The sequence below is a fragment of the Lolium perenne genome, chromosome 3, assembly GCF_019359855.2.
Source record: "Lolium perenne isolate Kyuss_39 chromosome 3, Kyuss_2.0, whole genome shotgun sequence".
Taxonomy (NCBI): Eukaryota; Viridiplantae; Streptophyta; class Magnoliopsida; order Poales; family Poaceae; genus Lolium; species Lolium perenne.
In genome coordinates, this window is record NC_067246.2 from 46,843,364 (window position 1) to 46,915,452 (window position 72,089).

At 44.0% G+C, this 72,089-nt stretch overlaps 3 protein-coding genes across 4 annotated transcripts; 2 read left to right on the plus strand and 1 right to left on the minus strand.

Moving 5' to 3' along the window:
* Window positions 1–14,790: 14,790 nt before the first annotated feature.
* LOC127339286 (uncharacterized) lies at window positions 14,791–16,150 on the minus strand. The gene is made up of 2 exons (XM_051365154.1): window positions 15,538–16,150; window positions 14,791–15,302 (listed from the first exon to the last, which is right to left on the minus strand). Exons 1-2 carry the CDS (start codon window positions 16,148–16,150, stop codon window positions 14,791–14,793), a joined length of 1,125 nt encoding a protein of 374 aa, XP_051221114.1.
* Window positions 16,151–17,768: 1,618 nt separating this feature from the next.
* On the plus strand, window positions 17,769–22,135 carry LOC127341369 (uncharacterized). 2 transcript variants are annotated; one of them, XM_051367179.2, is made up of 4 exons: window positions 17,769–20,705; window positions 21,242–21,471; window positions 21,577–21,732; window positions 21,857–22,135. In XM_051367179.2, exon 1 carries the CDS (start codon window positions 17,856–17,858, stop codon window positions 20,574–20,576), a length of 2,721 nt encoding a protein of 906 aa, XP_051223139.1. In that variant the 5' UTR covers window positions 17,769–17,855; the 3' UTR covers window positions 20,577–20,705; window positions 21,242–21,471; window positions 21,577–21,732; window positions 21,857–22,135. The 2 variants fall into 2 exon arrangements, with proteins under 2 accessions (XP_051223139.1, XP_051223140.1); XM_051367180.2 differs by having other exon boundaries at window positions 21,366–21,471.
* Window positions 22,136–42,635: 20,500 nt separating this feature from the next.
* LOC127341368 (histone H2B.1-like) lies at window positions 42,636–43,338 on the plus strand. The gene has a single exon (XM_051367178.2). It carries the CDS (start codon window positions 42,707–42,709, stop codon window positions 43,163–43,165), a length of 459 nt encoding a protein of 152 aa, XP_051223138.1. The 5' UTR covers window positions 42,636–42,706; the 3' UTR covers window positions 43,166–43,338.
* Window positions 43,339–72,089: the final 28,751 nt, after the last annotated feature.

A 72,089-nucleotide genomic window follows, 5' to 3' on the forward strand; every position in this document is an offset into this window, starting at 1 on the left:
ATCATCTTTGCCATGTCATGCATGCATACCATATCATGAGCATGCCGATTCTTCTGCCGTAGTAGTAAGATCTGCATCCGTTGCTTGTTCCAGCATTTGCTTCTTCCCGGATAGGATCGCGAAGTGGTGTGGTGAGATACGACAAGTCTCCGGATGTTCCTCGATGAGCTTTAATAGGCAAGCATTTCCCTTATACTCCTGTCCCTGCAGGAGTCGCTCACCTATTTTATTTTGCCTTCTCCCTCATGCTATCCTTAAGTTGCGTTCTTGTCACGTGTCCCTTCCACTTGTTACCTCAAGCAGCCTATATTGACTCCACCAACCACCTACAGCTATTGTTTGGTTATCGGGTCTGCCTTGCGAGTCGTAGTGCATGCTAGTGCTGTTTTATCTCGTTACCGTTACTGTTATCTTATCGAGATATGTTGGGTTGTTGGGAGGTTGTCACATGTTATATCAGTTGTTGGAGATACTCATGCTTTACTTTAATGTTAACAACTAAAATTGTAAGCAGAGGCATCTGTGAGCCCCTTTGCGAAAGCATCGGAACTTTGACTTGCTAATGTCCCCTAGGACCCGAGTTCTTGTTATCTGTTCCGAGATTGAGCGCTCTACCCATGCGTGGGGACGATTATTGGGACCCCCCTCACCCATTACCTTTTCTCAAGTCAGTTGAAAAGGGGGCCACAACCTTGGTTTTATTTGCCTATGCCATGTATGCCATGCTTTACTTACTGTTGCCTTCGGGTGTTTACTTCCTGTTGCCTTCGGGTGTTTATATTCTGTACTGTACCCCGCGGGACATTTAGCGAAGCGTGTGGTTTGCACGCCTAGCCGCCGACGCAAACCCTGAGTCCGTCTCGGAGTACGGCCGGACTTCGTCACGGGTAGCTTAGTCGGGTGGCCCCTGATGTCTACTGGAGCTTCTATTCTTGTAGACAGTGTTGGGCCTCCAAGAGCAGAGGTTTGTAGAACAGCAGCAAGTTTCCCTTAAGTGGATCACCCAAGGTTTATCGAACTCAGGGAGGAAGAGGTCAAAGATATCCCTCTCATGCAACCCTGCAACCACAAAGTAAGAAGTCTCTTGTGTCCCCAACACACCTAATAGGTGCACTAGTTCGGCGAAGAGATAGTGAAATACAGGTGGTATGAATAAGTATGAGCAGTAGTAACGGCGCCAGAAAAGTGCTTGCTGGCGTGTGGTTGATGGTGGTAATATTGCGGGCAGTAGAGATGCAGTAAAACAGTAAACAAGCAGCGATAGCAGTATTTAGGAACAAGGCCTAGGGATCATACTTTCACTAGTGGACATTCTCAACATTGATCACATAACAAAATAAATAAATGCTATACTCTACACCCTCTTGTTGGATGATGAACACCACTAACTGTGTAGGATTACACGAACCCTCAATGCCGGAGTTAACAAGCTCCACAATATTCGATGTTCATATTTAAATAACCTTAGAGTGCATGACAGATCAACATAACCAAACCAAGTACTAACATAGCATGCACACTGTCACCTTCACGCTACGAAAGGAGGCATAGATCACATCAATACTATCATAGCAATAGTTAACTTCATAATCTACAAGAGATCACAATCATAGCCTACGCCAAGTACTAACACGATGCACACACTGTCACCATTACACCGTGCAGGAGGAATAAACTACTTTAATAACATCACTAGAGTAGCATACAGATAAATTGTGATACAAAACACATTGCAATCATAAAGAGATATAAATAAGCACTTCACTATGCTCTTCATAACAGTGAATAAGTATTCTGTGAAATATAGCCTAAGAGACCCACACGGTGCACACACTGTCACCTTTACACACGTGGGACAAGGAGTCTCCGGAGATCACATAAGTAAAATCCACTTGACTAGCATAACGACATCTAGATTACAAGCATCATCATATGAATCTCAATCATGTAAGGCAGCTCATGAGATTATTGTATTGAAGTACATAGGAGAGAGATGAACCACATAGCTACCGGTACAGCCCCGAGCCTCGATGGAGAACTACTCCCTCCTCATGGGAGACAGCATCGTTGATGGAGATGGCGGTGGTGTCGATGGAGAAGCCTTCCGGGGGCACTTCCCCGTCCCGGCGGCGTGCCGGAACAGAGACTCCTGTCCCCCAGATCTTGGCTTCGCGATGGCGGCGGCTCTGGATGGTTTCTCGTACCGTGGCTTTTTTCGTCTCGAGGTTTTAGGTCGAGGGGGCTTAAATAGGCGAAGAGGCGGCGTCAGAGGGTCGAAGAGGCGGTGACATGATAGGGCGGCGCGGCCAGGGCCTGGGCCGCGCCGGCCTACCTCCTGGGCCCACAAGGGCTCCCCTCTGGCGACTCTCGGGTGTTCTGGAAGCTTCGTGGAAAAATAGGATGCTGGGCGTTGATTTCGTCCGATTCCGAGAATATTTCCTTACTAGGATTTCTGAAACCAAAAACAGCAGACTGACAAGCTGGCCCTTCGGCATCTCGTCAATAGGTTAGTTCCAGAAAATGCATAAATATGACATAAAGTATGCATAAAACATGTAGATATCATCAATAATGTGGCATGGAACATAAGAAATTATCGATACGTCGGAGACGTATCAGCATCCCCAAGCTTAGTTTCTGCTCGTCCCGAGCAGGTAAACGATAACAAAGATAATTTCTGGAGTGACATGCCATCATAACCTTGATCATACTATTGTAAGCACATGTAATGAATGCAGCGATCAAAACAATGGTAAATGACATGAGTAAACAAATGAATCATATAGCAAAGACTTTTCATGAATAGTACTTCAAGACAAGCATCAATAAGTGTTGCATAAGAGTTAACTCATAAAGCAATAAATTCATAGTAAAGGTATTGAAGCAACACAAAGGAAGATGAAGTTTCAGCGGTTGCTTTCAACTTGTAACATGTATGTCTCATGGATATTGTCAATGTAAAGTAATATAACAAGTGCAATATGCAAGTATGTAGGAATCAATGCACAGTTCACACAAGTGTTTGCTTCTTGAGGTGGAGAGAAATAGGTGAACTGACTCAACAATAAAAGTAAAAGAATGGTCCTTCAAAGAGGAAAGCATCGATTGCTATATTTGTGCTAGAGCTTTGATTTTGAAAACAAGAAACAATTTTGTCAACGGTAGTAATAAAGCATATGTGTTATGTAAATTATATCTTACAAGTTGCAAGCCTCATGCATAGTATACTAATAGTGCCCGCACCTTGTCCTAATTAGCTTGGATTACCGGGATTATCGCAATACACATGTTTTAACCAAGTGTCACAAAGGGGTACCTCTATGCCGCCTGTACAAAGGTCTAAGGAGAAAGCTCGCATCGGATTTCTCGCTATTGATTATTCTCAACTTAGACATCCATACCGGGACAACATAGACAACAGATAATGGACTCCTCTTTTATGCATAAGCATGTAGCAAAAATTAATTTTCTCATATGAGATTGAGGATATTTGTCCAAAACTGAAACTTCCACCATGGATCATGGCTTTAGTTAGCGGCCCAATGTTCTTCTCTAACAATATGCATGCTCTAACCATTAGGTGGTAAATCTCCCTTACTTCAGACAAGACGAACATGCATATCAACTCACATGATATTCAACAAAGAGTAGTTGATGGCGTCCCCAGAAACATGGTTATCGCACAACAAGCAACTTAATAAGAGATAAAGTGCATAAGTACATATTCAATACCACAATTGTTTTTAAGCTATTTGTCCCATGAGATATATATTGCAAAGGTAGATGATAGAAATTTAAAGGTAGCACTCAAGCAATTTACTTTGGAATGGCGGAGAAATACCATGTAGTAGGTAGGTATGGTGGACACAAATGGCATAATGGTTGGCTCAAGGATTTTGGATGTATGAGAAGTATTCCCTCTCGATACAAGGTTTAGGCTAGCAAGGTTGTTTAGAGCAAACACAAGTATGAACCGGTACAGCAAAACTCACATAAAATATATATTGCAAGCATTATAAGACTCTACACCGTCTTCCTTGTTGTTCAAACCCTTACTAGAAAATATCTAGACCTTAGAGAGACCAATCATGCAAACCAAATTTTAGCAAGCTCTATGTATTTCTTCATTAATAGGTGCAAAGTATATGATGCAAGAGCTTAAACATGAGCACAACAATTGCCAAGTATCAAATTATTCAAGACATTCCACCAATTACTACATGTAGCATTTCCCGTTTCCAACCATATAACAATTTAACGAAGAAGATTCAACATTCGCCATGAAAATTAAAAGCTAAGAACACATGTGTTCATATGAACCAGCGGAGCGTGTCTCTCTCCCACACAAGCATTTATTCAAACAAAAACAAAAACAAAAACAAACAGACGCTCCAAGTAAAGTACATAAGATGTGACCGAATAAAAATATAGTTTCAAGAGAAGGAACCTGATAATTTGTCGATGAAGAAGGGGATGCCTTGGGCATCCCCAAGCTTAGACGCTTGAGTCTTCTTGAAATATGCAGGGATGAACCACCGGGGCATCCCCAAGCTTAGAGCTTTCACTCTTCTTGATCATATTGTATCATCCTCCTCTCTTGACCCTTGAAAACTTCCTCCACACCAAACTCGAAACAAACTCATTAGAGGGTTAGTGCATAATCAAAAATTCACATGTTCAGAGGTGACACAATCATTCTTAACACTTCTGGACATTGCTCAAAGCAACTGGAAGTTAATGGAACAAAGAAATCCATCCAACATAGCAAAAGAAGCAATGCGAAATAAAAGGCAGAATCTGTCAAAACAGAACAGTCCGTAAAGACAAATTTTATTGAGGCACCAGACTTGCTCAAATGAAAATGCTCAAACTGAATGAAAGTTGCGTACATATCTGAGGATCACTCACGTAAATTGGCATAATTTTATGAGTTACCTACAGAGAATTTTGCCCAGATTCGTGACAGCAAAGAAATCTGTTTCTGCGCAGTAATCCAAATCTAGTATCAACCTTGATATCAAAGACTTTACTTGACACAACAAAACACAAAACTAAGATAAGGAGAGGTTTCTACAGTAGTAAACAACTTCCAAGACTCAAATATAAAACAAAGTACTGTAGCAAAATAACACATGGGTTATCTCCCAAGAAGTGCTTTCTTTATAGCCATTAAGATGGGCTCAGCAGTTTTAATGATGCACTCGCAAGAAATAGTAGTTGAAGCAAAAAGAGAGCATGAAGAGGCAAATTCAAAACAGATTTAAGCCTAACATGCTTCCTATGAAAAGGAATCTTGTAAATAAACAAATTCATGAAGCATAATGCAACAAGCATAGAAAGATAAAACAAGTGCAGCTTCAAGATTTTTAGCAAAAAGAGAGGTGTTTTGGTAACATGAAAATTTCTACAACCATATTTTCCTCTCTCATAATAATATTCAGTAGCATCATGAGCAAACTCAACAATATAACTATCACATAAAGCATTCTTATCATGAGTCTCATGCATAAAATTATTACTCTCCACATAAGCATAATTAATTTTATTAGTTGTAGTGGGAGCAAATTCAACAAAGTAGCTATCATTATTATTCTCATTATAAAATAGAGGAGGCATATTGTAATCATAATCAAATTTATCCTCCATAACAGGTGGCACCAAAAGGCTACTATCATTATAATCATCATAAATAGGAGGCAAAGTATCATCAAAGTAAATTTTCTCCTCAATGCTTGGGGGACTAAAAAGATCATGCTCATCAAAACCAGCTTCCCCAAGCTTAGAATTTTCCATAGCATTAGCAACAATAGTGTTCAAAGCATTCATATTAATAACATTCCCATTAGCATGCATATAAAGTTCCATGGGTTTTTTAATTCTCTCTTCAAACACATCATGTCCTAATTCAAGATAAAGTTCATAAAGATCTCTCATATTTTTGTTGTTTTCCATTATGCCTAACTAGTGTAAACAAGAAACAAAAAGATGCAATTGCAGGATCTAAAGGAAATAGCTTCGAGCACAAACACAATGGCGCCAGAAAAGTACTGTTACCTGGAACCGAAGTATGAGTGCCTTTTACCTTTCCTCCCCGGCAACGGCGCCAGAAAAGTGCTTGGCGCGTAGTTGACGAGGGAGGAAAGCTTGTTCCTTCAGGTCCCCGGCAACGGCGCCAGAAAAGTGCTTGATGTCTACTGGAGCTTCTATTCTTGTAGACAGTGTTGGGCCTCCAAGAGCAGAGGTTTGTAGAACAGCAGCAAGTTTCCCTTAAGTGGATCACCCAAGGTTTATCGAACTCAGGGAGGAAGAGGTCAAAGATATCCCTCTCATGCAACCCTGCAACCACAAAGTAAGAAGTCTCTTGTGTCCCCAACACACCTAATAGGTGCACTAGTTTGGCGAAGAGATAGTGAAATACAGGTGGGATGAATAAGTATGAGCAGTAGTAACGGCGCCAGAAAAGTGCTTGCTGGCGTGTGGTTGATGGTGGTAATATTGCGGGCAGTAGAGATGCAGTAAAACAGTAAACAAGCAGCGATAGCAGTATTTAGGAACAAGGCCTAGGGATCATACTTTCACTAGTGGACATTCTCAACATTGATCACATAATAAAATAAATAAATGCTATACTCTACACCCTCTTGTTGGATGATGAACACCACTAACTGTGTAGGATTACACGAACCCTCAATGCCGGAGTTAACAAGCTCCACAATATTCGATGTTCATATTTAAATAACCTTAGAGTGCATGACAAATCAACATAACCAAACCAAGTACTAACATAGCATGCACACTGTCACCTTCACGCTACGAAAGGAGGCATAGATCACATCAATACTATCATAGCAATAGTTAACTTCATAATCTACAAGAGATCACAATCATAGCCTACGCCAAGTACTAACACGATGCACACACTGTCACCATTACACCGTGCAGGAGGAATAAACTACTTTAATAACATCACTAGAGTAGCACACAGATAAATTGTGATACAAAACACATTGCAATCATAAAGAGATATAAATAAGCACTTCACTATGCTCTTCATAACAGTGAATAAGTATTCTGTGAAATATAGCCTAAGAGACCCACACGGTGCACACACTGTCACCTTTACACACGTGGGACAAGGAGTCTCCGGAGATCACATAAGTAAAATCCACTTGACTAGCATAATGACATCTAGATTACAAGCATCATCATATGAATCTCAATCATGTAAGGCAGCTCATGAGATTATTGTATTGAAGTACATAGGAGAGAGATGAACCACATAGCTACCGGTACAGCCCCGAGCCTCGATGGAGAACTACTCCCTCCTCATGGGAGACAGCATCGTTGATGGAGATGGCGGTGGTGTCGATGGAGAAGCCTTCCGGGGGCACTTCCCCGTCCCGGCGGCGTGCCGGAACAGAGACTCCTGTCCCCCAGATCTTGGCTTCGCGATGGCGGCGGCTCTGGATGGTTTCTCGTACCGTGGCTTTTTTCGTCTCGAGGTTTTAGGTCGAGGGGGCTTAAATAGGCGAAGAGGCGGCGTCAGAGGGTCGAAGAGGCGGTGACATGATAGGGCGGCACGGCCAGGGCCTGGGCCGCGCCGGCCTACCTCCTGGGCCCACCAGGGCTCCCCTCTGGCGACTCTCGGGTGTTCTGGAAGCTTCGTGGAAAGATAGGATGCTGGGCGTTGATTTCGTCCGATTCCGAGAATATTTCCTTACTAGGATTTCTGAAACCAAAAACAACAGAAAACAGCAACTGGCCCTTCGGCATCTCGTCAATAGGTTAGTTCCAGAAAATGCATAAATATGACATAAAGTATGCATAAAACATGTAGATATCGTCAATAATGTGGCATGGAACATAAGAAATTATCGATACGTCGGAGACGTATAACCCCCTAGACTTTCTTGTTGAACTGGGAATGGTCTTGTTGTGAGACATCCACCTGTTGTAAGTGGGTCGAGCATGCTTATGGTTACATTTGGGCAACCCATGCAGGGTGTACATCTTATCGATAAGCCGTGTCCGCGGTTATGGACGACTTGGAGCTGTTTAACTCGATCATAGAACAACTTACACCTTATACTTGTTGTTAATAATCTGATAATAACTTGCATAGTAATATAGCCTTACTACAACCGTTACCCAATAAAACTTGTCCACCGTTGAGTGCCTTTTACATTGCCTCTTCGCAATTGTTGGAGGGGATATGTGTAATCGGCTGGGTTATGTTTGTGTAGTATTTTATCTGTTATCTTATGCGCTCTCTCACCTTCTCTGATTAGACGAATGTTGTAGAGTGTCTCTATAGGTTTTAGTGCTTGCGCTGCCGCTTAACTCCACCATATTGCCTATGACGTTCCTCTTGCGTCCTCTAAGTCCCCTGCGTGCCTCAAGTACAAAGGACGACTGGTTGACGAATGCTTATACGTCTTGAAGTCTTGTTAAGTACGAACCCGTACTTATTGCTGCTTCTACGGGATATAACCGGGCATGTATGAAGATATGTTCGATGAAGACGACGTTAGCAAGGTTACCCTTCCGGCTTGGCCTGGGCAGGGTTATGGACGCCGCTGGTTATCTTCAGGACTCTTAGTCCAATTTGTATCTTGTCCGTACTCGGACGTATTCGATCTTCTGTATGATTTGGATCTTTGTATTGTATATTTGTATCTTGACTCATTGGAGTCGTTGTTGTAATATATGTATCTTGTGGGCTCTATTGTAATCCTGTTGTAATGTTACCGCTCGTGTTAATTCCTCTGGCATCACGTGTGTGATTCGTCGCGCACGTCGTGTCGGAGGGCGTCTCTGAATCGATATCGTGCGGATTTCGGCGGGTTCGCTGGAATCCTCAGGATACCGGTTCTGGGGCGTCACAAGTTGGTATCAGAGCTCAAGTTGACGGTACCCCACTAGTCCAGCCTTTAGGATAACCTTGCCAATGGTCGTTGAGTTTAGAGTGTCAAAACTATTTTCTAAAAATCGTTGGATAGATCTGATTAGCTCTGATTTTCTCCTTACCCCTATTCTTTCTCATCTTACCTATGCGAGTTTTGAGTCTTCTCTCTTATCCGAGTTTTTCCGAGTCTTAGGTTCCGACGTGGGTTGGACGATCTTTGCCTTATCCTATTAGGTACGATCTTTGGAGGATCCGACAGAAGCGCATCATCGACAGCAGAACAACGACTTCTTGTTGGTGGTGTCGACCGTTCTACATGGAGCAAGAACTCTTGTTAGTGGTGTCGAGGAGATCAACACGTCGCCTGAAGACCCGATAGTTCACCTCTCTCCCCCGTACCTTGAGGTGGGATCTCGGGGCGCGATCCCTTGTTAGTGGTGTCGATTGTAACGCCCCCGGGTAAAACCCCTATTAGATTTGTTTGTTCCTTTTCTTTTTGCATCATCATGGCATCATACATATTTTGAACCCCAAATTTATTTTATTAAACCTTATTTTGGTTGCTAAATTATTCTTCATATCTTTGTCTCAAATTAAAACATATTTTTCTCTAGTTATTTTCGTGTATAAAACTGTTTAAAAATGGTTTCAAAACAAAACAGAAAAATAATAAAAGCAAACAGTTTTTAAACAAAAAAAAAGGGAGAGGAGGCCTCCCCAACCGGCCAGGCCAGCAGAGGCCCAGCCGGGAGCCTCCCAGTGGCCCAAGCCCACCTAACCCCAAAACCCTAGCCGGCCAAAACCGCCTCCCTGGCGTTTTTGCATTCCGGCCCCCTCCTTTTGCAAAAACCACCTCATCCTCTTCTTTTTCCTACTCCGGTCCTCCAACCTCTCCTCTCTCTGCGCTCTCTCTCCCGCACGTGACCAGGAGCCGCGCGAACCCGACGCCCGCCTCCTGTTCTCAGCACCCGAGCCCGAGCTCGTCGCCACCCTCCGCGCCCTTCCCCGCTCCCCTCGCCCTCCTCAGGCTCCGGCCACTGCTGCGCAGCGTCGCCTCCCTCTCCTTGCTGCCGCGCTGCCTGCGCGCGAGCCCTGCTGTTCGCCGCGCCTCTCCTCGCTCGCCTGGTCCTCCTTCGCCCTTGCCGAGCCGCCCCGCGCGCAGCTCTTTGGCTGGCAGACGCCGCCTCGTTTTCCTACCAGCAGGAGCTCCATCGCGCGGCCAATCCCGCCTCTTCTCATGCTCATCCCCAACACCTGCGTCGCCCTCGTCGCTGCGTCCCGCCTGTGCTCGGTCGCTGCCACTTCATCCAGGACGTATCTGGCCAGTGCCTCGCCGTCCGCCGGTCCTCCAGGTCGCCCTACATGTTCGAATCAGCGCCACGGCTCCGCGTCCTCTATGTGCACGCCCACGAGCGTAGCCCCTCGGCTCACTGCCATGTTCCATTTTGACTCCGTGCCGGTGCAGGTTTGCTGATGCTCGCGTGGCTACCCGATGTTGTCCGTTGGTGTGGATGTTGTGGTGTGCTGGTGTGATGCCACACGAAGATCACCGGCGCCTATCCAAGTTCATCGCCAACAATCGAAGACGGAACGTCAAGGTCTCCTTCACGGCTTCGAAGATAAAGCCATCGGCTTCATCTTCTTCCTCTTCGAACCCAAATCCAGCGATCCTTTGTTCTGATACCGTGAGATCCCAACCCTAACCCTAAACAACGATATTTTATAAATGTGCTATCTAACTTGTTGCATTTGCCATATCATCATGTGCCGCATCGCATCACATATCTTGTGTTGTTCGGGTAATAGGGAATCACCTAATTAAAATATGGAATTGTGCGGGATTAATATCTTATCCCGGTTCCATTTTATTTTGCGTAGCTCACCCATGCCATGTCTTTGCCATGCTAATCAACATTTAATATGCGAGGTAGAAAAATAACTTGAATCTAATAATTGTTTGTCCGGATTCCGATTCCGCTTAAATTGGATAAGTTGCATCGCCGCATCATCTTTGCCATGTCATGCATGCATACCATATCATGAGCATGCCGATTCTTCTGCCGTAGTAGTAAGATCTGCATCTGTTGCTTGTTCCAGCATTTGCTTCTTCCCGGATAGGATCGCGAAGTGGTGTGGTGAGATACGACAAGTCTCCGGATGTTCCTCGACGAGCTTTAACAGGCAAGCATTTCCCTTATACTCCTGTCCCTGCAGGAGTCGCTCACCTATTTTATTTTGCCTTCTCCCTCATGCTATCCTTAAGTTGCGTTCTTGTCACGTGTCCCTTCCACTTGTTACCTCAAGTAGCCTATATTGACTCCACCAACCACCTACAGTTATTGTTTGGTTATCGGGTCTGCCTTGCGAGTCGTAGTGCATGCTAGTGCTGTTTTATCTCGTTACCGTTACTGTTATCTTATCGGGATATGTTGGGTTGTTGGGAGGTTGTCACATGTTATATCAGTTGTTGGAGATACTCATGCTTTACTTTAATGTTAACAACTAAAATTGTAAGCAGAGGCATCTGTGAGCCCCTTTGCGAAAGCATCGGAACTTTGACTTGCTAATGTCCCCTATGACCCGAGTTCTTGTTATCTGTTCCGAGATTGAGCGCTCTACCCATGCGTGGGGATGATTATTGGGACCCCCCTCACCCATTACCTTTTCTCAAGTCAGTTGAAAAGGGGGCCACAACCTTGGTTTTATTTGCCTATGCCATGTATGCCATGCTTTACTTACTGTTGCCTTCGGGTGTTTACTTCATGTTGCCTTCGGGTGTTTATATTCTGTACTGTACCCCGCGGGACGTTTAGCGAAGCGTGTGGTTTGCACGCCTAGCCGCCGACGCAAACCCTGAGTCCGTCTCGGAGTACGGCCGGACTTCGTCACGGGTAGCTTAGTCGGGTGGCCCCCTAGACTTTCTTGTTGAACTGGGAACGGTCTTGTTGTGAGACATCCACCTGTCGTAAGTGGGTCGAGCATGCTTATGGTTACATTTGGGCAACCCATGCAGGGTGTACATCTTATCGATAAGCCGTGTCCGCGGTTATGGACGACTTGGAGCTGTTTAACTCGATCATAGAACAACTTACACCTTATACTTGTTGTTAATAATCTGATAATAACTTGCATAGTAATATAGCCTTACTACAACCGTTACCCAATAAAACTTGTCCACCGTTGAGTGCCTTTTACATTGCCTCTTCGCAATTGTTGGAGGGGATATGTGTAATCGGCTGGGTTATGTTTGTGTAGTATTTTATCTGTTATCTTATGCGCTCTCTCACCTTCTCTGATTAGACGAATGTTGTAGAGTGTCTCTATAGGTTTTAGTGCTTGCGCTGCCGCTTAACTCCACCATATTGCCTATGACGTTCCTCTTGCGTCCTCTAAGTCCCCTGCGTGCCTCAAGTACAAAGGACGACTGGTTGACAGATGCTTATACGTCTTGAAGTCTTGTTAAGTACGAACCCGTACTTATTGCTGCTTCTACGGGATATAACCGGGCAGGTATGAAGATATGTTCGATGAAGACGACGTTAGCAAGGTTACCCTTCCGGCTTGGCCTGGGCAGGGTTATGGACGCCGCTGGTTATCTTCAGGACTCTTAGTCCAATTTGTATCTTGTCCGTACTCGGACGTATTCGATCTTCTATATGATTTGGATCTTTGTATTGTATATTTGTATCTTGACTCATTGGAGTCGTTGTTGTAATATATGTATCTTGTGGGCTCTATTGTAATCCTGTTGTAATGTTACCGCTCGTGTTAATTCCTCTGGCATCACGTGTGTGATTCGTCGCGCACGTCGTGTCGGAGGGCGTCTCTGAATCGATATCGTGTGGATTTCGGCGGGTTCGCTGGAATCCTCAGGATACCGGTTCCGGGGCGTCACATATACCAAACATCAACCGCAATGAGATCATTCCGATCCACTTCAGGGAGCTTCGGAGGCACTACCAAATTTGTCCTGGAGCAAGGATTCCAAGACCCTCGGGCAGCGGAAGAAAGCATGCTGAATGCTTTCACAGTCAGTTTGATAGAGCGAAGATTGAGAGCTCGGGATCATATGCCTATTAACTAGCACTCCGTTACATGGAATAGCTCCCAGAATCGATCTCCATAAATGTATTTTCACCTTCGCAGGAACGTTCAAAGACCATATTGTTTTCCAAACAGGCAAATTCGATGATGTACCATAACCTGTGGTTCTCCTTAATTTGGTGCCGTGTTGATGATCCCACTCCACATGGTAGCATGAGCGCACCAAGAAGATCCCCGTCTTGGTGAAGTGCCAAGAAACGAAGTCCTGCATTAGCCCACTTGCTAGAGTTATATTCAGAATACGCTGCACATCAACATGCCAAAAAATATCAGATAATATCTCTTCATTCCACTTCTCAGTGTCGGGGTCTATAAGATCAGAGACTCTAGACAACACATCGTTGACTCTCCTAGTAGTGATCATGCGATTTGGACTTCCAGGCACCCACGGATCCGTCCAGATATTTATTTTGGATCCATCACCAACTCGCCACATGTGACCTCTTTTGATGGTTTTGATACTTGCCCAGATGCTTTGCCATGTATAGGAACTCTCTTTTTTCAGCTGACAATTCAGAATGTCCCCGGATGGATAATATTTTGCTCTCAGTATTGTAGCACAAAGAGATTCTGGTACAGAGATCAATCTCCAAACCTGCTTTGCCAACATAGAGAGGTTAAAACAATGTAGATCACGGAAGCCCATACCTCCCTATTTTTCCGGCACACACATTTTCACCATGCGAACCAGTGCATATGTTTCTGTTGATCATCATCTCCCCACCAGAATTTGGATATTGTAGTGATTATCCCTTTAATTATCTACCTGTGTAGCTTAAACACAAACATATCGTATGCAGGGATGGCCTGGATGACGGCTTTTATGAGCGCCTCTTTACCACCAAAAGACATATTGTTCTCTTTCCATCCACTAAGGATTTTGCAGATCCTATCAATGAAATGCTAAAAACAGTCCGACCTATCCACCCCCACCAGCGGAGGAAGGCCTAAATACTTATCAGTTATTGCTTCAGTTAAAATATTTAGAATAATGCATATTTCCACCTTCATATCTACCTCAGTACATGGGCTAAAAAAGATGCTTGATTTTACCTCACTCACAAGTTGACCCGAGGCAGCACAATACTCATTCAAAGCATTACGAAGACATATAGCATTATCAGGACCAGCCCTCTTGAGAATAAGTGAATCATCCGCAAAGAGGAGGTGTGAAACTGCAGGTGCATCTCTACAAACCTTGACGCCAATTAAATTCCTCGCATTCTCCTCAAACTTGAGCAGGCTAGAGAGTCCTTCCGCGCAAAGAAGAAACATATAAGGTGATAGAGGATCCCCTTGACGGAGTCCCCTAGACAGATAAATATAATCAGACAAGCCATTATTCAGACGAACCTGGTACCTTACCGAGGAGACACAAGCCATAGTAAGGTCAACCCAAGTAGGATCAAAACCCAAACGCACCAAGATCCTCCTCAGAAAAGCCCACTCCACTCTATCATATGCCTTATGCATATCCAGTTTCACAGCACAAAATCCAAAATTTCCAAACTTTTTATTTTTGATAGTGTGATAACTCTCATACGCCACCAGTACATTGTCAGTAATAAGTCTGCCCGGAACAAATGCACTTTGCATGGTAGAAATAATCTCTGGAAGGATATATTTGACTCTCTGAGCAAGCAGTTTTGCAATCACCTTATATACCACATTACATAAGTTAATAGGCCTGAATTGTGTGATCAATTCCGGTTTCTCCACCTTTGGAATTAGCACAATTGTAGTGTTATTCCAGCCTTCTGGTATTACTCTTGAATTAACTGCTAGGAGAACCTCATCAGTAAGATCCTCTCGAATAATATGCCAGAATCGTTTATAGAAGATAGCATGAAACCCATCACCCCAATATTAAAAAGAGCCTTTTTAACTTCCTCTCTCGAATATGGAGCTAGCAATTTCCCATTCATCTCAGTAGTAACAGAAGGAAGTACTTTATTTATAACAGTAGGATCTGGGTCCTGGACCTCCGCAGTAAACAACGTCTGGAAATAGTTGCTGGCTAGGTCCATTATTTGATCCTGGTCTTCTGTAACCTCTCCAGAATCATTCTTCAAATATTTAATAAAATTCCGTTTCCGACGTCCTGAAGCAAAACGGTGAAAGAACGCCGTATTCTGGTCACCGTGTTGGAGCCAGTTGACCCTACCACGCTGAACCCAATAAAGCTCCTCTTGTTCTGATAGATTTTCCATTTTGAGCTGAATATCTCTCTGTTTAGAAATAGCCTCATCCGACAGTGGACCAGACATGACCCGGTTCAGTTCAGCTTGAAGCCCTTAAGCACATGTTTATCCCAACTATTAAGTGCCTCATGTACCTCTGCCGTGTGAGCACTGAGAGAAGCCTCCGCATGGATCAACTTGGCTCTGTCCCATGCCGTCTGAATAATAGATTCTACCGAACTCTCACACAGCCAGCGAGCCTCGAACTGAAGAGGTGATATCACATGCTGCAATTAAATCCATCTAGCCGTGCAGTATCAACAAGAATAGGGCGATGATCTGACTTACCAAAGTCCTCGTTTACCACACCTGCAATAGGGAACATATCTGCCCATCTAGGATTACAAACCGCACGGTCTAGCCTCTCCCGGATTTTCCCTCTTCTCCAGGTGAAAATATCCCCCTCATAACCCATGTCTTCCAAATCACGGTCATTAAGAACATCTCTAAAAGCTTGCATACAGCGAAGGGATCTGGAAGCACCTCCTTCTTTCTCATTTGAATAACGAATTTCATTAAAATCACCCACCATAATCCATGGGAGGTCAATTGCTGCATGAAGAGATCGAATATAATCCCATGACAGATGCTTTGTATCACTACTAGGCTCACCATAGAAACCAATAAAGCGCCATCCCGCCTCACTATTTTCATTAATACGGATGCCAATGAAATTCTGCTCCACCTCCTTAGAAGAAACTGTTATATCATTATTCCAGAAAAAGACCAAACCACCACTTCTGCCATCACTCCCGGCAACCAACATCTCATCAAACAACAATCTCCGTTTCAAAGATTCCTCCTTAACTTTACACAAATGTGCCTCAGACAGAAAAAGCACATCCGGTTTTAGCCACGCCTGGAGTTCCAGGAGCGCACAAACTGCCAAGGACTTGCGCATTCCCCGATAGTTCCAACATACGAGTTTCATTGCGACCGGACAGACCCCTTGCTAGAGTCCACCGATCCTACATAATTGTTTGAATTGGTCCCATCCCTTTTCGATCTCTTTTTCATGCCCTTGTCTGCTATCACACCTACTGCCGGAGGAGCTACTGGGGCAATATCCAGCGCCATTGCACGCGGATCACCTACCAGACCAACGAGCGGGAGCTACGCGTGATCATCTTTCTCCTGGTTAAACTCAAGTCCCCTTTTTGCCCCGGTGAAGTTATTATCGCTAGCAAGCAAATCAACATCTTTGTCTTTCACAAGACTTGTAGCAGTATCTTGCATATCAGAAGCACTGCCACCATCAATATTATTCATCGCATTAAACCTCCAGCTTATATTATCACCACGACCATACATACCCCTCCCCCTACCAGATGGATCACGTCCACGACCACCACCAAAACCTCCTCTGCCACCAGCCGTAAATCTTACTTTCCACGTATCATAATCCGCCTTGATAGAATCCCCCTACTTGAGCGTGTTCTCATCATGTTCCCCAGTACCACATTCGGTATGGATATGACCAAGAAGACCACAAAAACCACAAAATTTGGGTGTCTTCTCATATTTACTGCATAGAATTCCCGCTGCTTCTCCCGAGAAATTGTTACCATCCGAGCCAAAGGTAGAGGAACATCCAGACGAACCCTAACTCGGACAAAATTTCCAATCCCTTACACATTAAGCTCGACAGGAACACACTTGCCAACCTTCTTCTCCACCAAGTTCTTGATAAGCGATTCCCTCCTGTAACCTATTGGCAATTTGTGAATCTGAATCCACACATTAATAAAATTTAGATCGACTGATTCAGTTGGAGCCAGACCATCATACGCCCCAATTGATACAACATTTTGACGAAATAACCATGGGCCCCCTTGTTCTACCTTTATCCAATCTCCTAGACAATAGCATTGCACAGAGAATAGCTTGTCTTCTAACGGAGTGAATATGGTCTCCTGAGCAGGACTCCAAGCGACACACGCATGTGCTGTTCAAAGGTTTGGGGACTAAAACTATTTGCTGTATGAACCCTAGCCAAAGCCATCCACTTCATACCTTGTTTCAGAACGTCTTCCTCATCCTCGAACACGAGATCATCAATCTCATCCTCATCTATCCCGAGCCGCATCAGCATATCATCCAGATTACCTTGCTTCTTCGACCTAGAACCGCTGGTCGAGTCCATAGCGCTCGCCTGAGGGGACGCCATGCTCCTACATCAAGTTCTGAGGAAGCCCCGAGGAAGCGCGCCCAGATCGATGTAGGAAGGAGAGACTTCTCGCCGATAGAAGACCGACGTGGAAGGCAGAAACCCTAGTCGCCAGCAATCGCCTGTTTTCTAGGTCAAAAACCCGAACCGGTATATGTGTACGGCCGTCAATACTAGTCCACTAAATGAAAAGATTGTGCACGAAAGGAAGAAAAAAGTGACCATGGAGGTCAAAGATGGGGCCATGACGCAGCCGGCCTCCAGGCGCCATGGGGGCCCACTGGACGGTACTCACCTAGTCATAGCTGCTTGTCAACACTCTACAGCCCCTGTTAAAAAAAACACTCTACAGCCCCGTCTATCGTCATTCCCCCAGCTGATAGGTTGCCACCAGCCGACCCGTCACGGACTCCGGCGGCCCTCACCGCCGGCTCGCCTGATGCCTCCTCCACCACGCCGGAACATCGCCGGCGATGCCAACCCCACGCCCACCACCTCCCATTCCGGCATGGTCAAGCTCCTCGCCGACATCCTGCACCACACCCCGCCCTCCACCTGGCCGCCCGCGCTCGCGTCGCCGGCGCTCCGCAGCCGCCTCGCCCCCGCCCACGTCTCCTCGCTCCTCCTCCTCCCGGCGTCGCTCTCCCGCCCGGACCTCTCCCGCCGCTTCCTCCTCCTCCTGCCTCCCCACCTCGTCTCCCCGCTCTGCCTCTCCCTCCTCGCGCTCACATTCGTCTCCGCCTCGCCGTCCTCCCCGCCGCCCTCCCCACACGCCGCCTCCCTCCTGCTCTCCCTCGCGTCCTCCTCCCCTTCCGCCTCCTCCTCCTTCTCTTCCCTCTCCCACGCCTCCTCGCTCTCCCCCTTCCCACCTGCCGCCACCGCCGCCGCCGCCACGCTTCTCGCCTCCTCGTACCTCCGCCTCCGCCGCGCCCGCGACGCAGCCGCCGTCCTTCACCTCTCCCTATCCGCCGGTATCACCCCGAACCAATACACGGTTTCCCAGATTTTGTTCTCTCTTGTCAAGATTCGTCAGTTCACCCTTGCCCGTGCTGTGTTCGATGAAATGCTTCAGTCCGGCGTTCGTCTGGACGAGTATCTTTACACGGCTGGGATTCGGGCTTACTGCGAGGCCCGTAACATCGATGGCGCGAAGGGGCTTGTGGCTAGGATGCAGGATGAGGGGGTCAAGGTCAGCGTGGTGCCGTACAATGTGTTGATGTATGGTTTGTGCAAGAATCAGCGTGTTCAGGAGGCGGTGGAGGTGAAGAATAGCATGGTGGCGAGAGGAGTTGCAGCTGATGAAGTGACTTACCGGACGCTGGTGTATGGGTTTTGTCGGACGGAGGAGCTGGAAATGGCATTGAGAACGACATATGACATGGCCAGGCTAGGCTTTGTGCCATCAGAGGCCAATTGCTCATTTATGCTTGATGGGCTACGGAAGAGGGGCAAGGTTGAAGAGGCTTTCAGGTTAGCTTGTCGGTTGGGCGAGTTGGGCATGGTGCCGAACATATTTGCTTATAATGCATTGCTTGATAGTCTGTGCAAGAATGGTATGTTTGGTGAGGCAGATAAGCTTTTCAATCAGATGTTAGACAGGGGTCTTAAGCCAAATGAGGTGACCTATTCAATATTGATACATTCATTTTGCAAAAGGGGGATGATGGAGGATGCACTTGATATGTTTGATAGGATGAGGGAGAAGGGTGTCAGAGTGACGGTTTATCCTTACAATTCCTTAATTAACGGTTGCTGCAAACAGGATGATTTGGACAGGGCACTGAGCTTTCTGAGCGAGATGGCTGATATGGGAGTGACACCCAATGCAGCTTCATATTCTCCACTTATAGCTGGTTTCTGTAGAAAAGGGGATCTGTCCAGTGCTGCGGAACTCCACAGGGAGATGGCTGAGAAGGGTGTTGCATGGAATACTTATACGTTCACAGCACTTATCAATGGCTTCTGCAAGGATAAAAAGATGGATGAAGCTTCTCGGTTGTTTAATAAGATGATTGACAGAAACCTATTACCAAATGAAGCAACTTTTAATGTCATGATAGAAGGGTATTGCCTGGTAGGTAATATACGAAAGGCATTCCAGTTATATGATGAGATGGTGGATAGGGGCCTTAAACCTGACAATTACACCTATAGGTCATTGATAAGTGGAATATGCCTGACCAGTGGAGTGTCGAAAGCGAACGAGTTTGCTGCTGATATAGAAAAGAACTGTTCTTTGCTAAACAAATTTAGCCTAGCCGCACTTATGCATGGATTCTGTAGAGAAGGAAGATGGACTGAAGCATATGGTGTTTGGAATGAGATGGCAATGCGGGGAGTCAAACTTGATCTTGTCAGCTTTACCATTATTGTATATGCAGCTTTGGAACAGCATGATGCGGAAAAATCCTGTATGTTACTGAGGGAAATGAAACAAAATAGTGTCAGGCCAGACAATGTGTTCCATACATGCATGATTAACATGCACTCAAAAGCTGGGAACATGATTGAAGCATTAAATTGTTGGGATAAGATGATTGCTGATGGCTGCTTTCCAAATACCGTCACGTATACAGTTTTAGTAAATAATCTCTGCAAGTCAGGGCATTTGAGCAGCGCAGAGCTCCTTTGTAAAGAAATGTTAGCCAGCCACTTCCTTCCTAACAATTACACTTATAATTGTTTTCTTGATTATTTTACAACTCAAGGGGACCTGGAGACAGCTAAAGATCTCTATTTTGCCATGCTTCGTGGCTCTCTTGCTAACATAGTGACAGTTAACACATTGATCAAGGGGTTCTGTAAGGTTGGGCAGATTCAAGAAGCAATTGACCTTATTCGTAAGAGTACTGAATATGGCTTTTCTCCTGATTGCATCAGCTATTCTACAGTAATACATGAACTCTGCAAGAAGGGTGATACAAATAAAGCGTTTGAGCTTTGGAATGAAATGTTGTACAAAGGATTAAAGCCTGATATTGTAGCATACAATATTTTGATACGGTGGTGCAATATCCATGGTGAAATTGATATGGGTTTAGGAATATACAATGATATGATTAAGCAAGGGGTGCAACCGAACTGGCGCACATATAGAGCTCTTCTTTTAGGAACTTCTGTGATGACCAGCAAGCAAGATACTATACTGCTGCTAACCTGATGTTGATGGTCACCCTTTTAATGGTATCCTTTACTCAAGTAGTCTGACTCACATCACACCGAGGAGCTCCCTGAGCAGTTGCTGCATGAAAAATCTGGGGCTGCCACAATATACAACTGCTTGTTTCAGGTGCACTATCTCACTCTAGGTCTTGTACTTGATGCCATATTTTAATAGTTACTAGATTTTAGTTTGACAATACTGTGTCAATTGCTAGAACTCTCAGTGTCATTTTTTTTTGTCGTTTCTTGGTGGTGTTTCTTTTATGACAGTTTCCCTTTTTCATAGTAAAGATTGTCTGGCTACTCCAAAATAGTCCGATTGCATGCTTCATCTCAATGATTAATATGCTGCTTTAATTGTAACCGCAAGGAATGAAATAACAAAGATGAACACTTAAACTCTGAAAGCTTAACATTAACTATTTGCTGTTTCAGATCTAAAATTGAACAGAAAACTATCTACTTCCTCCGGTTCAAAATAATTGCCCAAAAATAGCTGTATCTACACACTAAAACATGTCTAGGTACATCCATTTTTGGGCAATTATTTTAAACCGGAGGGAGTACGATTTTTCATAGTCAAATTATAAAAATAAGATTAAATAATATTTGGACACTGTGTTATTCCGATCGAGTAACATGGACATTTAATTTTTGTAACAGTGATATGGCGATGCCTGAGGTTTTGAGCATGTAAAGCAAAATGGACGAAATCTTGATGGTTGGAGTGGCTGATAAATCTGAATCATGCCGGATGCATGCCTTATTCCACATTTTCATGCTTCAGGACATTATCCATGTGCGGTTGATGAATCTGGACATGACATTGTTATATGTAGCTCCTCAAAATATAAGCTCGGCGACTATAAAAGGGTCTTGGAGTTATCTGCATGGTACACCTTATCCGCCATATTATATGCTTTAGTTTGAGTTTATATCTGCACTAAGCTAGCATGTTAACTGCTACGGTGAGAAAACTGAAGGTGTGCTATATACAGGAACATGGTGTCTGTAAATCATGGTCTGTACAGCACAATCGCCACTTCTGATGGTGTGTCCATCTGTACAGATGCCAGTTTTGCTGGTTTCCACTGTACTGTTTATCTGCTGCGGACCATCTGGGCAAGGTCTCATGTTTCTTCCAAACTGTACAGGTGATACTCGCAGTGCCATTTCATAATTCATTTTCGTTTGTCTATTACGGTTGTAGCCTAGTAGACACTTCAGATACATAGTGTGATCTGATTGAATGTTTTTTGGTTGTTGCATTGTTACCAGGAACTCTGCTTTTATTTTCGTGGCAAAACCAGGAACTCTGCTGGAAGCCTGGATAATACAATCCATTGGGATACTTTGGTGCTCATCCACCCAAAGGGGAAAAAGTTCCAGCAGATATCTAGCGTCTGTTGTGGAAGTTTTTCCCTTGTTTGCTTAGACCGCACAGTTGGTTTGTTGTACAATAGATCCATTACATGTACAAACTGTTGCTGTACCTCGGCGTATAGAAGCAAAGCAAGAAACGATTATTCATACGCTTCAACAGCTTAACTCTGACAAGCATGGATGGTTCCATTTGTTTTTTCTCGGTGTCAGGCTAGCAACAGCATCGAGCAATCATTTTTCTTCTCTTGTTTAGGAAGCAGACAATGTCTCCATTAATATGTTGTAAAAAAAACTACGTGCGCTCTTGATGGTTCATAACCATGCAGGCTCCCAGCCGTTTGGGATCTGTGGCCGTGTTGATGATAATTGGCTGAATGTGCAGCAACAGCAGTGCTAGTAATATTGGCGGAACACACCAAACTGATCGTTGGCTGCTACTTGTGTCGTTATCTCTGATGTATATTTGCTTCCTGCAGATCACCATGTGTGATGTACCTGTGTGGCTGTGTGCATGGGCTGATGAAGCGATGATGCTTTTCCGAGTGCAGGATGCATTGGTGCATTCGAGTATGTGGATGATCACTGATCCCGTGATCCGGTAACGTAATTATGAAGCTGAATGGAAGACTGAACAGGCTGCTCCCCTCACGTCAGGTTAGTTCGTTATATGAAACCAATGATCAACTCTGGAATTGATCTTTTAAGGAGTTGATCTGGTAAGATAGTTATGCGGCGACATCGTCCTCAGCACCTCTGCTGGCATCATGGACCATGATGAAGATGCCATGAGAAAGAACACGGGGCGCAGGGTTCTGGGTTTCTTTTACTAGCAAAAATATTTGCTAATACGGTACACGGCTTCACCCGAAATATATTTGTACATGGTTATGGTATTCTGAACTTTTGATCTACATTGATGAGCTATTTGATCACTGTTTCTCTGTGTATCATGGCCGGCCGCAGAGATGATTTGTAGTACAGTATCTTTCAGTGTCTTGCTGCCGTTTGCCCGGTTTACTTGCTATCGTTGGCATGAAACTGTAGCGCACTATTGCAAGACATGTCGAACGAATTGAGCATATATAGCGTTCAGGCGGCGGACGCTACCATTCATCGAGATGTGTGATCAACTGATCATGCATGTTGACAACTTGATGAGCAACCTGCCAACATTGCCTAAAATAATGGCCGGAAGGGAGGCGCTGGCCGGCCAACATGGCCATGTTCGCCCAGGCGCAACTTGTCAACTTGATAAGGTACTCGTCGCCGGCGCCCCGCTCCCGGATGCAATCTCTTTCGCGTATAAAATCCTCTCATCTCCACATCGAACCGCAGGTCCGAAAGGCAATTGGTGCTGGCCCAGTTCATCCACCAGCCAAACCCCACCACACCACGCCTCTCTCCTCGATCGGGGAAGTATCCATGGCGCCCAAGCCGGAGAAGAAGCATCCCGCGGCGGAGGAAGCCGTGGTGAAGGATCCCGCCGGGGAGAAGGCCCCGGCTGGGGAGACGTCCACGTCCAACACCGACACCACGTCGCCGTCGGCGCTGCCGGCGGAGAAGCCGCGGCCAGCGCTGAGGAATGCCTTCATCAACGACGTATTCGAGAAGATCGCGCACTAGCTAGGCGTACTAGCTTCGATCGAGCGCTACGACAGTAAACTAAAGGCCAGCACCAATTTGACTTTCGGACAAGGATATCGAGTAATGGCATTTGTGATTTGTGATTTGCTTCGATTCACCCCTATACTATACTTCTTGGGCTCAACAGTTCTATTTTTCTTTCCGCTTGAGGATTTTTTTCGACAAAGAGTATATATTAATATCGTAAAGATACCAATTACATCTAGCATCTGCCAACAACGTATTACCTATTGGCAATACGGATGCATATAACTAAAGAAAAAATTACAATAAAATAAAAGTCCCGCTACATATCGCACTAACACCACCAAAACAACATCATAAGTCCAACTTCACCAAAAACGACGTCTTTAAGAAGAAAACAATGCATAAACACCGTCATCGTCAGATCAAAGATTTTAAGTTTTCACCCTAGAGAAAGTCCTTGCTCACAAAATAGTGCCTCACACACAACCAATTAAAACCAGATCTTGAATTTTCAGAAATCAACAAGACAATTATTCCTCATCGCCATAAAGACCGGGACCACCATTGCTAGTCCTCAGATCATGACTTCAATGGCATTCTCTGCCGGCTGACTTCACCATGGATCAAGAAAGCGAGCTCCCTGATGGTAACAACCAACAGAGCTTCGCAGCGCTCCATTCGAAACCAAATGGCCAGCGAAAAACACGGGTGCACATAACCAAATCTCACCCGATTCAGCAATCTCCGGGCAATGATCGCCCAATGGAACTCACCGTCGGAGCCTTCCGGAACACGACACTCTAACCAGATCGATGGGGGCTCATATTCGGCAGATCATCATTTTAGCGTGAGTTGAAACCCTAGGACAACCACCTTTATTCAAAGCCGCACCATTAACCCCCACGCCACCAGCGGACAACAGAGGAGGCGACGAACTGCCTGGATGCCAATGAGGAGACTGGCGAGAACGCGGCCGCCAGACAAGCCAGCGCTGCACACGGGGTCACCAACGAGCGAGATCGCTCTAGGGACGACCGCAGCTACCAGCAGGGCAGCTAGGCCCGTTGGGCCTAGATTGACCCGCTCCATCGCCGGCCATGGCGCGCAACACTGGCCTCCCCTTCAAGTGTGCGGTGACCCATCATACCACTTCATTTTGTAGTATACAAGTCGTTGATATGATACTCATGAAGAGGCTTCTTCACAAATATCACATCCCTTAGAGTGGTACAAAAGAAACATTGTAGGTCATAAGCACTTCACATTATTATTACAAACCATATGTTCTCAACAACTCGGTATTCTCACAGGTCCGATGAGAACACCATAAGGACTTAAACTTGTTCTAGGTACTATTACAACTCATACTACTAAGGTAGACATGCTGAGTTCTCAACAACTTATTTAGGTAAGCCACTACGCTACTCGGCTCTACTATGCCTACAACATAACTCTACTCCTCTGCCTCCACTTCTTCGGTGCCGTAGACTATCCCATAGTCTACTCCTTAGACACCTCCGGACAAGTCTGGCTCCTCGTAGACCAAGTCATATTCGCCTTCAGGTGCTCCGATGCATGCCTCCTCTTCAGTCTCACAGTCTAGCAAGGGTTTAGAAAGAAAGTAAGTACAGGGGTACTCAACAAGCTCAAAAGAAAATGTGTTTGATGCACTAGCTACGACCATTGATCAGAAGATCTCAGATCAATGCATGTTTCGTAAACATTTCTTCAAAAGGTTTATTTTATTCCGAAAACTATGCCCGCCAGTCTTCACAAGTTGACCAGAACTTCACGGAGTTCCTTTCTGCCGCGTTCGTAGTTCCCTTCCCAGAACAGGGAGTGACAAGCCACAATTTGATACACTCTGCAGAGGTGCGTTATTTTTCCCATATGAGAACTTATCCTTGTTTCCAACCGGGCGTACTTTCCCGTCCACACTTCCTTTGTGTGAGTCCCAATATAAGAACCAAACCAATCACTGCCTTCTCCGCGAACTGCACCCACCCTTTTGTATTTAGAGGGCCCTCGATCGCATACTAATCAGGAGCGCTTGATTCACGGGCATGATACAATCCTTCATAGACCCTATTTCACAAGACGTCCACCTAGGACCGGAGAGCTTAATGGCCTCTCAACCTTACCGTCGGACCAACAGCACCCACACGGCTACAGCAAATAGGCATCCATTGATATGTGATACGTCCAAAACGTATCTACTTTCCCGAACACTTTTGCTATTGTTTTGCCTCTAATTGGTGTATTTTGGATACAACTAACACGGACTAACGCTGTTTTCAGCAGAATTGCTCTGGTGTCTCGTTTTTGTGCAGAAATCCAACTTTCAGGAAAATCCCCGGAATTTATGTCGAAGGTCTTATTTTTCCAGAAGATTTACGGAGCCAGAAGGGCAAGCGTGGTGGAGGCCCGAGGCCCCCACACACTAGGCCGGCACGGCCCAGGAGGGGGGCACGCCGCCCTATTGTGTGGCCGCCTGGGCTGGCCTCTGACGCCCCCCTCTGGACTACTTAAGGTCTTCGACCTAAAAACGCGAGACAGGAAGTCGAAGTCGCCAGAAACCCTCCAGAACGCCGCCACCATCGCGAAACTCCGTCTCGGGACCAGAAACTCCGTTCTGGCACTCCGCCGGGACGGGGAATTGGAGGAGATCATTGATACGTCTCCAACGTATCGATAATTTCTTATGTTCCATGCTTGTTTTATGACAATATGTACATGTTTTATACATACTTTATGTCATATTTATGCATTTTCCGGAACTAACCTATTGACGAGATGCCGAAGTGCCAGTTCTGTTTTCTGCTGTTTTTGGTTTCAGAAATCCTAGTAAGGAAATATTCTCGGAATTGGACGAAATCAACGCCCAGCATCTTATAATTCCACGAAGCTTCCAGAACACCGGAGAGGCACCAGAGGGGAGCCCTGTGGGCCCCACACGTGTGGGCGGCGCGGCCCAGGGGGGCGCGCCCCCTGTTGTGTGGCACCCCCGTAACCCTTCCGACTCCGATTCTCCGCCTATTTAAGCCGTCCTGACCTAAAACATCGAGACGAATAAGCCACGGTACGAGAAACCTTCCAGAGCCGCCGCCATCGCAAAGCCAAGATCTGGGGCACAGGAGTCTCTGTTCCGGCACGTCGCCGGGACGGGGAAGTGCCCCCAGAAGGCATCTCCATCGACACCACCGCCATCTTCATCACCGCTGCTATCTCCCATGAGGAGGGAGTAGTTCTCCATCGAGGCTAAGTGCTGTACCGGTAGCTATGTGGTTAATCTCTCTCCCTTGTACTTCAATACAATGATCTCATGAGCTGCCTTACATGATTGAGATTCATATGATGAGCTTTGTATCACTATTAATCTATGCGCTACTCTAGTGATGTTATTAAAGTACTCTATTCCTCCTCCATGATGTAATGGTGACAGTGTGTGCATCATGTAGTACTTGGCGTAGTTTATGATTGTGATCTCTTGTAGATTATGAAGTTAACTATTACTATGATGGTATTGATGTGATCTATTCCTCCTTTCATAGTCTGTTGGTGACAGTGTGCATGCTATGTTAGTACTCGGTATAATTGCGTTGGTCTATCATGCACTCTAAGGTTATTTAAATATGAACATCGAATGTTGTGGAGCTTGTTAACTCCGGCATTGAGGTGCTCTTGTAGCCCTACACAATTAATGGTGTTCATCATCCAACAAGAGAGTGTAGAGTGGTTTTATTATGTGATCAATGTTGAGAGTGTCCACTAGTGAAAGTATGATCCCTAGACCTTGTTTCCAAATACTACAATCATCGCTTATTTACTGTTCTACTGCATCTTTACTTCCTGCAATAATAGCACCATCAACTGCACGCCAGCAAGCTATTTTCTGGCGCCGTTACTACTGCTCATATTCATTCATACCACTTGCATTTTACTATGTCTTCGCCGAACTAGTGCACCTATACATCTGACAAGTGTATTAGGTGTGTTGGGGATACAAGAGACTTCTTGCATTGTGATCGCAGGGTTGCTTGAGAGGGATATCTTTGACCTCTTCCTCCCTGAGTTCGATAAACCTTGGGTGATCCACTTAAGGGAAACTTGCTGCTGTTCTACAAACCTCTGCTCTTGGAGGCCCAACACTGTCTACAGGAAAAGAAGTGTGAGTAGACATCAATCATCGCCATCATCACCACCGACGCCTCTCCATCGACCAGCCATGTTTCCCCCATCCATGTGTGAGTAATTCCCCCGCTGTAGGCTGAAGGGGATGGTAGGGATTGGATGAGATTGGTCATGTAATAGCATAAGATTGTTAGGGCATAGTGCCTAGTGTCCGTGATTGGTACTTTGATGATATTGTTGCAACTTGTTATGCTTAATGCTTGTCACTAGGGCCCGAGTGCCATGATCTCAGATCTGAACATGTTATTGTTTCATGATGATATGCATTGTTTTATGATCTTACCTGCAAGTTGTATACACATGTCGTTGTCCGGAACCCGAGGCCCCAAAGTGACAGAAATTGGGACAACCGGAGGGGAAGGCAGTGATGTGAGGATCACATGTGTTCACGGAGTGTTAATGCTTTACTCCGGTGCTCTATTAAAAGGAGTACCTTAATTTCCAGTAGATTCCCTAGAGGCCCGGCTGCCACCGGCTGGTAGGACAAAAGATGTTGTGTAAGTTTCTCATTGCGAGCACGTACGACTATATACGGAACACATGCCTATGGATTGCTTAGTACTTGGACACCGTTTTATTATTATCTGCAAATGCTCTGCTTTAATTGTTACATGAGTTTCTCTCATCCATGCAACGCCCGTCATCCATCCCTGTGCCTACAGTATTTTAATCCTGCTGTTTACTATAATCACTACTGCTGTCTTTGTTCCACCGCTGCTGTTATTTCACTACTGCTACTACTATAAAACTGTTACTACTGATAAACTCTTGCGAGCAAGTCTGTTTTCAGGTGCAGCTGAATTGACAACTCCGCTGTTAAGGCTTTCAAGTATTCTTTGTCTCCCCTTGTGTCGAATCAATAAATTGAGTTTTACTTCCCGCGAAGACTGTTGCGATCCCCTATACTTGTGGGTTATCAAGACTATTTTCTGGTGCCGTTACCGGGGAGCATAGCTTTATTTGGAAGTTCACTTGGATTGATGTTGTTCGCTACAAATTCTCCATCATGGGTAAATCTCGCGATTCTAAAGTCGCCATATTACCATCCACTACGAGAAAAGGTACAACTCTGAGTACCTCTGCTGCTCTTGATTCACCATCTGTGATAAGTCAACTTGTTTCACCACCGCAAGCTTCACTTGCCGGTACTTCTGCTGAATCTGAAAACTCTTATAATATTGGTGATGTTTCTACTGTGCTTGATGATAGTGGTTTATTGGGATCTTTTCTAGATGCTAGAATTGCTAGGTCTAGACAAATTGAAACTGCTGAAACTCCTAATGAAAATACTGCTACACCTGTTAATTCACCTGAGTCTGTTGAATACTGTAGTGATGATCCTGATGAGGATTATGTGGAACTTGATCATGATTTTATTGATAAATGCAATGCTACTGCTGATGCAAGAAAAATTAAAAAGTTTCTGGCACAACATACTGTTAGATATAAACTGTCTCCTGATCCTAAATTTGCCACATCTCCTATAAGCATTAAGGATAAAGATTATGATTTTTCTCTTGATCTATCTCATATAGCTATTGTTGAGAAAACACCCTTTTGTGGTACTGAAAAAGAAAGTGCTGTAGAACACATGAATGAACTTTCTACTTTGAGTAGCTTGTTTTCTGATGATGTCAAGATGCGTACTTATTTTGTTGCTAAATTTTTTCCTTTCTCATTAAAGGATGATGCTAAAACTTGGTATAATAGTTTGCCTCCTGGTTCTATTAATTGTCTAGGTGATTTGCTTGATGTTTTCTTTCGGAAATACTTTCCTGCTATTGCTCAACATGCTGCTTTGCAGAAAATTTATAGCTTTGATCAGGAAGATGGAGAGAAATTGCCTGAAGCTTGGGCAAGATTTTGTTCTCTTATCAGAGCTCGACCTGGACATGATTTGGAAAAGCATGATTTACTTGATATATTTTATAGTGGACTAACCATTGAGTCTAGAGCATATTTGGATAGTTGTGCTGGTTGTGTTTTCAGGAAAAGACCAGACGAAGCTGAAGAATTATTGGCTAAAATAGGCCGGAATCATGATGATTGGACTACACCTGAACCAACTCCGACGCCAATATTGAAGAAGAGGGGTTTAATTAAATTAAATGATGAAGATATGAGGGAAGCCAAGAAGTCTCTTAAGGAGAAAGGTATTAAATCTGAAGATGTGAAGAACTTACCTCCCATAGAAGATTTATGTAAGATAATTCCCCTTCATCCATGATTGAGGTAAACTCTCTTCAACGCTTTACTAAGGAAGATATTCCGTATTCAAAACCTCCTGCTCAATGCTTAGACGAGTTTGATAATTATATTGTTAAGCAAGAAAATTTTAATATGAGAGTAGAGAATCATCTAATGGAAATTCCCAAGCTATTAGTAATTTGCATGATATTGTGGAGAGAACCTCCAATGATGTTAAGATGCTTGTTAAACATTTTCAAATGGTTCAAACTCAAATTGATCAACTCACTAAAGTGCAAAATGACTTGTTAAAAAATAGCTCTAAAGAAAAACATGCATATGGAGTAACAACTAGAGGCGGTGTTTCTAACCAGGATCCTCTATATCTTGAGGGGCATCCCAAAAGAGTTGAACAAGATTCTCAACGAATTGAACCTAGTGCTCCTTCTAAGAAAAAGAAGAAGAAACATAAAAATGTTGTAGAATCCTCTGAACCTGTTAATGATCCTAATAGTATTTCTATTTCTGATGCTGAAACTGAAAGTGGTAATGAACATGATAAAGATAATGATAAGAATGATGCTTCTGATAAAGAAGAAGTTGAAGATGAACCTGAAAAGCATGCCAAAAATAAAAAGTATACTAAAGAAGATTTTACTGCTAAGAAACATGGTAATGAAAGAGAACCTCGGGTTCAAAAGCAAATGTCTTTTCCTGCTAAGAAACTAAAATCAAAGGAAGAAGAACACTATAATAAATTTTGCGATTGGATGAAACCTTTATTCTTGCAAATCCCTTTGACTGATGCTATTAAATTGCCTCCTTATTCAAAGTATATGAAAGATATTGTCTCTAACAAAAGGAAAATTCCTAATGAGGAGATTTCCACTATGCTTGCTAATTACTCTTTCAATGGCAAAGTTCCAAAGAAGTTGGGCGACCCAGGTATACCGACTATTCCTTGTTCTATTAAGAATAATTATGTTAGAACTGCTCTATGTGATTTGGGAGCAGGTGTTTGTGTTATGCCTTTTTCTCTTTATAAGATACTTTATTTAGATAAGTTGATACCAACTGATATATCTTTGCAAATGGCTAATAAATCTACTGCTATTCCTGTTGGTATATGTGAGGGTGTTCCTGTTCAAGTTACTAATAACTGCTTGATATTAACTGATTTTGTTGTGTTGGAAATGCCTGAAGATGATAATATGTCTATTATTCTTGGGAGACCTTTTCTTAACACCGCAGGGGCTGTTATTGATTGCAATAAAGGAAAAGTTACTTTCAATGTTGATGACAAGGAGCATACCATTTATTTTCCCAAGAGGATTGATAAAGTATGTGGAGTTAATACAATTTCTAATGTGAGAACTATCAAAATTGGAGCTATTGATTGTCCTATATATGAGCCTAAAGAAGGATACCAAAATATTATGATTGGATCCATATCAATACAATTCAAGGTAACATGATTGATTTGAGGTTTATTTCTTCTTATGCTATGTAAAATTTATTTGGTGGCAAGACTTGATCAACCTTGTTAACAAATACTTTTTATATGCATAGAGGAGCTAAACAACATTTCTTTCTTCCTCCACTTGTTCTACTTGTTGTAGCACTTTTGTTGTGCAAAGTTCTTTTATCAATTAGAGATTTCAAAATCTTTTTCTGCCTAGTAATAATAAATTTAATACCCAGAAATGTGCGTTTTTCAAAGTTTTCAAAAATTCACGAAAATTATACCTTTGGTCTTATTTTTCGAAGAGGCACCTGGGAGCACCTGGGGATGACCAGTGGGGCACCCCAGGATGGCACCCCACAGGCCAGCGCGGCCAGCAAGGGGGGCGCGCCACCCTGGCGTGTGGGCCCCTCCTTGCCCCACTACTTCATCTCTTTCTCCCATTCTCTTCTCTCTCCCGAAAAAACTCGCACCAGCTTTCTCTCACTCGTGTTTCTGCTCAAGAGCTCAAGATTTCTCGATCTCTTTGCTCAGCCCAGATTTATGTCTGAAATTTGGCACATTTGCTCTCCGGTATGTGACTCCTCCGATTATCCAAGTAAAATTTTGTTTGGTTGAGTAAATCTTGAATATTTTGCTGCTGTAGGTAACATGTTTAGTGAGCTTGCATGCTTGTTCTAAGTTGTAAAAACTAGTTTTGATGCATGATTAGTACTCTAGCAAGTTCCTATAGTAGTTTCCCTCAATTATATGTCACCAAATCAAATTTTATATTGTTTGTTGAAAAATTTCAGAAAAGGAAGATGGATAATTATAACTTTGGAGAAGTGTTTGAAAGAGAGTCGACAAGCACGGGGAGGCCTTCTAGGACCGCCACCCGATTCAAGCGATCCTATAATGAGGACGTCATCGCACCGAGCTTCGAACCCGAAGAGGACAATGGAGTCCCTAACGCTTCATCTTTCCCATGTTATAACTTTTTGAGTAATGCAGGGTTGCTGAATGATTTCTTGACCCTCGTCGGCAAGGCGGGCTTAACCACCTATATGGGAGATGAGAGGGAGCAATACCACATGCTCACTAAAATCTTTGTTGAGTGCTTTAAGTTCAACAACAAGCACTATCACCCGACAGTTGCATTCAAGATCTATGGTAATCCTGTTACTATGAAGTTGGAGGATTTTTGTATTGCATTGGATATTGCCCCTGTAGGTACATCGAAGAAGATCAAGGACAATCCCAAGGCTTTGCTGGAGCTCTATCGAGAAATCACCAATGATGATTGCCGCACCATTCAGCGTGGCAAGATAAGAAACATCCAACTCCCCGCCATTAAGTATTTTGCTTATTACCTTGCTACTAGCATTCTTGGTAGGGAGAACACTAGTAATATTTCTAGTTATCATCTTGCTTTCTTAATTGTTGCACTCACTGGAGAGACACCTTATCATCTTGGTGCTCTTGTTGCTCGCCGTTTGTCTAACAAGGGGCCCATTTTTGGAGGAATTATTGCATCACGCATTTTAGCATATCTAGATCTTCCTCTTGACCCTACTGATGTGAAATTAACTCCTGTAAGGCTTGATATTGCTGCTATGAAGAGTCATCAATTTGTTACAACTGACTCTAGCTTAGATAATATGGTCTATAGAATGTTGTTCACTGACGGGGATGAGAGGGAAATCCCTTTGCCGCAGCCAGATTTGTTCAGTATTGACAGGAAACCATGGTCGCGCCCTAAGGAGGAGGTGGATGAGCAACTGAAGATACATGGCTTCCACCAGCAGCATGACTCCGAGGACGCCGAGCCCTCCTACGACTACACCGTCACGTATCCGGGTGCTTCTTCCAGCACATACCCGGATCCATCTTCGTCGTACTACGGAGGTGCTACTTCATGGGCACCATGGGATTGAACTCCACTTAGGCCAAAAGCCTAAGCTTGGGGGGAGGTATACCGGCATCACTCATTCTTTGCATATTATGATTGCTGGATACTTGTATATACTTGTTTAGCTTCTTTGAGTGGGTTTCTAATAAGAGGGAGATGATATTTGGGGAAGTGCTGCCTGAAAACAGATCCTAGACTGATACCAAAAAAATTCTCAAAAACAGCCAGAACGTTATTTTGCGAAGCCAATTTTTATGCATGTTCCCCAGGTTGTTATCTAACTTCCATTAGTTGAACACTTTTCGAGCTGGGCAGCGGAAGAATTTCTTAAAAATCGATTACTGTACTGCTGTCAAGTTTGACGAATTCCTGCTGCTTTGTGTTTGTGTGACTCTTTTAGTTTTCATTTTCTTGTTTTTGCTTTGTTTTCTTTCCTAAAACACAAAAAGACCAAACATATTTCTGTTGTTTCTCTTCACCATTTGCTTATTTTGGTTTCTTGCTTTTATTTTGCTTTATTTACTATAGTTGGTTTGCTATAAGAAAATCCAAAAAGATTTTGCTTTGTTTGCTTGTTTCCTTTTTGTTCTTGTTTCCAATTCGAAAACACCAAAAATATTGCTGTTCTTATTTGGTTTTGTAAAGTTCATTATGGAGTTCAATGGTCTTCGGTGGCTGGAGCGTGGTTTTCATTTCATATTATTCAAGCTACACAAGTGAAAGGCAATAATGACGATCTACGACAATTCGACTGTGGTGAGAGGCTGGTATGAACTCTATTTGTTTTCATTTTTGTACATATACTCATCCATGTGAGCATACTTAGTTGGTTCATGTGAGGTATATGTCATTTAAGAAAATCTATTAGTTCATGATCTCTCATGTTTAGCTCCAGTTTATTAATATGAGTAGCATGTCATGGATGTTTTCTTGCATTGCTTTATTCATAAATAGGTATGACATTGTGGTATCCTCCTCTGAATAATTCATTCGAATCGACTTGGCACATGCTCACGCATGCATATGACTGAACAAAAGTCAATTAAGCCTCGATGATTTACTTTGCCTCAGAGTTCTTGTATCACTTTTATGCCTCCATTAATTTATTTTGCCGCAAGCATGATTATGACAGTGACTGCTCTCTTGATTGTCGCTCCCCAGTCTATTGCTAGCCTTCACTTGTACTGAGCGGGAATGCTGCTCGTGCTTCCAAACCCCTGAAAACCAAGTTATTCCAAAGTGTCCACCATAAATACCTATGCATGGCATTTCAAACCATTCCAAGTAAATTCTCATGCGCTACCTTTAAACCTTCAAAATGCTTCTCAATTTGTGTTAATGTTTTATTGCTCATGAGGAAGTATGTGGTGTTTATCTTTCGACCTTGTCATTTACTTTTGACAGACTTGCATAATAAGAGCTGGCAACGGGGTGCCCAGCCCCAACTAATAACTTCATTAATAATTCTCTTCACACGTTTTGCTCTGATTAATCAGTAAGCAACTTAATTTTGCAAATAGACACTCCTCCATGGTATGAGATTGATGGAAGGCACCCGAGGATTCGGTTAGCCATGGCTTGTGTAAGCAAAGGTTGGGGGGAGTGTCACCCATAATAAAACTAAAGTACGTGTGTAAACAAAAGAGAAGAGGGATGATCTACCTTGCTGGTAGAAATAACATCCTTCATGGGAGCCGCTCTTGAAAGTCTGGTTGACGAGGTAGTTGGTGTACCCATTACCATTTGTTGACAACAACAAACACCTCTCAAAATATTTTTTACTCCTGTTTTAAATATGAAAAGCTCTAGCGCATGTTAATCCCTGCTTCCCTCTGCGAAGGGTCAATCTTTTACTTTTATGTTGTGTCACCATCTTTTCTTTGAGCACTTTCTTGAGAGCACAACTGTCATTCTTAGTATAATATGCTTGTCCCAAAATATGATTGACTGTGGTATAACTTTGATGCTTTTATCTTTGACAATCTCTATTTCTAGTCTTTCCATGAACTTCAGAGGTGCCCGCGCATTTATGTTTTGCTGTACAAATACGGGCAAGCGAGATACCACTTTATCATATTCTTTTTATGAACATTGCAATCCTGCTGATAGACATGATTCGTGATGCTTATTATTAATTTGTTGGTACCTTTCCATGATTGACATAGCTATTAGATGATCTTATTTGCGTGTATCTTATTATGAATTGCCTAAGTACTTGTCTATATCATGAGAATATTTACATCATATGAGCAAATGTGTTCGTGAAAGTTCTTTTATCGCACTCAGTTGTTAACTGAATTGCTTGAGGACAAGCAATAAGCTAAGCTTGGGGGGAGTTGATACGTCAAAAACGTATCTACTTTCCCGAACACTTTTGCTATTGTTTTGCCTCTAATTTCTGTATTTTGGATACAACTAACACGGACTAACGCTGTTTTCAGCAGAATTGCTCTGGTGTCTCGTTTTTGTGCAGAAATCCAACTTTCAGGAAAATCCCCGGAATTTATGTCGAAGGTCTTATTTTTCCAGAAGATTTACGGAGCCAGAAGGGCAAGCGTGGTGGAGGCCCGAGGCCCCCACACACTAGGCTGGCGCGGCCCAGGAGGGGGGCGCGCTGCCCTACTGTGTGGCTGCCTCGGCTGGCCTCTGACGCCCCCCTCTGGACTACTTAAGGTCTTCGACCTAAAAACGCGAGACAGGAAGTCGAAGTCGCCAGAAACCCTCCAGAACGCCGCCACCATCGTGAAACTCCGTCTCGGGACCAGAAACTCCGTTCTGGCACTCCGCCGGGACGGGGAATTGGAGGAGATCATCGACATCATCACCACCGACGCCTCTCCATCGACCAGCCATGTTTCCCCCATCCATGTGTGAGTAATTCCCCCGCTGTAGGCTGAAGGGGATGGTAGGGATTGGATGAGATTGGTCGTGTAATAGCATAAGATTGTTAGGGCATAGTGCCTAGTGTCCGTAATTGGTACTTTGATGATATTGTTGCAACTTGTTATGCTTAATGCTTGTCACTAGGGCCCGAGTGTCATGATCTCAGATCTGAACATGTTATTGTTTCATGATGATATGCATTGTTTTATGATCCTACCTGCAAGTTGTATACACATGTCGTTGTCCGGAACCCGAGGCCCCAAAGTGACAGAAATTGGGACAACCGGAGGGGAAGGCAGTGATGTGAGGATCACATGTGTTCACGGAGTGTTAATGCTTTGCTCCGGTGCTATATTAAAAGGAGTACCTTAATTTCCAGTAGATTCCCTAGAGGCCCGGCTGCCACCGGCTGGTAGGACAAAAGATGTTGTGCAAGTTTCTCATTGCGAGCACGTACGACTATATACGGAACACATGCCTATGGATTGCTTAGTACTTGGACACCGTTTTATTATTATCTGCAAATGCTCTGCTTTGATTGTTACATGAGTTTCTCTCATCCATGAAACGCCCGTCATCCATCCCTGTGCCTACAGTATTTTAATCCTGCTGTTTAGTATAATCACTACTGCTGTCTTTGTTCCACCGCTATTGTTATTTCACTACTGCTACTACTATAAAATTGTTACTACTGATAAAATCTTGCGAGCAAGTCTGTTTCCAGGTGCAGCTGAATTGACAACTCCGCTGTTAAGGCTTTCAAGTATTATTTGTCTCCCTTGTGTCGAATCAATAAATTGGGTTTTACTTCCCGCGAAGACTGTTGCGATCCCCTATACTTGTGGGTTATCAATATGCGAAAGGAAGAAGGTACAACTAACTTCCCTAGAGCCATTGTGGATCTTATGGTTTCACTAGAAGACATTGGTGATTAGTCCTAGATGAATACAACCCTTGCAATGGAACCTCCATCATCAACACAAATCATGGTTCCATTGCCTACCACATAGTCATATTCATAATTGGAAAAGTAACATTTCATTTTCAATGGAGGAGTGATAAGTATATTTCTTTGCGAGTAAATTGATAAAAAGTAATCAACATGGCATGATCAAGAGTGAACTTACCTGCGAGATAGTGCAGTTTGAGGGTTGGATGGATCCTGTATCTCGGGTTCTGAAAAGAAGCGTCATTGTCTAGTAAGGACAATGTTATAAAATTCAAATGATGCATGCTTGGGTGAATTTCTTTTGGTTGAATCCCTTCCCCGGAGTGTTAGTATTAATTCTGAGATTTCTTAAATATTTAATCTTTATTTGAGTATTAAATCATTTACTAGTGATTTATGATAATTTAATAATCCAATAAAGAATTTCTTTATAGAAAAATAAATACTTGAGATAAAGCATTAGTTTTTGAAAATATTTGAGTTAACCAATATTTAAGACATATTTAAAATTTCCTTGATTTTATTTCCAACGAAAATATTTCTATTTAAGATTTAACTTTGAATTTAAAGTTTATTTAAAATCTTTTTAACCAAAATTATATTGTTTATTTTATTTTGGTTAAGGAATATTTTAAGGTATTATTCTTATTATTCTTTAATTTTTAGAGTTCATTTAGGATTTTATTTTTGCAATTTTCAAAGTTTGGGGAATTAAAATTGAAAAGTGAAAAGACTAAACTACCCCTAACCCCACGGGTCTGGCCAAGCCGTGGCTGAACCAGACTGGCCCGGCCCATTTCGACCGCGTCGGTCGCCACTCTCTCTCTCTCTCATTCACTCGCGAACCGTAACGCTAACGCTCTCGTGACGCTTTGGTGACTCGCATCGCCACCGAAGTTGCCGCCTTGCTCCGGCCAACTCCGGCTGTCTCTGGCCGCACCGTTGGTCGCAAACGACTCTCCTCTCTGCACTCCACCCTCCTACCCACGTTGATCTGATGCTCGACGCCTCCTCCTCTCGCACGCTACCCTCTCTGCAACTAGGGTTCCTGCATCGACGATGAACTCCGCCGATCTGTTGCTCCTGGCGAGGTGGTGATGTCGTCGACAATGGGTTGGGGATCTGGGCTTGGCTTGGGGCAGGTGGTTCCGTGGTGCGACTTGTGCCGCCGTCCCCAGGCTTGCTGGTGACCTTGATGGTGTTGGAGTTCGTCGGCGTAACGTCGGCGCCTTCCCTAGGCTTGCAGTTGCCGCGACCGCGTGAGCAGTGCCTCACCATGTCGTGACTTCTGCTCCCAGGCGCATGATAATATTCACTTCTCCCCTTCTTTTCCTCTCTTTGCCTCTCCAGTTGTCTGCCTTGCTTCCTCTATTTCCTGGTGATCAAGAGATCGTGCAGGAATGCCCTGCTCGCAAGCTGCTGCGAGATCTTCTCTCTGGCTAGCATATATGCTACGAATTGCTTGCAGTACCAAGCCATTTTGGTATTTCTATTGGTTCCAGAGATCAATTTGATCTTGCACAAGTGTTCTTCTCATGTTCTTGCTTGGTTGGTTTCCTTGTATCCCCTATCTACTGCTCAGTAAAGCTATCTAGTTTGATTGGGCTTGCTATGGTTACCGGGTCCTTGCAAATGCTTGTTCTAGACATTGGATGATTCACTTATCACTTGTGCATGGTTGCAATGGATGTCTAGACAGGTTTTAATTATCTCCTACTAAATTCTATGAGCACAAGAGTTGAATTATGGCTCCATTGCTTGCAGATGTTGCCTGTTAATCACTGTATGGTACTGGTTGCTTTGATGTAGCTTTATCTCCAGTAGAGTGTAATGTGCAAGCCATGATGCTGTAAGCTTGATCAATTGGTGCTATTACTGTCACTCATTGAACTATGGCTGCTTGCTGGTGTAAGGATAATTACTGGAATTAATATTTGATGAACTGTGTTATAATAATGATTCAATTTGTTTGGATAGACTGAATGGATGCCAACCATTGTTGGATAAATATCCATTACAATCTGAATCTGTCAAGACTATGATGATTTATGCTTTGGCTGTGGCTTACTAGGTTTGATGTGACCTCATTAACTTTTGTTACTGCTACCGGTTGCTCACCCTGATGGATATAACTGCACAGTAGGGTATCATACATATGAATGCCATTGTGATTGTTTTATGAAGAAAATAAGGGTTTTGATGGTTTAATAGCTTAGTGATGTTAGGTGGTGTATGTGGATGTCAAAGCTTTGTGTGTATCTGGTTCATACTTGGATATGCTTTTATTTCTTCCTATTTTTCATATCTGCATCTACTGGATACTCCAAGTTCTTGCTTGCCTCATCAATTGCCAGCATCACGTGGTCTATACGAAGTGATGATTAATCCCTCTTGAGCATCTGCTCGGTGCTCTTGTTTGAGCATGCATATTTATGGATTGGATCCTTTGGATCCTTTCCAGGTATCAAGTATATCTTGCTCTAGCTCTTAGACAAAGTGTTAAGTTGTTGTGATGGTTTGCTTGATATCATGGTTAAAACTTGCGCTTCTCCTCCTAGCCACTGATGTTCTTCTTGCTCTAGTCCACCATTTTATGGTTCTATGGTTGGTTGATTTGAATGGATTGGAGATGAGCCGGATGAGCTGTAGTTTCTGATGAACTGCAGCTACCGTTGATTTCTTTGGTGATATGCAAACTTATATGTTGGCACTGTGTTTTATATAGCAAGCCTGGTGGCTTGCTAGGTCGACAACAATGCCCTGGACACTGCTTGTGTGTCTCCACCTCTTTCACCTGGTGGTTAGTCACTAGATGAATGTGCTGCTTGGGCAGATTCATTGGTTTGGCTTGCCATCCTGATGTTTATCTCCTCCTGGGCACTTGTTTTTGCTAACCAAGTGGCATTACCACTTGTTCTATTCCAAAAACTGGTTTTTGTTTGATGTTTATGCAGGGATCAACATAGAGCAAGGATTTGAGAAGATAAGAAGTGATATGTGAAGCTTTAGTCTAGGAACAAAGTTATATACTTGTAATTTTCATTTCTTTTTGGATTTCTTGTTCATTTGAGAACAATATCATTGTAATATTCTAGAATATTGTAAAGACAATGTATGTGTGTTTAATATAAGTAAAGCTCAAAGTTTTCCTTATGAGCTTTATGTATATGTGATTATCCAAATTTTTTCGATTTGTGTTGTATGTTTCTAATATGAATTTAAGTTATAAAATATCATTTCAATTATATAATAGTTTCTTATATTAAATTATGATTCATAATTAAAATTTGAAATTCAAATTAAAACTCCTTCCAAAACCATAGATTCAAAAGAGGTCATGTCGAACTTCGTCGCACTCTCCTTACACTAAACCCTAGTTGCAACGAGAGGGAAACCTCAATCCCTCTTAGATTTTATTCAATTAAGCGCGAAAAATTTCCCCGTTTTGTGATGCAATGCACAACCCTTTTCTAAATCTATCTCGCATGTGTCCTAAGTCCTGGGGGTGTTACAAAGCGCCCACCACCCCAACACCTCCTCCCTTGCGCCGTCACCAGACACGCCCGAGGCCATGCACCACCGCCTGGATCACCACGGGACGCGCCACCACCGAAGAGCCCCCCACCCACCCCCACCTTTGGCGGGAGCACCGCCACTGCCGACGGTGGCGACAACAGCTAGGAAGGGCGGGGATGGGGCTCGAGGCGAGGGGCGGCCTTTAGAGTTGCCCATGCGGAGGCGACCCTAGAGGCAGATGCATTTTGTCCGGAGATCCTTTTTGAGGAATTATAGAAAAGTCTATCTTACATCCCCCAAGTATCAGGTTCGGGCCGCTTTTTCCCCAAAACTAATTTTTGCTACATCTAAACCACCAACCTCCTACGCTGATTAGGCACTGGCATCTTCTTTGCTCAAACTTAAAGACCGATCTGAACTTTGCCAAATTGACCATCAACACACCGTATTCTGAATTAGAGCTCCTTTTTTTTTTTGAATTAGAGCTACACATTTCTAAGTAAACAGATTTCGCAATGGTGAATGAGAGGACCGATTCTTCTAATACCTCAGCACCAAGCGCTTGGGGTGGCCTAGGACTCACGCCGGGTTTGGGGAAGAGGTCGATTTACGAAGAGAGGCTCCGTTCCTCTCAAATACCATTCGATGTCGAGCAAAGGAGCTGGTCATTTGGGAGGGTCTCGTGAAGCCTTACTCACGGGCCAGCTCAATATTTAGCCAAAATGCATCGACCGAATGTTAGAGACATCCAAACGCATCAAATTGAGGTATTTGGGCTGTGAATGCCCCCATGGGCTGACCTAGCCATCCCTAAGGCCGGCAGCTGCACATGCTTGCCAACCACACAAATCTTGCAATATATGATTCTCTATAACAATTTCATGTAAAATTTGGCAACTTAACGTTGCTTCTCTAGACCTCCAAAAGTTTCTATGTCCGCCACTGAATGCCCTAATACCAAATGCATAGTCTCAATACAAACATCCAAATGCTACCTTACACGAATCTTTTCATTTGAGCTGCCATGTGAACTTCATTGCAAATCACACATGAATGGCCAATTAAATGGTGTTTGTCCTAATACGTGCAACTGAGCATATCGATCCTAAATTCACAGATTAAACTACTTCACACGATAGCCTCTACCAACGTCTAGAATTTGTATAGTAACACCATTTATATAACACAAATCAGTTTGTAATCATCACCAATGGTCCTATACCAAGCATGTCGTATGTAGTTTGTTTTGGTAGAATAGAAATTGCAATCAAGCTATTTCTACAAACCTTTTCCGTCACAACGCACGAGGTATCATCTCGTTAACCTAGTAGACATTGCCATGCTGGAATGCATGTGTATATTTCTAAGCGAGTGTCATATATAGATGAAGATACCAAAAGAGCCTAAAACCCGAACCAAACTGGTAGCCATAATTTTGCTCTCGGGTGAATTTCAATACCCACAAATTATAGTAATTCCTCCGTCTCACGAAACTTATCTAAAATTTGTCAAAATTCAAATGTTACGTAACTACTATTTAATAGTAGTACCTGATAGATACATCCAAATTTATACACGGAGGAAGTATACCAATTATCTATCGAGTATTCACTAGCTGTCAATTTAGAAAAAAAAAAGATTGCATCAGCTACGGACTGACATGCACGTGCTGTGATGAAGTTTCGTATCACTTGCAGCTGGGACCCTCAGTGCAGCACCCAAAATTGGAGAACTCCCGCCACACGGGTTCTCTCCTCCAGCTCCTACACGCGCGCGCTGAAACCCCATCTGATCCCGCAGTCCGCTACCATCTCGCCACGTCAGCGATCCGCGTCGAAACGCATCCGGCCCGTCCATCTCGGACAGCAGCGAACGGCTGGAATCATTTTGCATCGCTGATCCGCGGCACTCACCCTTCCACCAATCAGCGTCCACCTCCGGCCTTCTATATATTGCCCCGCGTCCTCCCCATTTCCTCACATCTCATCTGCAACCAATTCACCACCTCTTCTCCCACCTTCCACCTCTCTCTCCGTCGAAGCAGCAGCAGCATCCATGGCGCCCAAGGCAGAGAAGAAGCCGGCGGAGAAGAAGCCCGTGGAGGAGGAGCCAGCCACCGAGAAGGCGAAGAAGACGCCCGCCGCCAAGAAGCCCAAGGCGGGGAAGAGCCTCCCCGCCGGCAAGACCGCCGCCAAGGAGGGCGGCGAGAAAAGGGGCAGGAAGAAGGGCAAGAAGAGCGTCGAGACCTACAAGATCTACATCTTCAAGGTGCTCAAGCAGGTACACCCCGACATCGGCATCTCCTCCAAGGCCATGTCCATCATGAACTCCTTCATCAACGACATCTTTGAGAAACTCGCCGGCGAGTCCGCCAAGCTCGCCAGGTACAACAAGAAGCCCACCATCACCTCCCGGGAGATCCAGACCTCGGTCCGCCTAGTGCTGCCAGGGGAGCTCGCCAAGCACGCTGTGTCTGAGGGCACCAAGGCCGTCACCAAGTTCACCTCTGCCTAGGTTGTTCTGTCCCCTTGTAGCTGGCTGGCTGACAGATCGGCTGTAGTCTGTAGCTAGCTGTGTGAGTCTGCTGTTAGTGTGTGATGTGGCAAGAATTGTAGTCGTTCTGTACGTAAATCGCTCTGTTTCTTTATCTCGAGAAATAGCGATGATGCTACCTTAATCCGATTCAACCATGTTTGTCTGTCATGCTTGTTTAGGCCCCTGTGGTTTATGTGACACAGTAGTATTTTGGTCACTTTGGGTATCTGGTTCTGATGCGCCCAGTTATATCTTTCAGTACGCCCGTCTGTAAATCTCGGCAGATGCAGCCTCTGAATTTTAAGATTTGTTTCTCCCTTTCCTGACTTTCAGTCCGTAGATTATCTGCTGCTGGATAATCCTCTCCCTGTTCCATCGCAATGCACTGAAAATCGCAGCCACATGAAACTATGTATTTGTTCGGAAACCATAGTGCTGGTTGTTCTGGCTACTTGAAACCAGCGAGTTGCAGTTGCGATTGGGCTTTTTCAGGTCTGCGCAGGATAGATTTTGTCGTTATTTCAGTTAGCACCGGTCTCTGCTCAAGGTAGTTCGGAGCCTTGCGTCTCCTTGTTCCTTGTGTCTTCTGGTTCCTTGTGTACTCTGCAGTTAGATATTGGACTGTCATATTATATGAACCGTGTTTGTCTGTGGGAACACCACTGTTATTTCAATCTGATGAAGAGACAAGGGCGTTTTTGAATCAATTTGATTCGTCTCTATGAGCTTTGCATAATAGAAGTTTTTAAGTACTTGATGAATCTGCGATGCATGAAAACAATGAAACATGGGAGGATATATATAGTGGAAATAATAGTTTTCCATGAAAAAACAAAAAGATCCCCATCTTGCACTACAAGTTCAAAATTCAAAAAGTTCAACTATTACCCGCTCGAATAGTAAGATATGGGCCCATTCTTCTATTAAACTTCATCATCTTCCTTTAGAATACACATGCACCAGAAAAAACATAGGGCAAATCAAATGTGCAACAAAAAGCAGGAATGCAAAGTATAATTGATGTGAACAGAATGACGCTGACTTCTTAAAAATGTCTAATTGGACTCATGACATACAGAAGTGGGAGGCATATGATTTTGACCCCATCAAGTTCCTATAAATCATGACACAATATCTAATTAAGATAAAACAAACAATGTTATGGTTCAAAATTCAGTCCCAACCATTACCTACTCAAACATCAAGATATAGGTTTGTTCTTCTTCTTCTTCTTCTTCAATAGTCTTCCTTTAGAAGACACCTGCAACAAAAATCATGGGATCAAATTAATTGTGCAACCAGAAATGCAAAGAGAAAGGCCTATTTGGATCGATGGCAAAATAGACCAAATTGGAGGCACATGGATTTGACCCATTCAAGTTTGTGTAGAACACGACATACAATATCTAATTGAGCAATGCCTCAAAATATGAGTAAACGTAACACATACGGCTTACCACAACATGCGTTTGTTCATGGAAATAGGATCACAATGGTTCAAACACCTAATATTCACGTAACTACTCCATATCTAATGAATGAAGTACCACACTATTGTAAGATCCATAGTAAAAGGCATGACCTTCCAAACAAAAAGAAGATGCACATAGATCGTCATCTTCCGAAGAAATCATTGCCCTCACGCATTTCGACAAACACCCCGTGTACACCCGCAACCTCAAAATATGAGAATAAAATAGAAGATGTTCAGGGAAGGGTATGTGAAGGCAAGGTAAGGATGACTGCTATACCTGAGGACAATGCAACGAGGACGAGAAAATCATCCCGAAGGCGTGCTTGATGATGGGGAGAAGGGACCAACAAAGAAGGGAGGAGGAGACGGAGCGCATCCGAGAAGCAGCGGCCACTTGTCGTTCCTACTAGCGATGTCCGCCGTTCTCGCGCTGTCCGCCGGCTGCGGCTGCTGCTGTTGCTGAGGCGGCCAGTCGCCGGTGCAGAGGACTAGCCGGAGAAGGAACCGGCAGTGCCGTGTGGCGGAGATGCACACGAGATGCCGACGAGGAGGGAGACGCGAGGGGATGGGAGGAGAAGGCCAGAGGGGGGTTTGGCTGGTCACTACCCCTTTTTCCTCTCCTCCAATCACTTTTCTTTTTGCCCGCTGAGGAGGAGGAGGAGAAGTGCGGCCGGGGCCGGGCAGAAAGGCGGAGTGGCGCCAGCCGCCTCTCGCAAGCAGCATGCGAGGAATATGAGAAAGGGAGGGCACGAGTGTGGCTAGGGTTTCCTCGGTGCGATTCCCCTTTTATACCACCGCGGTAAGAAAGGACAGCCCAGATTTTCTGAAGGTAAAATCAATGACCAGTCAAATCTGAGTTACCAGGATGCCTCACGGTGACATACGCATCCCCAATGGGCCTGCCGAAGATGGTACCCGGGGTTTACTGAAGGTCCACGACCCGAAGGATAAGAAAAATCGGAAGCCCAAATTATTATTAAGGAAAGCTAGAGTTGTATTAGGAAGCAATACTTGTAATCTTGCGGGATGAGTTGGAAACCCTCCCGGACTCTGTAACTTGTGTATTACGAATCCCTCGGCTCCGCCTCCTATATAAGGGGGAGTCGAGGGACAAAGAAAGCATCGATTCATTGTCTCACAAACCCTAGTTTTCATATCGTCGAGCACTTTTCGGCTGAAACCTTCGAGATCTACTTGCCCTCTACTTCCGACTAAAACCCTAGTCTACAACCCGTAGGCATTGCCAAGTTAATCCCTTGTCACACGGGGTGCCTAAATTATATCTTTAGATTTGCCAATGCGAGGGGTTCCCACTAAATGTACGAAAACATATTTTCTTATTTTTGTTTATTTCTTTGAGGGTGCACCGGTGTATGTCATATTCAAATTTGTTAATCCTCATTTTCTTGGCATATGTTCCATTTCAAGGTGTGGGGTATTATCTAATTTAATATATTTATCGAGACAATTTAGTGTACCCAAGATTTGTTGATTTGTACAATTAAACTAAAGTATTGATGATAAAGACGGTTTTATTGATATTTTTGGTCATGACTTGAGCAAAAGTTCTTTCTTCTCACGCTGATTCACGCCCATTATATACTCTAATTTTTTTTAGGTTGTCAAATATTTTCATTAGGTGAAGGATGTGATACTCTTTGCTAGTTGATAAAACCAGTTGAGCCATTATGCAAAATCGCTTCATTTGTGAAATTGTTACTAGCTGAATTGGGGTTCTTTGTCCTATGATTTTTTAAGCTACTATCCATTGATAAATCTACAACAATATCTGAATTCTTCTATCATCACGACCTAACTTACTCCTAAAAATTCTAGCGGATAATGTGAGGTGGAAGAGATATTGAATAAACTGTTCAAAGATCTTGCGTCAGTGTATGTATGTATAAATTTCATTAACAATAAATAATTAAGGAGCTAAGACTACATATATATGTAGATATATTTTTCGTACATTTTTTAATCTCCATTTTTCGTAACTTACGTTACAAATGACAGTCTACAGAACTATGTATTGGTTTAGTAATTTATTTCACAACCACAGACATAGGTGGCTGAGCTGGGGTGATGGCTATTCCGATTATGGTGATGGTTTGGATGTTTTGCTCAACATCTGGTTTTACGTCAATGTTAAATCACCGACATCACCATATCAGGTTCGAACTTCTTCATACATCATCAAAAGCAAGTGGTACAAGCGCTATAAATTCACTCAAAGGTCGATCTTGGAGGAAGCCAGAGAGGGGAAGGCATGGGTGCATTCATGCTACATGTGGGTATAATTTTTTGGTTAAAATAACTGTAGTTTATACTAGACTTTTATATTTATTATAAGATTTTTTATCATGATATAATTTTAGAGAGTATAATTTACTTAGTTGACATTGTTAACAATGTAACCATGTTGTTAAAATATTAGTATTAATCTATTTATTATACAATGTAATCTTTATTATTGTAAAGTACACTTGCGTCTTTTGATAAGTTTGAACATCATTTTGTAACACAAAATTTATGCTTGCATTATTTTGAAAACTTCATAGACTGTATCATTTCTTACATTATTAAATATCATGATGGAGATGAATAAAGCGTATAGTCAAACAAATATCTAAATAATAACTTCTGGTATATGATTAAATAATCATACTTATAGAAATTTCTAGAGCATAAATTATTACTACCAGTATTTTAGAGTTTGTAGTTCTCAAGTTTCGCCGTTGTTCATCGTATGAATCGTATTGCTGTTGTTTCATTCAGAAGAGACGGTGATGTTTTTGAATTAAATTGATTCGCGTCTCGTGGCGGTCTCGTCCTGGAGACATAGATTCTTGCTATGAGCTTTGCTATTAGTTTGAATCGATGGGAACAAGGGCGTCGAAGTGGATATCCTCACATGGAAGATCATGATCCACAGATGTGTAAGGGTATCTGAACGGATCGTAGCGGACATGGGGGGTTTGAATGGACGCTACACAAATTTAAGTCTTTTTCAATTTTTAGTGCAACGGAAGGTAAATGTGATAGCTTTAGTGGTGGAAATGTTTCTAGTATGATCCTAGGCTAGTGCAACAAGCAAAGAAACCAAGCAACAATAATAAATTTGAGGAGCGGGACAACCGGAGGGCGCGAAGACGAGGCGAGGATTTGTTTTCCGCAGTTCCTCCCACAAAAGGGAGTACATCTGCGTTGAGGAGGTGCTAGCCTCACACAAGAGGCTAGGCGGCCACACCACGAAGGAAGGCCTCACCTTCTTCTTCAAGAAAGCTCCACAAAGGGGCTCCCCCTTCTCCACTAAGGCACCGGTCGAGGCGGTGGTTCCTTTACAAGGTTGGGGCGAGCTCCACAACACTAGGAGGCTCCCAACACCCTATGGGGCTAGCACAACTCCAAGCTAGCCTCCATAGGAGCACTTCCTCCAAGATCCCACCATGGGAACCCTAACTCCAAGATCCACAAAGGACTAGCACGAATTGGTGAAATCTCTCTTGGTAGAACTATAGATCGGGGCCACCTCCACCACTCCTCAAAGTTTGAGCAAGATTGGTTGGATGGTTGGGGATATCCTCAAGGATTAAGCTCAACAACAATGGAGGAGAGAGAAAGAGAAGAGATAAAAACGAGCTGGGGAAGAAGGGGCCTTTTTATAGGGCCCCTCCAATTCAACCGTTATGTGCAGTTTCCGCCTAAGCAAGCGGTAGTACCGCTCTGGACTCGAAATCCCCACAGATCCAACCACATGGACACACAGCGGTAGTACCGCTCGCTGTACCGCTTGAGGTACCGCAATGACCTCTGTGATGTACTGGACCACGAGCGGTACAAGCAGGGACGGAGCCAGGAACTCACATCAAGAGGGGCAAGTTGTGCATGTGATTTGATTGAGGGGGGCCGAGCTTGCTAAAGTACCACGATAAAGGAGCTTCCATGGCTAGTATTACCAAGAAAACCTTGAGCATAGGGGGGGGGGGGGGGCGTAGCCCCTGCTCGTCCCCCCTTGAATCCTTCCCTGGGTACAAGAGAGGTACCATAGCGGTGGTGCCGTAACTTGCGTTAAGGTACCTAACCGGTACCTTGGGCGGTACTACCGCTCTTAAGCGGTACTACCGCTTCAGGTACCGTAGAGGTACCGCAAGGCTCTCTGTGAGACTTTTTCAGTGCAATACTCCAGAGCGATACTGTTGGAGCGGTACCAGTAGGGTAGCGGTACTACCGCTCCTGGTACCGGTAGTACCGGTCAGGCAGAAACTGCTTTTCCTCTTTTTCTCTCCAACCATGTCACTTCGCGATACACACACAAAACCAGAAAACCTATAAGCTACACTTCAGTCCTCCGATCATGACGTGTTCAGCGAGGTCACTGTGCACTTGAAAATCTATCAAATACAATATTTGTACACGGTGAGATTCATTCAAGTGTTGTTATCAAACACACAAAACACAGAGTATAGACTTTGCTCTTTCAGTCTCCCCATTTTTGGTGTTTGATGACAACACAAGAATTTGCAATAGCATAAGATATTATGATGAGGTTCTTAGATTTGCAAAAGCTAGACGGAACTCCCCCTAGACGTGTGCATAATTAGAATATGCATTTAAATGCATATACACACATCCTAGAGGCATAACTCCCCCTAGATTTTACAAACCATGCACATATGCAACAAGGATACTTGACATGTTCATATAGCATATGCACACTATGGAGGCAACACAAGATCATGCAAAGAGCTTTGGGTGAAGTTGTCATACCTTTGCCTTGAGAATACCCAAACTCACAACAAGTACCTCCATAGAATAGATGTAGCCAACACGTCCCCATGCAAAAACCCGTCCTAGTAGATATCTTCTCCCCTTTGGCATCGGAACACCAAAAAGGACAAGAAGCATACCAAAAAGGATGGTAAGGAAATACACAACCAAGCTTGCAAAAACCAACAAGGGAAAACAAAGCTTGGATGAGACTCCTACAAAGAACATGGAGAAAAAGAACCAAAGACAAAAGAAGAAAAACAAAATAAAGCAAAGAGAAACAAGAAGAACCAAAAACTCCTTGATACGTCTCCAACGTATCTATAATTTCTTATGTTCCATGCTAGTTTTATGAAAATACCTACATGTTTTATTCATACTTTATATCATTTTGATGCATTTTCCGGTACTAACCTATTAACAAGATGCCGAAGCGCCAGTTCCTGTTTTCTGTTGTTTTTGGTTTCAGAAATCCTACACAGGAGATATTCTCGGAATTGGACGAAACAAAAGCCCACGGCCCTATTTTCCACGGAGTGTTCCAGAACATCGAAGAAGAGTCGGAGAAGGCCAGCAGGGGGTCACCCCATAGGGCGGCGCGGTCCCACCTCCTGGCGCGCCCAGGTGTGGGGAGCCCACCCCCTGGCTCCCCCGACGCTGCCTCTTCGCCTATATATTCCTTCGTATCGAAAACCCTAGTACCGAGAGCCAAAATACGAGAAAAGTCCCAGAGACGCCACCGCCGTCAACCCAATCTCGGGGGGTTCTGAAGATCTCCTCCGGCACCCTGCCGGAGAGGGGAATCATCACCGGAGGGCTCTACATCACCATGCCCGCTTCCGGACTGATGCGTGAGTAGTTCATCCTTGGACTATGGGTCCATAGCAGTAGCTAGATGGTTGTCTTCTCCTATTATGCCATCATGTTTAGATCTTGTGAGCTGCCTATCATGATCAAGATCATCTTATTGTAATGGTACATGTTGTGTTTGTTGGGATCCGATGAATATGGAATACTATGTCAAGTTGATTATCGATCTATCATATATGTGTTGTTTATGATCTTGCATGCTCTCCGTTGCTAGTAGAGGCTCTGGCCAAGTTGATACTTGTAACTCCAAGAGGGAGTATTTATGCTAGATAGTGGGTTCATGCCTCCATTGAATCTGGGACAGTGACAGAAAGTTCTAAGGTTGTGGATGTGCTGTTGCCACTAGGGATAAAACATCAATGCTTTGTCTACGGATATTTGTATTGTTTACATTACGCACATTACTTAATGCAATTGTCTGTTGTTTGCAACTTAATACTGGAAGGGGTGCGGATGCTAACCCGAAGGTGGACTTTTTAGGCATAGATGCATGCTGGATGGAGGTCTATGTTCTTTGTCGTAATGCCCTAAGTAAATCTCATAGTAGTCATCATGATATGTATGTGCATTGTTATGCCCTCTCTATTTGTCAATTGCCTAACTGTAATTTGTTCACCCAACATGTTATTTATCTTATTGGAGAGACACCACTAGTGAACTATGGACCCCGGTCCATTTTTTTACATCTGAAATACAACCTACTGCAATCATTGTTCTCTGTTGTTCTTTGCAAGCAAACATCATTCTCCACACCATACGTTTAATCCTTTGTTTTCAGCAAGCCAGTGAGATTGACAACCTCACTGTTAAGTTGGGGCAAAGTATCTTGATTGTGTTGTGCAGGTTCCACGTTGGCGCCGGAATCCCTGGTGTTGCGCCGCACTACACTCCTTCACCAACAACCTTCACGTGGCCTTCATCTCCTACTGGTTCGATAACCTTGGTTTCTTACTGAGGGAAAACTCGCTGCTGTACGCATCATACCTTCCTCTTGGGGTTCCCAACGGACGTGTGTTTTATCGTCACAAGCAGCTACTTTGCTGGCGCCGTTGCCGGGGAGGAATCAACACTCCATCACCGTCACGCGCCATCAAACACTTTTTTGGCGCCGTTGCCGGGGAGATCAAGACACGCTGCAAGGGGAGTCTCTCACACCCAATCTCTTTACTTTGTTTATTGTCTTGCTTTACTTTATTTTTTGTCTTGTTTGCTTTCTTTATATCAAAAACACAAAAAAATTAGTTACTTGCATTTAATTTATTTTGTTATCATGTCTAGTCCTGTACTTGTTACTCTATCACCCGAGGAATTGATCTTTACTTTTAAACAAGGGGATGAGGAGAGTTTTAAAGAAGCTTGGTCTAGAATTTTTGATTCTTATAGTAAAACAAAACCTAAAATGACTCTAAGCCGGCTTCTTAGTAACTTTTATTTTGGGTTTACTCTTCGCTATAGATATGCCTTGGATGCTGTAGTGGGAGGAGATTTCCTTCATTGCGATGAGGATCAAGCTTTTAATGCCATGAAAAATTGGTTGCATCATCTAGCTCAGATAATGTCAACACCCGGATTTTTAAGTCCAGATGCCTATTATGCCATTCATCGCAATCCCAGGAATATTGTTTTTGCGAGACATAACAGATTGATATCACAGAACATCATTCATTACAACATCATAATAGTCTTACAAATTAAAGGATCACAGGATCCAGTCTCATTACAATAATAGTTGATCTATTGATCAATTACAAAACACATAGCGGAAGCGAAGTAGCGGTTGCGGTCCATCTGTTCCACATGCAACTGTTGACGTCAGGAGTGGTCCTAGTTGTCGTAGACGTCCTGCTGTCCTTCTTCCTGGTTCTGATACTCCTCTTCATAGTCTGGCCATTTGAATAGCCAGGGACACAGCCATGAGTACTTTAAAGTACTCGCAAACTAATACTAATGTAAGAATTATCAACTATAGTAAGGGGGTTCTAAGCTCTAGTTTCATTTGCATAAAGCCAGTTTTATTTCATAAGCACTTTAGTAAACAAAGACTCTTCAATTGCCCAACTAAACTCAAGTGGAACATTAGTGTCATTCCCACAACTTCGTTGTGATTCAAAGTCAAAGTCACCTTTCATTTCAAGTCACAAGTCAACATTCATATTTTTAGAAAAGTTCTGATGACGGAACAGTATGGCCTTTCCAACTGTCCATGACCGCGAACGCGGCTATTCGAATAGGTTAAACTCCGCAGAGGTTATACACTTGTGTCACAACAATTGCAATAGTCCGTCAGGGGTAACTGACCCTGATTTATCGTACGCAGTACGCGAACTACCAATCATAACCTTTCATTTACATACCCTAGTATAGGCACCTCTCCCCATGAGCTTGGCCTCCCAGTGAAGACCAACAGCCAACCTGGGAACTGCACAGGGCTTGGGTCTGACATTCACCTCATTTCACGTCATTTCACTTTTGGTGGAGGCAGCCTTGGCATAACCCCGATGACGCTTGTTCAGAGAGAACCCATACTAAAATACATAAGTTTCCAACTAAGCCTTACCCAAATTCAGGTATTGTGGGGGTACTGGTAAAATTGGAATGGTATCGCATCCGAACCCAACCATCAGTTTTGTAAAATTTTCCAAGTCATTCACCCATCATATTCACCTTCAAAATCTTTCAATAGAATGACTCATCATTCCAAGGTTTTCAAAGTCATTGGTTTTCACAAGTTCCCATCTAAAGTAGTCACTTTTAGTATTAGCACTAGCAACTAGTCATGAGGGGTGCTAACTAGCTTATAGCTTTCTAGGCTAAGTGTGATGCTCTTGTACTCCTTCATACTAAACCAAGTGAATCATGAATCAAAAATAAACTTTGATAAATAATATTCAATAAAGCTTGTAAAGTAAAACTTGGGATAGGATCATTAAGCATAAGGTAAGATGTAATGGTGCCTTGCTCTTGTAGAGATTTGCACAAGGTCAACTTGCAAGAATATTAGCTTGCAACAAAATAGCTTGCATTAGTCTAGCTTGCCTTGGTTGGGGTAGTGATCAAAGTTCTCTTCTCCTTCTTCTTGGTAGAATACCTCATCATCTTGATAGTCTCCGGTACTAGCGTCTATAAACGAATACGAGGGTACAATCACCAAACAATACTTAAGTAGACTTAACTAGCCTTAAGGGCTCACTCAAGATGATCTAGCATCATCACTTATCATTTATCCAAAAATTATGCTAGGGTTCTCTTATTTAGTGTTAGGCAAATAATTTCCTCTTACTGAAAAATGGATTAGGGTTTCCATTTAGTTCCTTTGGAGAAATAATTTCCTCTCATTGAATCTTGTTAAGATTTAATCTTCTCAAATAACAAGGTATGATCACATGTTGACCAAGGTCAACACTTCACACTTATCATTTGAGAAAACATGATTTAAATGAGGTTCCATACCTCATACCATTTAAATCCTATTTGATTTAATATCCTCAAGTGAGCAAACATGAGACCATGCAACAAGGGTCATCACATTACTTCATACCACTTGGGAAGATGATTTAAATGAAGTGCTACACCTCATAGATTTAAATTCCTAACTTTGAAAATAATTGAAATGGGCTAGTATTGACTACATAGCCAATTTTTGATTCTAGCCCATGATCATACACACAACTATGCTATGTTTTTGTATAATAAATTAGAGACTTGGAAATGTGAATCATAGCAATTGGATTCACTTCAGAATTCATTATGGTTGATTTTTAATAATTGTTTGAAATCTGAAAAGTCCCTGTCTTGTTGTTTTTTCTACTTTAATTCTACAAGAGATACATGGTTCAAACCAGTGGGGTTGGATAGCTATTTTCATAAGCTTTCCAACAATACCCAATTTACTAAATTTGGCCAAGTAGATTTGAAGATATTGAATTTCAAACAGGGTACCAGTATTGAATTCAAACTGAAATGATTTATTCTAATTTGAATTAACGGGCTCGCGTGGGAAACTAGTTGGGCCAGGGGGAGAAAAAGGAAATGGGCCGGCCCACTGCGCATTTCACACGCACAGGTCGCCTGACAGGTGGGGCACGCCTGTCAGCCTCTTTTAAACAGCGAAACGGTATGAGTCGATCTGTGCCGTTGGATTAGAGTGCGATCGAGCGACTGGGGCTCGTCGCCATCTCCGGCGAGAGAGGAGCTTACTGGCGGCGAGGGTCGATGGTTGGCGAGCGCGACGGAGCTCCGGCGGTCGACGGTGATGTGCGCAGCGACGTTGGCGTTGACGATGAGGCTCCAGGTACACGCGGCTCCGCTCGAGGTGGCTCCAATTGGCGGCGGTGACCTGCGGGTACTTGCGGCTCCGGCGATGAAATTGGGCGGCGCTGGGGGCTAATCGAATAGGGGAGGTGGTCGACGCGAGTGAGAAGAGAGAGGGGAGCACGGTGGTGTGAAGAGTTGGGCGCGGGGAGTGCCCCTTTTATAGCAGTGGGAGGTGGCCGAGGTGCTATGACGATGTCACCCATGGCGACGATGCTATAGCGGATCTGGGGCACTGGCGATGACTCTCCTGGCTCGGCGACGTCATAGCGAAGACGTGAGGCTTCACGACAGTGAAAACGATGCAGAGGAGAGGATGGGCGCGTGACGGGAGCGCTCAGTACCTCGGCGGAGGACATCATCGACGTCGTCGTCTACAGGCACTGCGCGAGCCAATGATCATGTCTAGGCGGTGGCTGGTGATGTTGCGGAGCAGTTGGCGCAGAGTGGAGGGCCAGGGGTCAACGGAGCAGGTCTGGCGACGTCGTGGCCGAGCGTGTCTGCGACGCTCGCCGTGCGCGGTCTAGCGTGCGCGTGCACGTCTGGGCGTCTCTGGGCGTGCACGGCCTGGCGCGTGTGATGCAACATTTGATCGATGCCCGTGTCTGGCACGATCAGGTGAGTGTGAGGAAGCGTTTTGACAAGGTTGTGCACGTTGAGAAGGGCCAGAGAGAGAGGTGGCATGAGTGAGGCCATGCCATGCCACGACATGATTTGTTTTGGTCAAATGGTGACGCCCTAGTGTACCATTTCTTGTCTATCATGCTTGGCAAAGTACAGAGAGGTCAGAGAGGTACCAGAGATGATCTAAGGGTGAGGAGAGAGGCCATTGTCCACTGGTTTGTTTGATGTGTGGAGTTGGCAGATTGTTGCCCACAACCTGTTTGATGAAATGGCCGCAAGAACAATATTTTCGAATTTTTGAATGAAATTTGGTGGGTTGCAATCATATATTATTTGCAGTAGAATGGTGGTGGTGGTGGTCAAATTTGAATTGTTTTGCAAAAATAAAAAATGCACATTATCTTAAATCTGTTTCAAAGTCTCTACTTTGCTTGATCACTATTTGAAATTGAGCAAGAATTTGCAGTGATGGTTTCGGGCAAAGTTGTTCACTTTGATGTTGTCTTGGATGAGGTGCAAATAGTTGTCCATGTTTAGTTTAGAAATCTTTCAAAACAGAGGCTCAAAGAGGGCACCAGGCTAAAATTTGCCAAATTGACCATTAGTGCATGTGAGCTCATATTTCATTCAAATTTGATTTTATTTGAGTTTCTTTGATTCCAAAAGTGTTAATAAGTTTTAGTAACCATTTACAACCAATGGGGCAAACCAAAATGGTCTAGGTTAAAGTTTTGCAAAAATGGTATAAACCATATGTGAGGGTTTTGTGATTTTCTAATTTTTATTCTTTTCTTATTCTTTGCTTCACTTAGGCATGGTGTAGGGTTTATTTAGTGTTATATTGAGTTTGGTAAAGGGTTCAAACCATTTAGGGAAAGTGTGAGTGCATAGGTCAAGATTGGGTATTATGGCTATGTGCCACATATGTTTCTATGCAAGTTTTATTTTATTTTCGTTTCACATGGGATTTAGTTGATAAACCCTAGGTTGGTTTTGTGGAGGTGTTGCAAACCTCCTAATAAGATTAGAACATAGCATGGTTGATTATTTTCAATTATAGCCATAGGCTTACATATGTTTTTCTTTTTAATTTAAATTCTTTTTATTTATTCTATAATGGATGGTGACAAAAGAGGTGAGGTTTAGGGTTTTGGAATATTTCAAGGTTGTTCACATAAGCATCATGGTAATAACACAACTGTCAACCACAAGTATTATGCATAACACCTTATTCAGAAAAGTTTTGTTGGTTCCCAGTTTTAAAAAAGGGAAATTCATTTTCTCTTTGTTTTAAAATTTGGGATGTTACAAACCCTTCCCCCTTAAACAAATCTCGTCCCGAGATTTTAAGAACAGTTAGGTTCCTAAGAGAGATTGAGCAATTTGATTAACAGGAAAACATACTTGGCATGGCCTGAGTTGCTTCCCGTGCTTCTGCTGCATTCATGTGGTAGAGACTGCTGTTGCGGTTGTTCTAGTTCCTTCTTACTGCAAAGCGGCGCTGTTGCTGGCCAGGTGCAACGGTATTGGCGGCAATCTTGGCAAGCTTCTTGGGGCACTCATTGGAGTAGTGACCCACAACTCCACATTCATAGCAGTTTACAGTTGATTTGTCTTTGGGGTGGACGGGAACAGCGTTGCTTCCAGCACTTGGGGTATTATTGGGGTTGTTATTGTTACCATTGGGGTGGTTGTTGTTGGTGTTGGGGTTGTTGTTGTTGTTGTTGTTGTTGTTGTTGTTGTTGCTGTTTTTGTTGTTGTTGTGGTTGCCTCCGGGCTTCGGGGGTCCTCCATTGTTGTTGGTGTAGCTTGGGTGGTATGTGTGAGCAGGGGGCTTGTTGTATCTTGAGGCAAATCCTCCATCTGAGCTGTTGCGGTACTTCTGGGCGTTGTTGGGTCCATTCTGGTTCATCATTCGGTGCTTGCGGTTCTCGTTGGCTCAGCTTCCCTTCCATCTGTATAGCTGAGTCCACAAGGGCTTCGAGGTCAGCGAACAGAATGTTCACTAACACAGTTTGCATCTCGTCATGCAGTCCGTTCAGAAATCTTTCCTTCCTCTTCTCGTTGGTGTCGATTTCATCCGGGGCGTACCTTGACAGTGTAAGAAACCTGTCGCGGTATTCCACCACCGACATCCTTCCTTGCTTGAGTTCGCGGAACTCGTCTCTCATCTCTTTAATCAGTCCTTGAGGCACGTGGTACTTGCTAAACTTCAGCTTGAAGTCTTCCCAGTTCATCATTTGTCCAGCATTCATGGCGCGGGCACTTGTCCACCAGGCTCTGGCAGGTCCTGACAGGTAGTGGGTGGCAAACAGTACCTTTTCAGCGGCTTCTACTCCCGCAACTTCTAAGTTGTTCTCCATTGTATGGAGCCAGTCATCAGCATCTAGGGGTTCTTCGGTCTTGCTGAACATGGGTGGGTTGGTGTTCTGAAAGTTCTTCAACTTCGATCCAGGGTGATCGTGGTTTCCATGGCCTTGATTGTTCTGGGCTATCTGTTGCAGTGCAGCAACGTTGGCTTGTCTTTCGGCTCTCTCAGCTTCCCGGTCTGCCATCATCATCTGCAACATCTGCATCATTGCGTCTTGGTTGGTGCTGCGGGTTGGTGGGGCCATCTGAACAGTGAGGTAGATGATAAGATAAGAGGGAAATTTCTATGGTTTGTTTTGTTGAAGTTTTTTTTAAAAAGTTCATAACTTGAAAATTTGCGTAGTGTTGCGGGGGTAAAAACCAACAACACTTTTTTCATTCATACCAAGCATCACACATTACAAAGCTAACACACCGTTGGTTTGAAGAACCATTCATTCGTTCTACGATACAAGGGGATCCTGATACAAACTCACACCTACGAAAGTGCTTTAATGATACTACTCTTCAGGGGGGATTCTTCGTCTTCACGGGTAATGTGCTTGGCTAAAGGCGAGGGCGTTGTCCAACTCCTTGCGGGTCTTGTACAGCATGAAGTCGAGGTAGGCAACATAGTGGTTCATCTCCGGGTGCGGTGGCATGGTTAGTGGTCTTCCCATGAAGTCATGTCTTGGGTAGTAAACAAAGCGAGTGTTCTTGATCTTGTTCTCATTTTTTCCACACAGACGGGCGATTGCTTCCTGCATGGCTTTGGCTATTCCATCCTTCTAGGTGTTTCCCGTTACAGAAAACCATATGGTTTCCCATATTGGGGCTCCAAGATTTCCTCTCAGATCTGTAGTAACTTCCCACCGAGGTTGTCTTCCTGACTGATAATTGAGTGGTATTCCGAAGAACTCGGGATACGGGCGTCCTAAGTACTCAACTAGTTGCTTCAAATCCTTCTCAAACATTAGGTTTCCTCCGTGGCCAAGCTGATAGGACTTGCAGGTGTACTCCATATGTGAAGAATTAGGATGAGTGAGTAGTGTGTCAAAATTTTATGTAGTAGTATAAGAGAAATAGAGCATGGTTTTCTCTTTTTGGGAAAAGATCTCAAAGGTAAGAGTGAGAATAAGTTTTCATAAATATTCACTTCATTTGTTTTGAAACTAAGGTTTTCAGACGTCCATTCTAACTAGGGTCTCCTAACATCAAACAATGGCTCTGATACCAACTTGTCAACACCCGGATTTTTAAGTCCAGATGCCTATTATGCCATTCATCGCAATCCCAGGAATATTGTTTTTGTGAGACATAACAGATTGATATCACAGAACATCATTCATTACAACATCATAATAGTCTTACAAATTAAAGGATCACAGGATCCAGTCTCATTACAATAATAGTTGATCTATTGATCAATTACAAAACACAGCGGAAGCGAAGTAGCGGTTGTGGTCCATCTGTTCCACAGGCAACTGTTGACGTCAGGAGTGGTCCTAGTTGTCGTAGACGTCCTGCTGTCCTTCCTGGTTCTGATACTCCTCTTCATAGTCTGGCCATTTGAATAGCCAGGGACACAGCCATGAGTACTTTAAAGTACTCGCAAACTAATACTAGTGTAAGAATTATCAACTATAGTAAGGGGGTTCTAAGCTCTAGTTTCATTTGCATAAAGCCAGTTTTATTTCATAAGCACTTTAGTAAACAAAGACTCTTCAATTGCCTAACTAAACTCAAGTGGGAACATTAGTGTCATTCCCACAACTTTGTTGTGATTCGAAGTCAAAGTCACCTTTCATTTCAAGTCACAAGTCACCGTTCATATTTTTAGAAAAGTTCTGATGACGGAACAGTATGGCCTTTCCAACTGTCCATGACCGCGGACGCGGCTATTCGAATAGGTTAAACTCTGCAGAGGTTATACACTTGTGCCACAACAATTGCAATAGTCTGTCAGGGGTAACTGGCCCTGATTTATCGTACGCAGTACGCGAACTACCAATCATAACCTTTCATTTACATACCCTAGTATAGGCACCTCTCCCCATGAGCTTGGCCTCCCAGTGAAGTCCAACAGCCAACCTGGGAACTGCACAGGGTTTGGGTCTGACATTCACCTCATTTCACGTCATTTCACTTTTGGTGGAGGCAGCCTTGACATAACCCCGATGACGCTTGTTCAGAGGGAACCCATACTAAAATACATAACTTTCCAGCTAAGCCTTACCCAAATTCAGGTATTGTCGGGGTACTGGTAAAATTGGAATGGTATCGCATCCGAACCCAACCATCAGTTTTGTAAAATTTTCCAAGTCATTCACCTGTCATATTCACCTTCAAAATCTTTCAATAGAATGACTCATCATTCCAAGGTTTTCAAAGTCATTGGTTTTCACAAGTTCCCATCTAAAGTAGTCACTTTTAGTATTAGCACTAGCAACTAGTCATGAGGGGTGCTAACTAGCTTATAGCTTTCTAGGCTAAGTGTGATGCTCTTGTACTCCTTCATACTAAACCAAGTGAATCATGAATCAAAAATAAACTTTGATAAATCAAATTCAATAAAGCTTGTAAAGTAAAACTTGGGATAGGATCATTAAGCATAAGGTAAGATGTAATGGTGCCTTGCTCTTGTAGAGCTTTGCACAAGGTCAACTTGCAAGAATATTAGCTTGCAACAAAATAGCTTGCATTAGTCTAGCTTGCCTTGGTTGGGGTAGTGATCAAAGTTCTCTTCTCCTTCTTCTTGGTAGAATACCTCATCCTCTTGATAGTCTCCGGTACTAGCGTCTATAAACGAATACGAGGCTACAATCACCAAACAATACTTAATTAGACTTAAATAGCCTTAAGGGCTCACTCAAGATGATCTAGCATCATCACTTATCATTTATCCAAAAATTATGCTAGGGTTCTCTTATTTAGTGTTAGGCAAATAATTTTCTCTTATTGAAAAATGGATTAGGGTTTCCATTTAGTTCCTTTGGAGAAATAATTTCCTCTCATTGAATCTTGTTAAGATTTAATCTTCTCAAATAACAAGGTATGATCACATGTTGACCAAGGTCAACACTTCACACTTATCATTTGAGAAAACATGATTTAAATGAGGTTCCATACCTCATACCATTTAAATCCTATTTGATTTAATATCCTCAAGTGAGCAAACATGAGACCATGCAACAAGGGTCATCACATTACTTCATACCACTTGGGAAGATGATTTAAATGAGGTGCTACACCTCATAGATTTAAATTCCTAACTTTGAAAATAATTGAAATGGGCTAGTGTTGACTACATAGCCAATTTTTGATTCTAGCCCATGATCATACACACAACTATGCTATGTTTTTGCATAATCAATTAGAGACTTGGAAATGTGAATCATAGCAATTGGATTCACTTCAAAATTCATTATGATTGATTTTTAATAATTGTTTGAAATCTGAAAAGTCCATGTCTTGTTATTTTTTCTACTTTAATTCTACAAGAGATCTATGGTTCAAACCAGTGGGGTTGGATAGCTATTTTCATAAGCTTTCCAACAATACCAAATTTACTAAATTTGGCCAAGTAGATTTGAAGATATTCAATTTCAAACAGGGTACCAGTATTGAATTCAAACTGAAATGATTTATTCTAATTTGAATTAACGGGCTCGCGCGGGAAACTAGTTGGGCCAGGGGGAGAAAAAGGAAACGGGCCGGCCCACTGCGCATTTCACACGCACATGCCGCCTGACAGGTGGGGCACGCCTGTCAGCCTCTTTTAAACAGCGAAACGGTATGAGTCTATCTGTGCCGTTGGATTAGAGTGCGATCGAGCGGCTGGGGCTCGTCGCCATCTCCGGCGAGAGAGGAGCTTACTGGCGGCGAGGGTCGATGGTTGGCGAGCGCGACGGAGCTCCGGCGGTCGATGGCGATGTGCGCAGCGACGTTGGCGTTGACGATGAGGCTCCAGGTACACGCGGCTCCGCTCGAGGTGGCTCCAATTGGCGGCGGCGACCTGCGGGTACTGGCGGCTCCGGCGATGAAATTGTGCGGCACTGGGGGCTAATCGAATAGGGGAGGTGGTCGAGGCGAGTGAGAAGAGAGAGGGGAGCACGGTGGTGTGAAGATTTGGGCGCGGGGAGTGCCCCTTTTATAGCAGCGGGAGGTGGCCGAGGTGTTGTGACGATGTCACCCATGGCGACGGTGCTACAGCGGCTCTGGGGCACTGGCGATGACTCTCTTGGCTCAGCGACATCACAGCGAAGACGTGAGGCTTGACGGCGGTGAAAACGATGCATAGGAGAGGACGGGCGCGTGACGGGAGCGCTCAGTACCGCAGCGGAGGACATCGTCGACGTTGTCGTCTACAGGCACTGCGCGAGCCAATGATCGTGTCTGGGCGGTGTCTGGTGACGTTGCGGAGCAGTTGGCGCAGAGAGGAGGGCCAGGGGTCAACGGAGAAGGTCTGGCGACGTCGTGGCCGAGCGTGTCTGCGACGCTCGCCGTGCGCGCTCTGGCGTGCGCGTGCACGTCTGGGCGTCTCTGGGCGTGCACGGCCTGGTGCTTGTGATGCAGCATTTGATCGATGCCCATGTCTGGCATGATCAGGTGAGTGTGATGAAGCGTTTGGACAAGGTTGTGCACGTTGAGAAGGGCCAGAGAGAGAGGTGGCATGAGTGAGGCCATGCCATGCCACGTCATGATTTGTTTTGGTCAAATGGTGACGCCCTAGTGTACCATTTCTTGTCTATTATGATTGGCAAAGTCTAGAGAGGTCAGAGAGGTACCAGAGATGACCTAAGGGTGAGGAGAGAGGCCATTGTCCACTGGTTTGTTTGATGTGTGGAGTTGGCAGATTGTTGCCCACAACCTGTTTGATGAAATGGCCGCAAGAACAATATTTTCAAATTTTTGAATGAAATTTTGTGGGTTGCAATCATATATTATTTGCAGTAGAATGGTGGTGGTGGTGGTCAAATTTGAATTGTTTTGCAAAAATCCAAAATGCACATTATCTTAAATCTGTTTCAAAGTCTCTACTTTGCTTGATCACTATTTGAAATTGAGCAAGAATTTGCAGTGATGGTTTTGGGCAAAGTTGTTCACTTTGATGTTGTCTTGGATGAGGTGCAAATAGTTGTCCATGTTTAGTTTAGAAATCTTTCAAAACAGAGGCTCAAAGAGGGCATCAGGCTAAAATTTGCCAAATTGACCATTAGTGCATGTGAGCTCATATTTCATTCAAATTTGATTTGATTTGAGTTTCTTTGATTCCAAAAGTGTTAATAAGTGTTTAGTAACCATTTACAACCAATGGGGCAAACCAAAATGGTCTAGGTTAAAGTTTTGCAAAAATGGTATAAACCATATGTGAGGGTTTTGCGATTTTCTAATTTTTATTCTTTTCTTATTCTTTGCTTCACTTAGGCATGGTGTAGGGTTTATTTAGTGTTAGATTGAGTTTGGTAAAGGGTTCAAACCATTTAGGGAAAGTGTGAGTGCATAGGTCAAGATTGGGTATTATGGCTATGTGCCACATATGTTTCTATGCAAGTTTTATTTTATTTTGGTTTCACATGGGATTTAGTTGATAAACCCTAGGTTGGTTTTGTGGAGGTGTTGCAAACCTTCTAATAATATTAGAACATAGCATGGTTGATTATTTGCAATTATAGCCATAGGCTTACATATGCTTTTCTTTTTAATTTAAATTCTTTTTATTTATTCTATAATGGATGGTGACAAAAGAGGTGAGGTTTAGGGTTTTGGAATATTTCAAGGTAGTTCACATAAGCATCATGGTAATAACACAACTATCAAGCACAAGTATTATGCATAACACCTTATTCAGAAAAGTTTTTGTTGGTTCCCATTTTTGGAAAAAGGGAAATTCATTTTCTCTTTGTTTTAAAATTTGGGATGTTACAGCTAATAAGTTTGATTCATCTCTTGTTAGTATTCATAATAGATTAAACACTCTCGAGACAAATATATCTTGTTTAAAAGAAGGGTATAATCAGATTCGTGAATATTATGATTATGTTCCAGTAAACTTTGAACCTTCAATGTGGGTCCCTACTATTAAGGTTACTATTTGTGGTGAAAGTTTTTATGCTCGTTGTGATATTATGTCTGAGTTTTGCCTTATGCCTAAAAGTATTTATGAATTATTGACACTTTGGGGACTCAGTGAAGGTGGAGAAGGAATAACTCTTACTGATAACTCTGTTATAATTCCTAAGGGAATAGCTGAAGGTGTGTTCACAACCTTTCTTGGAAGAACGGTATCCACTGATGATCTCGTTATTGAATGTGTAGGGACAGGACAAATCACACTTGGAAGATCCCTACTGAAACTCTTGGGAGCAACCATAGATGTGGGGAAAGGCACTCTAAATTTTTCCTCTACACCCGGAGGCGGTCATGTATTCCCTAGACCAAAGAGTAAGAATAAGAGTAAGAGGGGTAGGCGTAAAGCCCTTGGTAATAATGTTAATACTTCTTCTCTTGATGTTACTTGATTTTCACTTACTGCGCCTAGCTGAAAGGTGTTAAAGAAAAGCGCTTATGGGAGACAACCCATTATTTTATTTCTGCAATTTTTGTTTTATATTTGAGTCAAGGTGCTTGTTACTACTGTAGCAATACCTTTGTATCTTTACTTTATTGCGTTGTTGTGCCAAGTAAAGTCTTTGATAGAAATTTGATACTAGATTTGGATTTCTGCGCAGAAACAGATTTCTAGCTGTCACCAATTTGAGCTGTTCTCTCTTTAGGAAAATGGTAAAATCTTGAAAAAATTCGCGAGTAATCCTCAGATATGTACGCAACTTTCATTAAATTTGAGCTTTTTGATCTGAGCATGTTAAGTGCCTCGAAAAAATTTGTATTTACGGACTGTTCTGTTTCGACAGATTCTGCCTTTTATTTCGCATTGCCTCTTTTACTGTGTTTGAGTTGGTTTCTTTGCACCATTAAATTTCAGTAACCTTGGGTAATGTCCAGAAGTGTTGGGAATGATTGTGTCCTTGCTGAACATGTGAATTTTTGATTATGCACTAACCCTCTAATGAGATTGTTTTGAGTTTGGTGTGAAGGAAGTTTTCAAGGATCAAGAGAGGAGGACGATATAATATGATCAAGAAGAGTGAAAAGTCTAAGCTTGGGGTTACCCCCGTGGTTCATCCCTGCATATTTCAAGAAGACTCAAGCATCTAATCTTGGGGATGCCCAAGGCATCCCCTTCTTCATCAATAACTTATCAGGTCACCTCTAGTGAAACTATATTTTAATTCCATCACATCTTATGTGCTTTATTTGGAGCTTCTGTGTGCTTTTATTTTCATTTTGTTATTTTCATTCTCTGAATAAATCGGTTCCTAACATGCTTGTGTGGGAGAGAGACACGCTCTGCTTTTTCATTTGAACACTGGTGTTCTTCGCTTTTAATGTTCATGGCAAAAGCTGAAAGCTGCTGCACTTATTGCTATTTGGTTGGAAACATAAAATGCTTCATGTGGTAATTGGTATATTGTCTTGAATAATTTGATACTTGGCAATTGTTTTGAGCTCTCAAGTAGATCATGTTTAAGCTCTTGCATCACGTAGAGCTTGTTGAAATTTGGTTTGCATGATTGGTCTCTCTAAGGTCTAGATATTTTCTGGTAAAAGTGTTTGAGCAACAAGGAAGACAGTGTAGAGTCTTATAATGCTTGCAATATGTTCTTATGTAAGTTTTGCTGTACCGGTTCATACTTGTGTTTGCTTCAAACAACCTTGCTAGCCAAAGCCTTGTACTGAGAGGGAATGCTTCTCGTGCATCCAAAACCTTGAGCCAAAACCTATGCCATTTGTGTCCACCATAACTACCTACTATATATGTGGTATTTTTCTGCCATTCCAAGTAAATACTTCATGTGCTACCTTTAAACAATTCAAAAGTTATCATCTCTTATTTGTGTCAATGTTTTATAGCTCATGAGGAAGTATGTGGTGTTTTATGTTTCAATCTTGTTGGGCAGACTTTCACCAATGGACTAGTGGCACATCCGCTTATCCAATAATTTTGAAAAAAGAGCTCGCAACGGGGTTCCCAGCCCCAATTAATTAACTTTCATTAATAATTCTCTTCACATGTTTTGCCCTGATTTATCAGTAAGCAACTTAATTTTGCAAATAGACACTCCTCCATGGTATGTGAAATGTTGGAAGGCACCCGAGGATTCGGTTAGCCATGGCTTGTGAAAGAAAAAGGTTGGGAGGAGTGTGATTCATAAATAAAACTAAAGTACATGTGTAAACAAAAGAGAAGAGGAATGATCTACCTTGCTGGTAGAGATAACGTCCTTCATGGGAGCCGCTCTTTGAAAGTCTGTTTGACAAGGGGGTTAGAGTGCCCACTACCATTCGTTGACAACAACAAACACCTCTCAAAACTTTACTTTTATGCTCTCTATATGATTTCAAAACTTGAAAAGCTCTAGCACATGATTTAATCCCTGCTTCCCTCTGCGAAGGGCCTTTCTTTTACTTTATGTTGAGTCAGTTTACCTACTTCTTTCTATCTTAGAAGCAAACACTTGTGTCAACTGTGTGCATTGATTCTTACATGCATACTTATTGCACTCATCATATTACTTTCTGTTGAAAGCATTTGTTGAAACTTAAATCTTCCTTTGTGTTGCTTCAAAACCTTCTATTAAGAATCTATTGCTTTATGAGTTAACTCTTATGCAAGACTTTTCGATGCTTGTCTTGAAAGTACTATTCATGAAAAGTATTTGCTATATGATTCAGTTGTTTAGTCATTATCTATTTGTTAGTAAACTATAAACCATTGCTTTGAGTCACTTCATTCATCTCATATGCTTTACAATAGTATTGATCAAGATTATGTTGGTAGCATGTCACTTCAGAAATTATTCTTTTTATCGTTTACCTACTCAAGGGCGAGTAGGAACTAAGCTTGGGGATGCTTTATACGTCTCCAACGTATCTATAATTTCTTATGTTCCATGCTAGTTTTATGACAATACCTACATGTTTTATTCATACTTTATATCATTTTGATGCATTTTCCGGTACTAACCTATTAACAAGATGCCGAAGCACCAGTTCCTGTTTTCTGCTGTTTTTGGTTCCAGAAATCCTACACGGGAAATATTCTCGAAATTAGACGAAACAAAAGCCCACGGCCCTATTTTCCATGGAGTGTTCCAGAACATCGAAGAAGAGTCAGAGAAGGCCAGCAGGGGGGCCACCCGATAGGGCGGCGCAGCCCCACCTCCTGGCGCGCCCTGGTGTGGGGAGCCCACCCCTGGCTCCCCCGACGCTGCCTCTTCGCCTATATATTCCTTCGTATCGGAAAACCCTAGTACCGAGAGACAAAATACGAGAAAAGTCCCAGAGACGCCGCCGCCGTCAGCCCCATCTTGGGGGTTCTGAAGATCTCCTCCGGCACCCTGCCGGAGAGGGGAATCATCACCAGAGGGCTCTACATCACCATGCCCGCCTCCGAACTGATGCGTGAGTAGTTCATCCATGGACTATGGGTCCATAGCAGTAGCTAGATGGTTGTGTTCTCCTATTATGCCATCATGTTTAGATCTTGTGAGCTGCCTATCATGATCAAGATCATCTTATTGTAATGCTACATGTTGTGTTTGTGTCGTCGTGGTGAACAGACAGATGCCATGGGATGGCTTATCTTGGGGTCGAATGGACGCTAGAGGATTCAGGGGAGGGTTTTTGTTATGGATGGAGAGGTTTCCGGATGGATTCCTCAAGAAATTGGCCTTGGCCTAAGGAAGAAGATGATGAACTCAAGAACAAGAACAGCACTAGATCTCTCTATTCTTCATCACAAGTGCTTACAAGTTTCTATGTACAAGCTTCGTAATGCAAAACAACGTATCTCTCCATCTCGTCCCCGCGAAGGGCTGTGCCCCCTCTCCTTATATAGGGGAGAGGGTGGCTTACAAGGGAAGGAACCCTAGAAACCCTAATGGGATCTTTGACTAGACAAACTACTTTAGAAAGCTACTTTAGCTACTGGTGATGCCGGTACGCCTTTAATCAGAAGCCGTGACATCCTCCGACACCTTTTAGGTCATCCTCTGCCTTTGGCGTCATGGCTTCGATTAAAGCTGAAGTGCTTCGCTCATCTTTGTCTTCTAGCTCTGGAGAGCATCTTTGACTGGTCATTGCCGACGTGCTACAGTGTATCCTGTTCCGGTTATTCCGGTACGCTCTTAGCTAGTTCCGGTATCCCCCTTCTTGGGATACCGGTATGATTCTTTGAATCAACTTTCGCCATCCGGATTAACCTTTAAACCGGTACTTTGATGGCCTAAACCATCCGGTTTGGCATGCCTTTGGCATACCGGGGGTCATCCCCCCAACATTAGTCCCCGAAGCTGGTATAGTCCGGTGGATCCTATCCAACGGACCATGCCAAGTTTTACTTTCTCAAGGTACCGGTTTAACCCTTCCGGAATCCGGATCAAACTCTTCGGCGTCCTTGCCGAACTTATGCATCTATACCAGTTTTCTCCGGCATCTATTGTCATTAAACTTCTCCTCGACGAAGTCGAGAATATCTCGAGTACCGTGCCTGTCAGTGACATGCGCACTGTGCCTGGCGCGCGACAGTGTCAGTGGTCACTTCGGTTCGTCTTCTATGCCCGCATTTATGGCGCCGCACCGGATCCGCGCGGCCGTTCCGGATCCGTATGGCCTTCCCTGTGCTTTCTGTTTTCCGCACGTGTATCCGCGTGCCACGTGGCAGCCCACGAACTGAACCGCCGCGGCCCAATGGTTATCGGCCCACTACACGCTCTCTCTATTTAAGGGGGGAGCGGTTCCTCCTTCTTCCTCTTCTCGCATTTGCCCCCTTTCTTCTCGCGCTCAGAGCTTCTTGCCCGCTGCGCTCCCGCTGCCGCCGTTCTCCGCCGAAGTACTACTCCGACGAAGTCCAGCCTTTCCTCGCGCCGCACAGGGGACTCTTCGCCGCACCGAGGATCCTCGAAGCTCCTTTTCTGCTGCAGCCTCGGGTTCCCGCAGGCACCCTCTTCACGCCTACGCCGCCGGCCTTCTCCGTCGACCGCAAGCCCGTCGCACCTCCGGCGACCTTCTCCGTCAACGTCTCCGCCGCCTCTGGTTAGTTTCAAAGTCCCAATCTCTTTTTGTTTGTCTTGGCATTTCAGTTCTTGGGGAGCTAGGATATTTATCTCCGCTTTTCTCTTGCTTTTTTCCCTTTTCGTAGATCTTCATACGAGACTAGAACTTGGGAAAGTTGTTTGTGAGTAGCATCCGGCATCTTTATCCAAATGTCAACCGATCTCTATCTTTTCGAGTCTACCGGCAGCAGCCGCCACGATGAAACTTCCGATGGGCTCACGGCAGATCTCGCCCTGAGCGAGGCTGGTACCGGTAGCTCTGTTCCTGCTACCGGTAACCAAGGGGAGGCCGACAACTCCAGCCGGAGCACCGGAGTTGATCTGGACTCCTACACGCGAGGAGCTTGGATGGGCTCCGATGTGACCCAGGCGGAGATTGACTGGCTTTACCGCTCCCGGAGGATTCCAGAAGAGGTTTGGTGCCGGATCCCTGGCGAGGAGCGCCAGCCAGAGCCTCAGCCGGGTGAAGTCGTGGTTTTCGCCGCTCATTTTGAACGCGGCTTAGGCCTTCCAGCGTCGGACTTCTTCCGGCGCTTTCTAGATTTCTATGAACTTCAGCCCCACCATCTTCCGGGCAATGCCATCTTCTACCTTTCTTCCTTTACCGCTTTCATGGAGGGATACTGCGGTATCACTCCTTCTGTTGATAATTTCTCTTTATTTTACTATCCTTGGAAGAATTCTATCCAAGATAGGAAACTTCCTAAGCCCAAGCCTTTTGTCCGGTGTGGGGGTTGCATCTGTCTCCCCGCTCCGGAAGCAACTTCCACAAACTCTCCGGTCTGGACTCTGTCCGGACCTGGCAGAGGACCTTTTTCTACGTCCGGAACGGCGGTCCGAAAGACTTCATTAATCTTCCGGCATATGTCCCCGGGCCGCCTTCCATGAAGAACTGGCTCCACAATCCCAAGGATGACCAAGAGTCCATCCGGGTCGCCGACTTCATCGACATCAACCGGGAAGAGACCAACCTCTGCGCGGAGGATCTGGTCCGCGTCTTCCTCGCGCGCCGGGTGTTGCCCCTTCAACGGCGCGCCCACAAGATCAGCGAGATGTCGGGGCCAATGGACCCGACAAGGATCACTACCCACCGGCTTAGCCCTACCGATTTGGTCCTTAAGGCCAAGCAGATATGCCAGAACCCGCTGAGTTCTAGCGGAAGATACGGGTTGGCCCCCTACAGCCGCCGCAACTCTCCTCCGCGGCGAGTAAGGCCTTGAGATCTTTGGAAAGCTTTTCCGGATACCCCCGCGTGTATTTCGCTCTAACATGTTGTTTTTGTTTCAGAACTTTCGCCGGATCGGCCAGGAGCATCCGGCTTCCTACGCGCCGGATCGGATCTTCCAAGACGACTCCGATGCTGATCCCTACGTAAGGGGAGAGCAGCAAATGGGTCGCACCCACACCCCTCATCCCGGTAATGACTCCGGTTCGGATGACGAGGTTGATACACTTGAGGTATTTTGCTTTTTCCGTTTTCTCATGTATCACATCTTTCTGTAGCCGCCCCTTCAGCCAACGCCAACCCACAGGTTGTGGAGCGCGCCACCCCGCTTCAGGCCGAGTGCGGGGCCGAGTTTATGGAAAAACTCGCCTCCGAGGGCCGCAAGAAGAAGGCGCCCACGCCTGAGGCCGGCTCCAGCGAGATCCCTCCGGCCAAGCGCTCCCGGATTGAGATCGCCGGGAAGATGGTGACCGCCAAGCGCTACCGGAAACGGGAGATGCGGTGGCTACCGGGTAAGTTTCCGCTTTTACTTTTTTGCCTCAAGTCTTTTTGTTTCCGGATTCTTTTATACCAGTTTCTTTTCTGAACTGTCACTTTTTTCTTCTTTCCAGGCCTCCCTTGAAGATCTCCAAGAGTGCCTCTGGCATGAAGCCGGAGACTTCTGGGGACACCGCCAGGGGCTCCCCTCCTCCTCAGCCAAACCTGGCACCAACTGGTGCCGGTGACCTTTTTTGCCTCCCTCCTGGGGGGCAAGACAAGTTCGGGGCGCGCGGCCCCAAAATCTTCTGATCACCGCGCGGAGGGGGACTTCGTCTCCCCTCCAGAAACCCAAGACACCGGCGCCAGCAACACCGGCGCCGGCACCGAAAAAGCCGGGCAGGCGGAACCTCTGGTTCCTCCTGCCCCGAAGCAGAAGAAGAAGACCTCTTCCTCCCCCTCCAAGGCCGTTGCTGCGCGTAGTTGACGTATGTCTTTCCGTTCAACACGCGACCGTTGGGAACCCCAAGAGGAAGGTGTGATGCGTACAACAGTAAGTTTCCCTCAGTAAGAAACCAAGGTTTATCGAACCAGTAGGAGTCAAGAAGCACGTTGAAGGTTGATGGCGGCGGAGTGTAGTGCGGCAACACCAGGGATTCCGGTGCCAACGTGGAACCTGCACAACACAACCAAATTACTTTGCCCCAATGTGACAGTGAGGTTGTCAATCTCACCGGCTTGATGTAACAAAGTATTAGATGTATAGTGTGGATGATGATTGTTTGCAGAGAACAGTAGAACGAGTATTGCAGTAGATTGTATTCGATGTAAAAGAATGGACCGGGGTCCACAGTTCACTAGTGGTGTCTCTCCCATAAGATAAATAGCATGTTGGGTGAACAAATTACAGTTGGGCAATTGACAAATAAAGAGGGCATGACCATGCACATACATGTTATGATGAGTAGTGTGAGATTTAATTGGGCATTACGATAAAGTACATAGACCGCTATCCAACATGTCACGATGGCAATTTTATCCACGGATCCGGGTATCCACGGATATTCAACCCACCGGGCACGGGTATGGAGGGTTGGTTGTGTCCACGGATTTCATGGGACGGATATCCGATAATTCATGGAGTGGGCACGGGCAGAGCTTTTGCTCCATGGATATTCGATGGATATCCAAGTGACATGTGGGACCCACATGTCAGTGACACATGCGATTTTACCTACGATTGGCTGTCCTTTTTAGGCCCAAATCACTAAACCCTTAATTTAAGCCTTAATGATTTTATACTCTAAATAATCACGAAACCGCCTTGTGCTGGTAGGGCTTCCGCCGGCCGCATTGACTGTGGATCTTCGTTGATTGCTCCGCCTCCTCGGTAATGTGATATATTGGTGCTTTCATATTCCTATGAATTGTTGATATAATTACGGCTGAAATGCTACTGAAATAATGTCGAAATGCTGCCAAAATATTCATGTTAGCTAAAATGGTACTCAAATTTTATGGGCATGGATATCCATGGATATCCAGGTATCCATCGGATTTGGATTTGGGGCAACATCCATGCCCATGGATACTTTCGTGGGCGGGGCATAGCGAGGCTGATGGATT

Excerpts from the sequence above, each read along its gene's own strand:
- LOC127341369 (XM_051367179.2), top strand. The coding sequence starts at position 17,856 with ATGCCTCCTCCACCACGCCGGAACATCGCCGGCGATGCCAACCCCACG.
- LOC127339286 (XM_051365154.1), bottom strand. The coding sequence starts at position 16,150 with ATGCGCAAGTCCTTGGCAGTTTGTGCGCTCCTGGAACTCCAGGCGTGG. Across the intron at positions 15,303-15,537 it reads TGTGGTAAACGAGGACTTTG|GGCTTCAAGCTGAACTGAAC; the intron begins GTAAGTCAGATC and ends CATGTGCTTAAG.
- LOC127341368 (XM_051367178.2), top strand. The coding sequence starts at position 42,707 with ATGGCGCCCAAGGCAGAGAAGAAGCCGGCGGAGAAGAAGCCCGTGGAG.